This window comes from Anser cygnoides, chromosome 30 (genome assembly GCF_040182565.1).
Source record: "Anser cygnoides isolate HZ-2024a breed goose chromosome 30, Taihu_goose_T2T_genome, whole genome shotgun sequence".
NCBI lineage: Eukaryota > Metazoa > Chordata > Aves > Anseriformes > Anatidae > Anser > Anser cygnoides.
In genome coordinates, this window is record NC_089902.1 from 343,552 (window position 1) to 404,499 (window position 60,948).

Consider the following 60,948-nt stretch of genomic DNA (forward strand, 5'->3'; position numbering starts at 1 on the left):
ATCTTTGATCCCCCGGTTGGGTTACATTGATGTATGTGAATTTGCAATCTGACCTGTAGTACTGTAGACCTCCGCCATGGAGGGTGGTGTAGTGCCGTAGTTCACCCTTATAGTTACATCCTGGTGGCCCATATCCCACCTTCAAATATTTATCTGCTCCAGCTCCGGGATTCCAGTCTGTGGCGATAGTCTCACAACCCCAATAAGCACAAAAGTATTCATTTGGATAATTACAATACGGCTTTCCCGGGTTAGAACTTGGGCACATATAGAAGCTTAATTGACCAGAACACGTTTGCTATATTTTTGCCCCATGTCACAAGGTCACACAGTGAGACCTTAAAGCTAGAGCCCCCAGCAGTAGTTATCTGCTGCACAACATGGTGATCTTCCCATCTAATTAGGCTCCATGTAAAAGGTTTATGAGGGTGCGCAGACCCAGGAACAGTGAAAACAATCACACCTATTACTATGTATCGCAAAAAGTGGATAGGGTTCATTTTCCGGAGTTCTTTACCTGGTCACACAGTTCCCCACCGTTTCACTCTCTGCCTCGCTTGTCAGTTCGGTTGCAGCAAAGTACAAGGTGCAGGTTCTTCTCGGCAGCAGTAGTGTTCTTCAGGGGAGTTTCTCGGGTAGCCTCTACACACTCTGTTGTCTTCTTAGCACAGAAGGACGCTTAACCCCGAGAGCTGAGACACTGGTTTGTACAGGTGGGGAGGAAGATCAGTTCTCTTTAAGTTGGTGGACCTCCTCCAAAAGTTTCTCCACAGTCGAGATGCAGGCCTGTAGGGAAGAGGACAGGCTTCCTTCCCACTGCTTTTGACTTGCCTATAGTGAGAACATTATTTTCTGTAGGAACAGAACATTCTCACAATTTCCACTTAGTGAAAGTAACACTAATGCCACCAGTATCTATCCAAATCTGTTTCTACTTCCCACAAGACATCATCTGAGTTCACATTAAGGCACCTTTTTCACACAGGCTGTTGTTCCATCTTAATAAATACTTAAGAACATTCTTCAAAGTCAGGCTCACCTGTAAACACTTGAGCTTCTGAGTTTGTCTTTTTTATTGTTATTTTATTTTATTTTTAAGGGCTGGAAAGGGAGCTCAGAACCCACGTAAGTAATTCCACTGAAAACAGACAAGGTGAAGGAAGTACTCAAACTCCTCAACATCAAACAACTGTAGAACCCAGGAACACCCAGAACACCAGTCACTAAAACTATTTCACAGAGATGGTAGAAAACATGAAGAAAAAGCAGCCTATGGGGAACACTGAGTCCATTGCACCACAATAGAAACACACCCTAAATAACACAAGCCTCCAACTCCCCTGGGGAGGCAATTCCCCACCACTCCTCATGCTTCCTATAGAGCAAAGGTCAAATGATCCACACCTGGCAGATTTCACTTAACAAGGGTGGAGCCAAGAGACCTTGTGGAATAGGCTCATCTACCTGGCTTCAGTCTTTGAAGGTCAACCGCTCCTTATCACTAATAGAAATAGCCTGAGAAGGGACTTAGTGGTTAGAGTTGACCTAATGAATTAACTACAAATGGTGCACAAGGGTCACATTTCTCTTAGTCATTCTGTGAGGAAAATTAGTACAGAGCCTGTTAAAATCAATCAATCAATCAATCAATTTATAAATAAATAGAAGAAATAAAAGGAAAAAGAAAATGACCTTGAAGGGAAAATGGCTAGCATAGATTTTCTTCTGTCTAGTCATGGCAGATAAAGAATATAGCAATCAGAATTACTTTTCTTGACATTAATGTTATTTAAATTTGCTTTTCTGAGATCTCTTTTTTCTGTAGGGCTTTTCAAAATCTAGCCCCGTGACCTGTGACTACACTATTTACTTTGGCTGCGTATAAAATCTCACGTATAAATGCCAGGATCCGGATCCTCACTCACTATTCAGGTCAAGGGCTGGGCTGAAGGTTTGGGCTTTAATTTGGTTACATGCCTACATTGCTGTTTCCTGGCAGGTTATGGGAAGAAGATTGGCTGGACTGGGGGAGCTTATGTACATGTGGCTTTTAGGCTGCAGCCAAAGTTTTCCTCTAGATCTGGAAGTCTGAAGAGGGTTGCAGTCTCCAAGCTCAGATACAACCATAGTCTGGCGCAACTGATTATTGTGTCCCTTGCCGTACCTGTTCCTTCACCTCCTCTTCAGAGACAAGGACACGCATCTCTTTCGTGCTCCTTCGTTAGGAAACAAACCAGGAGAGATTAAAGCCTCTTTCTTCAAGTCAGTAAGATACTGGGCTCCAAAGATGGTGAAGGGCCTAGAGGGGAAGACGTATGAGGAGCGGCTGAGGTCACTTGGCCTGGTCAGCCTGGAGAAGAGGAGGCTGAGGGGAGACCTCATCGCAGTCTACAGCTTCCTCACGGGGGGGTGTGGAGGAGCAGGCGCCAATCTATTCTCTTTAGTCACCAGTGATAGGACCCATGGGAATGGTGTCAAGCTGAGGCAGGGGAGGTTTAGGCTGGACATCAGGCAGAGGTTCTTCCCTGAGAGCGTGGTCGCCCACGGGAACAGGCTCCCCAGGGAACTAGTTACTGCACCAAGCCTCTCAGAGTTTAAGAAGCATTTCGACTGTGCACTTAGTCCCATGGTCTGAATTTTTGGGTAGACCTGTGTGGTGCCAGGAGCTGGACTTGATGATCCTTATGGGTCCCTTCCAACTCGGGATATTCTATGATTCTGTGATTATTATTTTGTGACTTATTCCCATTGCAACAGCACAGATGCAGCTAACTGCTTCTGGAAGACAACTGAAATAGCTTCTTCAGTGCATGCTTGAGCTCCTGGTTCCTTATGCTGTAGATGAGTGGGTTCACTGCTGGAGGTACCACTGAGTACAGAACTGACACCACCACGTCCAGGTGTGCGGAGTAGATGGAGGGGGGCTTCAGGTGGGCAAATGTGGCAGTGCTGATAGACAGGGAGACCATGGCCAGGTGGGGGAGGCACGTGGAAAAGGCTTTGTGCCGGCCCTGCTCAGAGGGCATCCTCAGCACCACCCTGAAGATCTGAATATAGGACAGCAAAATGAAAACAAAGCAAACAACACCTAAACAGAAGCTAAATGCAATGAACCCAACTTCCCTGAAGTAGTCTGAGTCTGAGCAGGAGAGCTTGAGGATCTGGGGGATTTCACAGAAGAACTGGTCCACAGCATTGCCTTGGCAGAGGGGCAGGGAAAATGTAGTGGCCGTGTGCAGGACAGCATTGAGAAAGCCACTGCCCCAGGCAGCTGCTGCCATCTGGGCACAAGCTCTGCTGCCCACGAGGCTCCCGTAGTGCAGGGGCTTGCAGATGGCAACGCAGTGGTCGTAGGCCATGATGGTGAGAACATAAAATTCTGCTGTAATCAAGAAGACAAATAGAAAGACCTGTGCAGCACATCCTTGGTAGGAGATGGCCCTGGTGTCCCAGAGGACATTGGCCATGGCTTTGGGCAGAGTGGTGGAGATGCAGCCCAGGTCGAGGAGGGCGAGGTTGAGGAGGAAGAAGTCCATGGAGGTGTGGAGGCGGTGGTCGCAGGCTACGGCAGTGAGGATGAGGCCGTTGCCCAGGAGGGCAGCCAGGTAGATGCCCAGGAAGAGCCCGAAGTGCAGGAGCTGCAGCTCCCGCGTGTCTGCGAATGCCAGCAGGAGGAACTCGCTCACAGAGCTGCTGTTGGGCATTTTCTGACATTGGGCACAGCTGTCTGTTGAAAAGGAGAAGGCAGAAAAAGGTTAGAACAGACTTCTCTGAGGAAAAGCTGTTGCAGGTGTTAGAGCACTCTCATCCCAAGCCTCTCTCTTTGCAGGAGAACCTTTCTGCAGCTCCATGACTTGAGTCCCAGCTGATGCTCTCTGAGAGTGGCACTGGGAGCAGGGACTGCTGTGGGCTCCAGAGGAGTCCTTCCTGCTGTGAAGCAGGCTGGAAGCAGGAACACGGGGGAAACTCAAGTTCAGTCCACTTATGAAATCAATAAACTTTTAGTTTTGTTGTAGAGAACACATCCAACCGCAGTGTAGAGCAAGGCAAATATTCTTATGCTCAGGACAACAATCACACTCTTGTGTTTCACAATAAGTGGAAACTGCTTAAAGCAGAGAAGCCCCAGTCCCAGTGCATCTGGACAGAATTCTCACCTTATTTCCGGGTTTCTCAGCAGGATCTCAGCTCCTCCCTCCTAACCAGGGGTGCAAACGCCTCCTTCCAGCTGCCAACTGACAGCCGTCCAGCACCACAGACATGGCCTAAGCATGGAGGTGTCTTCTCCTTGGGGCACCTGGATAACACAAGGATGCCGTGAGAGAGCTGCATCCTGCTGGAGACCAGCCTGCAGACCAGAAGAACACCCCACAGACAGACATGAATATCCACAAGGTGAGGTATCCCAGTATCCCATCTGCATCCCCTGCAGTGCCTGAAGGAGGCTGGGCCACCCCGCTGTTGTCTGACCAGGGGCACCTGGCTTAGGGCACTCCAAGGGGCTTCTGCCAGACTTTCTCACCTTGCAGTGCCATCCAGCAGGACTCCCAAAGCTTACTACATCGCTCACTGCTCTCCCAGAAACAAGACCCAGCAGGAGACCCTTCCAGGACGTGCAGCTGCATGGCCCTGGAGCCAGAGACGTACCTTGTCAAGGGCTGTGCAGATTTCTCCTGCAGGCAGCTCTCAGCATCCTCCCACTGCCAACTGCCTCCAAGCCCTCTCTCCTTCTCTCCTCTCCCCGTGCCAGCTGTGGTCAGAGCCCCCAGCCCTGCTGCGCTGTGCACAGGAGCTGCTCCTGGGCACAGCTGTCTCTCTGCACCACGGCCCTCTTGCCACGAGCTCTCTCTGTCCCAGGAGCCCGGCCCAGCTCAGCACCAGACGCCCAGCCCAAGGCATTGGAATCCCCCATCGGGGGGCTTTGCTGAGGAGCCCACGAACCTCAGGCACTGAGAGACAATTGAAGCCATCTCTCAACAAGTCCAAGTCAGAGGCAAGTTTCCTGCAGTGTCCCCCTGAGGGCCAGCACTGACACAGCCTCCCTTGGAGCTCGTTAGAGCAGAGCATTGGAGGCACTGAGGACAAGGAGACAAAGGCACTGTGAAGGTGACACTGATGTGTAGGAAAACTGGATGTGTGTCACCAAAATAAAGGACCAGGCCTTGACCGCTGGCCCCTGGGAAGGGAGATCCTTTCCCTTCCCACACTGCTCAGGGCTCTTCGTGGGGCAGGAGGAGATGGGGAGGTGCATGGCCAAGTGCAGGAGAATGGCACGAGCCCTGCCTGGTTCATGGGTGGGGGCGAGGAGGCAATGAGGCCCTGGTGCTTTACCGATAAGCTGTCTCCTCCTAGGCCTCAGGGGCAGAGACAACAGCCAGAGCCATGGACACAAAGACCTGGGTACTGTTGGGACTCTCAGCCTTGTCAGAGGCCTCTCTCCTCTCCACACCAGGCTTTCTGAAGGACAGATTCTTGTCAAAGACAAAAAAAAAAAAAATTAAAATTGTTTATATAAATACTTTAATAATGGAGGATTAAGGAGAATCATCATCCTTTAATGGATGTGGGGGGAAACCCGGTGACAAGAGATGAGGTAAAGGCTGAGGCACTTAATGTCTTCTTTGCCTCAGGCTCTAGCAGCAAGACCAGTTGTTCCCCTGGACATTTCTTCTTCCTCCTTGCCAGTACCAACCTTCCAAGGGGCACTTTGTGGCAGTTTTTTCTCTCCTGCTCTTTCCTACTACCAAACAAAGCTCCATCAGGGTGGAAACCACTCCTGAAGCAGGCATCCCTACCCATCAGGCTCCTTGCGGCCTGTCAGCAAAGCAGACAGAAGTCACCTCAGCAGCATCTCCCAAGGCCTGGGCCTGCTGCTGGCCTTGCAGCTTCTTGGCTAGACACAGCCAAGCCTTGTACCTGCTGCTGTCCAGTCCTGGACTCAAGCAGAAGGGACAGGACAAGCCGTCTGCGGGCCTTCTTTCTGTCTGGGTCCTCCTGGGGATGGAGGCAGAGGGGATCCCACAGGCAGCATGCCAAGCAGGGGCCTTCTGCTGGCCTAGCAGGGCCACTGGCAGATGTCAGCCCCAAAGTGCACATCCCAGGGAGAAGCCAAGGCTGACCTGCCACCTCCAGACACAAGGGACCTCACAGTCCCTTTGCGTGACACGTTCCTGCTGCTGCCCTATCAGCTGCAGAGACAGAAGTGACCTCCCAGTCACTGCCCCAGTCACATTCCTCCTGCTGGGGCAGGACATCCTGAGGCCGAGCTGACCTCTCTCTAGTCCCCTGGGGACTTGGTTTTCAATTTCTCGGTTGGAGTTTAAGCAAAGTTATAGTGGCAGGGTTCCAAAGCAACTAGGGCTCACCTTTCTGGGTTAGAGAGTGAAGAAAACTTTACTGGGAAGTTTTGGTGTTCTTCTGTGGGTATCATGTCTGTGGTTAGGTAAGATATGTTACAGAGCATTTTAATACTAGTATTAAGGGAAGGTATCAGGTTGAAAAAGAGAGTAAAGGTAAGGGAAAGGGGTATGGCCTGAGTTTTACTTTAAGTGATACTTTGAGTTCAAGCATTAGAGAAATGCATTCCTGTCAGAGTGTTGGAGTAGCATTTAGGTTTAGGGATTAAAATTCCTGGTTCAAGTAAGGTAAGGGCCATACGTGACTGTTTTAAATCAGTGTTACCACAGCATCAGCATTACATGAGCCCTCTTACCTCTACCGCATCATAAGCTTCTGCTGGCCAAGCTCTTCTTCCCACCCCAAAATCTCACATCTTTCTTGTCCAGGCTGCTCCTGACCTCCCCATATCTTATTGGGATCAGCTTTCTGATGACATTCATGATCGCAGAATATCTGTCTCACCTATTTTGTTTACTCTGTTCCTGAGAAGGAAGTGGTGTTCTTGCCAGGAGGGAAAAGGACACAAAGGTCTTTAGGATCATCCTGTACAATGGGCCCATCAGCTCTGCACCTCCACAGAATCACACTTCCTACCTATAACTTTTGTTTCCCAAATGGCTTCTATGGATCCAGGGTTACTTTTCCCAGCCCCTCACACATGCTTCAGTTTTGGATGTGCAGGGATGGGATAAGGAAAGTGACACGCTTAGTAGATGAGGGAAAGGCTGTGGATGTGGTCTACCTTGATTTCAGTAAGGCTTTTGACACCGTTTCCCAGAACATTCTCCTCAAGAAACTGGCTGCTCGGGGCTTGGACTGGCGTACGCTTCGCTGGGTTAGAAACTGGCTGGATGGCCGGGCCCAAGGAGTTGTGGTGAATGGAGTCAAATCTGGTTGGAGGCCGGTCACTAGTGGAGTCCCCCAGGGCTCAGTGCTGGGGCCGGTCCTCTTTAATATATTTATCGATGATCTGGATGAGGGGATTGAGTGCACCCTCAGTAAGTTTGCAGATGCCACCAAGTTAGGTGCGTGTGTCACAGTATCACAGTATCACAGATTTCTAGGTTGGAAGAGACCTCAAGATCATCGAGTCCAACCTCCGACCTAACACTAATTACTCCACTAAACCATATCGCTAAGCTCTACATCTAAACGTCTTTTAAAGACCTCCAGGGATGGTGACTCCACCACCTCCCTGGGCAGCCCGTTCCAATGCTTAATAACCCTTTCGGTAAAGAAGTACTTCCTAACATCCAACCTAAAACTCCCCTGTCGCAACTTTCGCCCATTCCCCCTCGTCCTGTCACCAGGCACGTAGGAGAACAGACCAACCCCCACCTCTCTACAGCCTCCTTTAAGGTAACTGTAGAGAGCGATAAGGTCGCCACTGAGCCTCCTCTTCTCCAGGCTGAACAAGCCCAGCTCCCTCAGCCGCTCCTCGTAAGACTTGTTCTCCAGACCCCTCACAAGCTTGGTCGCCCTTCTCTGGACTCGCTCGAGCACGTCCATGTCCTTCCTGTAGCGAGGGGCCCAAAACTGAACACAGTACTCAGGGTGCGGCCTCACCAGAGCCGAGTACAGGGGCACAATCACTTCCCTAGACCTGCTGGCCACACTGCTTCTTATACAGGCCAGGATGCTGTTGGCCTTCTTGGCCACCTGAGCACACCGCTGGCTCATATTCAGACGACTATCAACCAGTACTCCCAGGTCCTTCTCGGCCAGGCAGCATTCCAGCCACTCATCTCCCAGCCTGTAGCTCTGCTTGGGGTTGTTGCGCCCCAGGTGCAGGACCCGGCACTTGGCCTTGTTGAACTTCATGCAGTTGACCTCAGCCCATCGCTCCAGCCTATCCAGATCCTCCTGCAGAGCCTTCCTGCCCTCGAGCAGATCGACACACGCACTTAGCTTGGTGTCATCTGCAAACTTACTGAGGGTGCACTGGACGCCCTCATCCAGATCATCGATAAAGATATTAAAGAGGACCGGCCCCAGTACCGAGCCCTGGGGGACACCACTAGTGACCGGCCTCCAACTGGTTTTGACTCCATTCACCACAACTCTCTGAGCCCGGCTATCCAGCCAGTTTCTAACCCAGCGAAGCGTACGCCAGTCCAAGCCCCGAGCAGCCAGTTTCTTGAGGAGAATGTTGTGGGGAACAGTGTCAAAAGCCTTACTGAGGTCAAGGTAAACCACATCCACAGCCTTTCCCTCATCCACCAAGCGCGTCACTTGGTCATAGAAGGAGATCAGGTTCGTCAAGCAGGACCTGCCTTTCATAAACCCATGCTGACTGGGCCTGATCGCCTGCTTGCCCTGCAAGTGCCGCGTGATGACCCTCAAGATAATCTGCTCCATGAGCTTTCCTGGAACTGAGGTCAAACTGACAGGCCTATAGTTCCCCGGGTCTGCCCTGCGGCCCTTCTTATAGATGGGCATCACATTGGCTAGCCGCCAGTCAACTGGGACCTCCCCCGATAGCCAGGACTGCCGATAAATGATGGAAAGCGGCTCGGCCAGCTCCTCCGCCAGTTCTTTCAGTACCCTCGGGTGCATCCCATCCGGCCCCATCGACTTGCGCACATCCAAGCTCCGTAGCAGGTCGCCAACCATTTCCTCATGGATAGCGACGGCCACGTCCTGCTCCCCATCCCCTTCCACCAGCTCAAGGCACTGGGTATCCAGAGAACAACCGGTATTGCCGCTAAAGACTGAGGCAAAGGCGGCATTAAGCACCTCAGCCTTTTCCTCATCCTTAGTAACTAGGTTTCCCCTCGCATCCAGTAAAGGATGGAGATTCTCCTTAGTCCTCCGTTTCGTGTTGATATATTTGTAAAAGGATTTTTTGTTGTCTTTAACGGCAATCTGCTCGAGGGTAGGAAGGCTCTACAGGAGGATCCGGATAGGCTGGACCGATGGGCTGAGGCCAACTGCATGAAGTTCAACAAGGCCAAGTGCCGGGTCCTGCACCTGGGGCGCAACAACCCCAAGCAGCGCTAAAGGCTGGGAGATGAGTGGTTGGAAAGCTGCCTGTCAGAGAAGAACCTGGGAGTACTGGTTGATAGTCGGTTGAATATGAGCCAGCGGTGTGCTCAGGTGGCCAAGAAGGCCAACAGCATCCTGGCTTGTATAAGAAGCAGCGTGGCCAGCAGGTCTAAGGAGGTGATTGTCCCCCTGTACTCGGCTCTGGTGAGGCCGCACCCTGAGTACTGTGTTCAGTTTTGGGCCCCTCACTACAAGAAGGACATGGAGGTGCTCGAGAGGGTCCAGAGAAGGGCGATGAATCTGTTGACTGGTCTGGAGAACAAGTCTTACGAGGAGCGGCTGAGGGAGCTGGGCTTGTTCATCCTGGAGAAGAGGAGGCTCAGGGGCGACCTTATCGCTCTCTCTAGGTACCTTAAAGGAGGCTGTAGCGAGGTACGGGTTGGTCTATTCTCCCACGTGCCTGGTGACAGGACGAGGGGGAATGGGCTAAAGTTGCACCAGGGGAGGTTTAGGTTGGATGTTAGGAAGAACTTCTTTACTGAAAGGGTTGTTAGGCATTGGAATGGGCTGCCTAGGGAGGTGGTTGAGTCACCATCCCTGGAGGTCTTTAAGAGACGATTAGATGTTGAGCTCAGTGATATGGTTTAGTGTAGGACTTGTTAGTGTTAGGTCAGAGGTTGGACTGCGTGATCTTGGAGGTCTCTTCCAGCCTAGATGATTCTGTGATTCTGATTCTGAAAATATGATAATCTTCACAGTAAAGTTAAGCCAAAGGATGCACAGGCTGATGGGAGCTCTGCAATGGCAGGACACACAGTGAGGCCACAGCACAAAGGTCTCAGAGGCCTTCAGTGAACAAGCGGAAATGGCCAAGACTGGGTGACCAGGTGTCCTGGTTCCAGTTAGGACAGAGTTAATTTTCCTCCTAGTAGCTGGTAGGGTGCTATGTTTTGGATTAGGATGAGAAGAGCGCTGATAACATGCTGATGTTTTAATTGTTGCAGAGCAGTGTTTACACCAGGCCAAGGACTTTTCGGCTTCTCGCTCTGTCCTGCCAGCGAGCAGGCTGGGGGTGCAGCAGGAGCTGGGAGGGGACAGACCCAGGACAGCTGACCCCAACTGGCCACAGGGGTATTCCATACCATCTGGTGTCATGCTAAACAATATATAGGGGTGGCTGGCCGGGGTGGGGGGGCCGGCTGCTCGGGGATAGGCTGGGCATCGGTCAGCGGGTGGTGAGCAATTGCATTGTGCATCACTTGTTTCTTACACATTATTATTGTTAATACTATTATCATTATTACCATTATTATTGTTGTTATTATTATTTTCCTGTCTTAATAAACTGTCTTTATCTCAACTCACAGGCTTCACTTTCCCGTTTCTCTCCCCCATCCCAGAGAGGGAGGGGGGAGGGGGGAGGGTGAGCTCTGTGGTGTTTAGCTGCCAGCCGGGTTAAACCACAACAACCAAGAAGTCTAGGGTTAAATAGACCATTTTAATGCTAGTGTTAAGGGAAAGGATCAGGGTGAACAAGTGAGAAAATGGATTCCTTTCAGAATGTTGTAGTAGCATTTAGGTTTAGGGATTAAAATTCCTGGTTCAAGTAAGGTAAGGGCCATACGTGACTGTTTTAAGTCAGTGTTACTGCAGCATCAGCATTACATGAACCCTCTTACCTCTATGAAATCATAAGTTTCTGATGGCCAAGCTCTTCTTCCCACCCTGAAATCTCACATCTCTCTTGTTCAGGCTGCTCCTGACCTCCCCATATCTTATTGGGATCAGCTTTCTGATAACATTCTTGATCCCAGAGTATCTGTCTCACCTCTGTTGGCTACTCCATTCCTGAGAAGGATGTGGCATTGTAGTCAGGAGGGAAAAGGGCACAAAGGTCTTTAGGATCATCCTGCACAATGTGCCCATCAGCTCTGCACCTCCACAAAACTGCGTTTCCTACCTAAAAGTTTTGTTTCCGAAATGGCTTCTATGGTGCAGGGTTCCTTTTCCCTGGCCCTCCCGCATGGTTTTGCTTCGGATGTGCAGGGATGTGATAAGGAAAGCCAAGGCATGGATGGAACTGAGTTTAGCAAGGGATGCACAGAATAACAGGAAGAGATTCTACAGATACATCGCTCAGAAAAGAAAGGCCAAGGAGAGTGTACCCCCTCTGATGGATGAGAAGGGTGAACTGGTAATGACAGCCATGGAGAAGGCTGAGGGACTCAGCAACGTCTTCTCCTCAGTCTTTCCTGCCAGTCAGGCTTCCCAAGTCTTTCATTTCCCTGAACCCAGAGATGGAGGCTGGGGGGCAAAGACCCACCTGCTGGAAGTGAAGGGCAGGTTTTTGAATACCTCATGAAATTCAACAAGTACAAGTCTATGGGGCATGATGAGTTGCATCCCAGGGTCCTGAGGGAACTGGCTGATGTAGTTGCCCAGGCTCTCTCCATCATATCTGAAGAATCCTGGCAGTCGGGTGAAGTCCCTGGTGACTGGGAAAAAGGAAAACATCACTCCCATTTGTAAAAAGGGTAGAAAGGAGGACCGAAGGAACTCCAGAACAATGAGCCTCGCCTCAGTGCCTGGCAAGATCATGGAAAAGATCCTCCTGTAATCAGTGTCAGGCACATGCAGGAGAAAGAGGTGAACCAAGACAACTAGCATGGCTTCACCAAAGGGTAAATGATGCCTGACCAATCTGGTGGCTTTCTACAATGGAGTGACTGCATCAGACAACAAGGGAAGACTGACCGATGTCATCTACTTGGACTTCTGTAAGACCTTTGACATGGTCCCACATGCCATCCTGGTCTCCAAATTGGAGAGATACGCATTTGATGGGTGCACCATTGAGTGGATAAGGATTTGGCTTGATGGTCACACCCAGAGAGTGGTGGTCAATGGCTCTATGTCCAAGTGGAGGCTGGTGATGAGTGGGTCCCTCAGGGGTCTATCCTGAGACCGGTACTCTTTAATATCTTTATTAATGACAGGGACAGTGGGGTAGAGTGCACCCTCAGCAAGTGTGCAGATGGCACCAAGCTGAGAGGTGTAGTGGATGCAACAGACGAAGGGATGCCATCCAAGGGGACCTGGACAGGTTTGAGAAATGGGCCCATGTGAACCTAAGGAGGGTCAACAAGTCCAAGTGCAAGGTGCTGCATGTGGGCTGGGGAAATCCCAGACATGGGGATAGGCTGGGAGAAGAACTCATTGGGAGCAGCCCTGCAGAGGAGGACTTGGGGGTTCTGCTGTATGAAATGCTCCACATGAGCCAGCAGTGAGCACATACAGCCCAGAAGGCCAAGTGCATCCTGGGCTGCATCAAGAGGAGTGGCCAGCAGGTGGAGGCAGGTGATTGTCCCTCTCTGCTCTGCCCTTGTGAGGCCCCACTTGGAGTCCTGCATCCAGGTCTGGGGCCCCCAGCACAAGAAGGATGTGGGCTGTTAGAGTGGGTCCAAAGGGAGGCCACAAAGATGATCAAGGGGCTGGAGCACCTCTCCTATGAAGAAAGGCTGAGAGAGCTGGGGCTGTTCAGCCTGGAGAAGAGAAGGCTCTGGGGTGATTTCATTGCAGATTTTCAATACTTAAAGTGGTCTTATAAAGTGGATGGAGAAGGACTCTTTACTCAGGTAGATAATGACAGGACAAGGGGAAATGGTTTTAAATTAAAAGAAAGGGGAAAATCCTATTAGAGGTTACCAGGAAAGTTTTCACTCAGGATAGTGAGGCACTGGAACAGGTTTTCCACAGAGGTATTGGATGCCCCATCCCTGCAGGTCTTCAAGAGCAAGTTAGATGAAGTCCTGAGCAACCATGTTCTACTGGGAGGTGTCACTGCCCATGGTAGGGGGGTTGGAACTAGATGATCTTTGAGGTCCTTTCCAGCCCAGGCCATTCTGTGATTCCATGACTCTATGACTGGTTAAAAATATTTTTAAAACTTGTTATGCAGAAGGATAGGAATAACATTATTTCTATCAATATAAAATTTTGCTAAAATATTAATAAAAATATACTTAAAGAAATCATTCTCTCAGTTTCCCAAATAACCAGGTAGTCCTGTTAGGATTATTTCTAACATTACATTTTGATAATAAGTTTAATGACAAAAACGATATGGTAATAATCACAATTATGAAGTCATTACTGATGATGAAGAAGCATGTACAGAAATTCCTTACTGCATGCTTGAGCTCCTGGTTCGTCATGTTGTAGATGAGGGGGTTCACTGCTGGAGGCACCACCGAGTACAGAAATGACAAGAGCAGGTCCATGGATTGGGAAGAGATGGAGGGGGGCTTCAGGCAGGCAAACAGGATGGTGCTGACAAACAGGGAGAGCACGGCCAGGTGAGGGAGGCACGTGGAAAAGGCTTTGTGCCGGCCCTGCTCAGAGGGGATCTTCCGCACGGCCCTGAAGATCTGCACATAGGACACTACAATGAAAACAAAGCAACCAATACCTAAACAGAAGCTGACAGCAGTAAGCCCAACTTCCCTGAGGTAGGCATCTGAGCAGGAGAGCTTGAGGATCTGGGGGATTTCACAGAAGAACTGGTCCACAGCATTGCCTTGGCAGAGGGGCAGGGAAAAGGTAGTGGCCGTGTGCAGGACAGCAGTGAGAAAGCCACTGCCCCAGGCAGCTGCTGCCATCTGGGCACAAGCTCTGCTGCCCACGAGGCTCCCGTAGTGCAGGGGCTTGCAGATGGCAACGCAGCGGTCGTAGGCCATGATGGTGAGAACATAAAATTCTGCTGCAGTCAAGAAGACAAACAGAAAGACCTGTGCAGCACACCCTTGATAGGAGATGGCCCTGGTGTCCCAGAGGGCATTGGCCATGGCTTTGGGGAGAGTGGTGGAGATGCAGCCCAGGTCGAGGAGGGCGAGGTTGAGGAGGAAGAGGTACATGGGGGTGTGGAGGCGGTGGTCGCAGGCTACGGCAGTGAGGATGAGGCCGTTGCCCAGGAGGGCAGCCAGGTAGATGCCAAGGAAGAGTCTGAAGTGCAGGAGCTGCAGCTCGCGCGTGTCTGCGAATGGCAGCAGGAGGAACTTGCTCACAGAGCTGCTGTTGGGCATTTCCTGCTTCTGGGCATGGGTCCTGCCAAAGGAACAGAAATACAGCAATAACATACCAGAGTTATCTGAGAAAATCATTCCCATTTCTCAATTAAGGTCCTCAAAGCACTTTCCCAATTGTACGCAGACAGTTGGCAGATCCCTTTCCTGCGTTGGATTCAGCTGCTCTGTGCTGGCATCTCTTTGACTGCAGGACAATTGCACTAAGGAGGTTCTCCTGAGAAGAGCTTGAACACTGCTGAGGGCAGAGGAATCCAGGCTCCAAGTGCCCATCTCCAGACCCCTCACCCTGTCCCCGTACTCCCCTTCCCCCAAGCACCCCGAGGGCTCACTCCATGGGCAGGTGAAACCCCCATCCCCAGGCAGCCTGGGAACAAGAGCAGCAGCAGCACGGCCAGGTGGAGAAGCCAGGAGGAATGGCAGCGTGCTGCTGCCAGGGGAGGCAAGGCCAGGGAGGGACAGACGGACACTCAGCACACCCTCCTGTGCTGCAGCTCTGCCTGCAGAGGAGGCAGCTCCTGCTCATTGCAAACGATCTGTGCTCACCTCAAGCCTGCAGAGACCTCCCAAAGGCAGGGCACTGGGCATCGGAAGGTTTGCAGCTCCTAAAGATCAGCTAGGATAAAGCCTGAGAGGACCTCAATGTGGTGTTGCTGCAGTCCATGAGATGAGGTTTGGGAAGGTACTTTGCAAATTTCATCACTGACCTGCTGATTTCTCAGTGCAATGGTCTAGGAGTCTCAGTCTCCTGTACAATCCTGACAATCCATTACCATGAAAACTGCCTCCCCTCCACTGCAGGAATCTGAAAGCACAGACTGAAGGAAAAGCCTTACCCTTCAGATAAACCAAGCCTTGATCTGCCTCTTGAAATGCCCCCTCACAATGCCATTCTCTAATGCACTGCAGAAACGGAGAGACCCATCCCAACAGCTGCTATCAGCCATCGGATGTGCCAGCTGTAGAAGACCCCTCTGGCAACTCCAGCTGCATGGGCCTGCTGCCAGAGCCTCACGGTGCCAAGAGCCTGCAGATCTGTCCTGCCACACGCTGCCCTCTGTTGCTGCGCTCCTCACTGCCTCCAAGCCCTCTCTCCTTCTCTCCTGTCCCCATGCCACCTGCGGTCAGAGCCCCCAGCCCTGCTGCGCTGTGCACAGCAGCTGCTCCTGGGCACAACTGTCTCTCTGCACCAGGGCCCTCTTGCCACGAGCTCCCCTTGGGCCCAGGAGCCTGGCCCAGCGCAGCAGCACAGCACCCGACCATGGCATCGCTTGCTCTGTGCCATTGGGCTCCCTCGAGGTGTCCCCAAGTCCTCAGGGCTGACAGCTCCAAAAGGCAGCAGGGTCTCTCCTGTGGTGTGGTGTTTGGAGCAGACCGAAGTCATCGCCAACTGCTCCTTTCTGAACAGGGGAGAGGCTGGTTTTAGAAGTGTGATTTGTACTATTAAAGCTATTTTCTTCCCTTTCTCAAATACTTCTTGAGATGTGTTGCCCCATGTGATGATGACATCAATGTACTGGAGGTGTTCAGGAACTTCCCTGTGTTGCAGGGCAGTCTGGATCAGCCCATTGCAAACGGTGGGGCTGTGTTTCTACCCCTGGCGCAGTCCATTCCAGGTGGACAGGACGCCTCTCCAACTGAAAGTAAAGTGTGGCCTTCACACTGCTGTCAAAGGGATGGAGAAAAATGCATTAACAATATAAATTGTGGCATAGCGCTTGGCTGCCTTTGACTGCAGTTCGTACTGAATGAAGTTCTAGCATGGCCAGCACAGCAGCACTCAGCGGTGGTGTGACTTCATTCAGGCACAGAAGTCCACCGTTCTCTTCCACTCACCATTAGAATTTTGCACTGTCCATATGGGACTACTAAAGGGTGAGCAAGTGTAGCTGATCACCCCTTGGCTCTGCAGTCAATGAACCAGCTCATGCATGGGAATCAGGGAGTCTCTGTGAGTGCAATACTGCCTCAGGTGCACTGTTGTGGTAGCGATTGGCACCTGCTGCCCATTGGCCATCAGCACCTGCACAGCAGAAGGGTCCTGTGAGAGAGTGGGAAAGGTAGACAGCAGTTTGATGTCCTCCGTCTCCAAGGGAGTCATGCCCAAAGTCCATCCAGTAAACGTTTGGATCTTTGAAGTACCCTCTCCTGATTTAGTCTGTGCTAAGGTTACACAGAGCCTCCAGACCAGTCCCAATGGGTTGCTTTTGCCACTCCTTCCCAGTTAGGCTCACTTCAGCCTCCAGTACAGTTAACTCTTGGGTTTGATGTGCCAGGCCAATACTCCTCAGAGTCCAATACACACAATTGTCCCCTTCCTCCCCCTGGATGGAGGCTGGGCCCCTCTAGGCCTGCTCATAGTATTCATTACTCTGTTTGGAGGACTGCCTGCTAGAAACTAGAGCAGTAATTTTCTCAGAAGAACCACTTTTTGCAAATGCTTTTCCTTGTGCTTCATGTATCCCTGCCTCTAGGGTGGAGGTAGGGCAGATTTTTGCATCCTGTTTTCTCATGGTCTTTCCGGGGTCACACAGTTAAAACCACAGGGTGGCACGTAGTATGCACCCACTATATCAACTTTCTTGAGCAAAGGGATGTTTACACCTGATAGCTGAGCTATTGGTTCATGCAGGTGGGGAGGAGGATGTATCCTCTTGTAGTTCTAGCACCTCATGAGAAAATTTCTCTCAAGACGAGATGCAGGCCCATAGGGAAGAAGAGAGACTTTCATTGTAATGCTGTAGTTGGCTACATCCAACTACATCCGATTCATCCATGTGGGTTCCTCTTGGTCTTTCCAGGTCATAACTGCCAATGAGCTGGCATATGGTGATGGTGCGCTCTGTACAAACTTCTGCCACATGGGTCATGGGCACTCGACTTCATCTGGAACTTTGGACAGCTGTTTGTTGTCTAGGTTACTATCAATCACCTTCAGCATGGCTAATTCCTTCAGGTACCGGATACCCCTCTCCATGTTGGTCCACTTTCCTGGTTGACATACAAGATCTTTCTTGAAGGGAGACCTTCCCTTGACGCCTGACAGGATTAAATTCCTTGTGCCCTTTTCCAATGGCTTTGTCAATCACTCCTTCTCTAGAGGGGGATCCCAGCTGCTTGGCTTCCCTGCCCTTTAATTCCAGGCTATTGGCCCTGTTCTCCCAGCACTGGGGCAGCCAGGTGACAATGTGCTCACCAAGATGATGGCTGAAATCTTTACCCTTATCTCATAGCTTACCCTGGGAAAGGGATCACGTGGTTTCTGAAGTTTAGGTGATTTCTTCTTCTTTGTCCTCCTGCTTCCATGGTGGCCCTTCTTTGGTGAAACCTGCCTTAACTTCTTCTTCCTCCTTTTCTTGTCTGGCTAGGAGTTTCTTCACTTTCTAAAGAAAAACTGACTTCCACACCCATTGTTTTCTCTTTAATAAAGAGGCAACTGATACAGGCACAGGCTGGTTCTCTGGCCCAGCCACGGGGCCCATTTCAGGGGCTGGAGTGGCTGCAGGGCCCATCACAGGAGTTGTTCTGGCTGCAGGGCCTTTCAGAGGAGTTGGAGTGGCTGCAGGGCCTATCGCACGTTTTGGAGTGGCTCTAGGGCCTGTCACAGGGGTTGGTTTAAATTTAGGCCCATCTCAGGGGGTGTGGTGCTTGAAGCAGACTGAAATCATCAGCAACTGCCCTTCTCTGTACACAGGAGAGATGAATTTTACAAGTGCGATTTGTGCTATTAGGGTGTGGTTGTCAAACATGTTGTCCTTTAATCTGGCAAGTAGCTCAGCACCACACAGCAGTTGGCTCACACCAACCCCCCAAATGCTTATGTGTTGAGATAAGGGCAGTTTAACGGACCGAAAGGGAAGAGAAATAATAATAATAGTAGCTTTTATGATGATGATGATGATGACGATGATGATGATGATAATGATGATTATGATGATATTTATTATTTTTATTATTGTTATGTGCAAAGCAAGCTATGCACAGCGCAATTGGTCATTACTTACTGATGTCCAGCCTGTCCCCAACTGGTAGAACATTGTGGTAACCACCTGCACCTGCTCTTCTTTGACCTTCAACAACTCCACAAACGGAAGGCTCCTCCCAGAGACTGGGCAAGGTAGACAACTCTTTAATATCCTCTGTCTCCAAGGCAGCTATCCCAAAACCCCACCTGTACCAGTTTGGATCTTTGAAGTACCCCCTCGTGGGGAAGTCTGTGTCAAGGTTTTATAGATCAACATTCTTCTTCCTCCTTTCTTTTCTGGGTAGTAGTTCTTTTCCATTCTAAGGAGCCTGATTTTCACACCCATTGTTTTCTCCTGCATATAGAGGCAACGGATACTGGCACAGGTTGGTGCTGTGGCCTAGCAAGAGCAGACCTGGGGGGTCTGGTCTAGTCCCCAGACTACACCTGGGGCCTGTCCCAGGGGCTGGAGCGGCTGCAGCACATGTCAGAGGTGTTGGAGTAGCTGCAGGGCCTGTCACAGGGGTTGCAGTGGCACTGACTGAGGCTCAGTAAGCACAGACCAAGTCCCAGCACATTCCAGTGATTTGTGTCCCTTTGGAATTGCCAAGGTGATAACACCTCCTTTTCAAGCACTTCTACAGTTTTTAAGGATTTTGCACATGCTCAGGGGGGAAGTTCCAAAGCCCTGGAGGTGCCCACTGCTCTAGGTGCCTGCCCTTATCCTCCCACTCTCCCTGCCTCTCCTAACTCTCCTGCCCTGGGGCAGGTCTCTGGAGGGCATTCTTAAATAGTTGTTTATCCTTAAACAGAAGTTGAAACACATTCAGGAGACATCACAATAGGAGCATCCCAAGGATATTCAAAGATTTGTAGAGCTAGTGTAATTAGCCTGGAGGAGAAGGGGGAGGTGAAGGAGAAAGGGGGACTGAATAAGTGGAGAAGTGTCCCTCCCTTTTCTCCCCCTAGATTGGCTCCCTAAAGCAAAAAGGTCAAGAGTGTAATTCTTCAGTTTCTGAGCGATGGTTCCTGAGGTACGGAGGTGATGGCAATGCTCAGTACAAATAACACATCTGTCACATGACCAGACATTTTATAGGATCATAAGCCAGTGTTACACAACATAGCAAAATAACTTTAAACCAGCCCCAGAAATGATGAACAGCACAACGGGAACACATGCAGTAAGTAATGTGCTACACAACACATTTCTGAAAGCAAGCACAACAGACCTGAGATCCAAAACATCGACATTGTGATCAGCAACTATTAAACTGGTCTAATGCTTATAACAATTTAATTTTAGCACTCTCTGGTAAGATCTGTCATTATCTCAACCCTTCGTGCCCCACTCTGCATGCCAAAAAGACTGCTGTGGCTTAACGCGGCAGTTCGAGTACATGGAATTATTTGAACAAGTCCAGAGGAGGGCCACAGAGATGGTCAAGGGGCTGGAGCACGTCTGCTATGAAGGCAGGCTGAGCGAGCTGGTACTGCTCATCCTGGAGAAGACAAAGCACTGGAGAAACCTTAGAACAACCTTGCAGTACTTAAAGAAGACCTGCAGGAAAGCTGGGGAGACAGTCTTTGTCAGGGAGTGTAGTGATAGGACAAGGAGTAATGACCTTAAACTAAAAGAGGGTAGGTTTAAATTAGATATATGGAAGAAATTCTTTAGAATTCTTCAGAGGGATCTGGATAGGCTGGATTGCTGGGCTGAGGTGAATGGGATGAAGTTCAACAAGGCCAAGTGCAGGGTCCTGCAATTTGGCCACAATAACTCCATGCAACGCTATAGGCTTGGGGCAGAGTGACTAGAAGACTGTGAAAAGGAAAGGGACCTGGGAATGTTGATTGATGCTCGGCTGAACATGAGCCAGCCGTGTGCCCAGGTGGCCAAGAAGGCCAACGGCAACCTGGCTTGTATAAGAAACAGCTTGGCCAGCAGGAGCAGGGAGGTGATCATCCCCCTGTACTATGCTCTGGTGAGGCCGCACCTCGAGTACCACGTTCGGTTTTGGGCCCCTCACTACAAGAAGGACATCGAGGCCCTGGAGTGTGTCCAGAGAAGGGCAACCAAACTGGTGAGGGGTCTGGAGCACAAGTCTTATGAAGAGTGGCTGGGATTGTTTAGTGTGGAGAAGAAGAGGCTCAGGGGAGACTTTATTGCACTCTACAACTTCCTGAAGAGATGTTGTGGTGAGGCGGGGGTCAGCCTCGTCTCTCAGATAACTAACGATAGGACTCGAGAAAATGGCCACAGGTTGCGCATGGGGAGGTTTAGATTAGATGTCACGAAAGACTTTTTCTTTCAAAGAGTAGTCAGGCACTGGAATGGTCTGCCCAGGGAGGTGGTGGAGTCACCGCCCCTCGCAGTGTTCAAGAAGCACCAGGACAAGGTGCTACGGTATCTGATTTAGTAGCTTAGTGGGTAGTAGTAGTGATAGGATGGTTGGACTAAATGATTCTTTCCAACTTTGTGTTTCCATGATTTCTATGATTCTATGATAGGACAAGGGGAATGGTTTTAAACTTGAAGAGGGTAGATTTAGAGTAGATAGTCAGATGAAATTCTTGACTTGGAGGTGAGGCACTGGCACTGGTGCTGTGGGTCCGGAGGTCACCCAGAGGGAGTTTGGATCAGCCCATGCCCTTGTGTTTGAAGGAACAGCTGGCGAGAGTGGAGAGGCATCAGTGAAATCCTGGCAATACCAGAGTGAGAGCCAGGTGGGGAAGAGAAGTGGCTGTCTGCAGCCTTCAGAGAGGTGTGGGACAGCACAGGAAAGCCTGCAGAGGAGGAGGCAGAGGGCTCTGACAAGAATGGAAGGCCGCAGCAGCACTGACATCTTTGTCTCCGCAGCCATGGCTTATGAGGAGACATGTTATACTCATGACACTGGGACCTTGTATTTTCCTTTCAACCATGTGCAAACACTGGGAGGTGTCATACCATTGTCCTTCACATGATATTATGGGGGCATCGTCCCTTACCCCACAGACCCCAGGAAGAGCCCTGAGTGAGACATGGGGGTGCAGGATCTGTCCTCCAGTGGCTAGGGTCAGGTCTTGGCCCTTCTGCTTCACCAAAACAAAACGAGCTTACCTAACCACAGACCTGATACCCACAGAAGAACACCAAAGCTCCCCAGTAAAGTTTTGTTCACTCTCTAAACGAGAAACGAGAAACCTACTTGCTTGGGAACCCTGCCACTCTAACTTTGTTTAAACTCTAACACAGAAATTGAAAACCAAGTCCCCAGGGGACTAGAGAGAGGTCAGCTCTGCCTCAGGATCTCCTGCCCCAGCAGGAGGAATGGGACTGGGGCAGTGACTGGGAGGTCACTTCTGTCTCTGCAGCTGATAGGGCAGCAGCAGGAACGTGTCACGGAAAGGGACTGTGAGGTCCCTTGTGTCTGGAGGTGGCAGGTCAGCCTTGGCTTCTCCCTGGGATGTGCACTTTGGGGCTGACATCTGCCAGTGGCCCTGCTAGGCCAGCAGAAGGCCCCTGCTTGGCATGCTGACTGTGGGATCCCCTCTGCCTCCATCCCCAGGAGGACCCAGACACAAAGAAGGCCTGCACAGGGGTTGTCCTGTCCCTTCTGCTTGAGGCCAGGACTGGACAGCAGGAGGCACAAGGCTTGGCTGTGTCTAGCCAAGAAGCTGCAAGGCCAGCAGCAGGCCCAAGCCTTGGAAGATGCTGCTGAGGTGACTTCTGTCTGCTTGGCTGACAGGCCGCAAGGAGCCTGATGGGTTGGGATGCCTGCTTCAGGAGTGGTTGCCACCCTGATGGAGCTTTCTTTGGTAGTAGGAAAGAGCAGGAGAGAAAAAAGTGCCACAGAATTCACTTTGGAATGTTGGCACTCACCATGAGGAGGAGGAAAAGTCCAGGGGAACAACTGGTCTTGCTGCTAGAGCCTGAGGCAAAGAAGACATTAAGTGCCTCAGCCTTTACCTCTTCTCTTGTCACCAGGTTTACCCCCACATCCATTAAAGGATGATGAGTCTTCTTAATCCTCCTTTATTAAAGTGTTTAAAGATTGTGCTCCAGTATGGCTTTGGCCCTTCTAATTTTGACCTGCACAACCCCATACCATTAAGGACACAGCTCCAGACAAACTGACAGCATGCATGAGAAGGAAGCACAGAAGACGTGGAACCTGGCAGCCTTCCATCCCCTGCCCTTCTGTGACTCTGTGCTGCAATTCCATTCAGCTGGTTACTCCTGTGTTATCCAAACCTTCCTGCAGCTCCTCATGCCGCTGTCTTGTCAGAGAAAGCACAATCACACGAAGGTTGAACTGTCTGCCTGCAGATGTTAACAGCTGACAGAATGCAGCATCCATGTGGGAGAACCTTGAGAAACTGCAGGATTTTGCCTACAGAAACATCATGGCATTTACAAGGAGAAGAGCCCAGTCCTGCACCAGAAGAACAATAACCCCACACATCAGGGCAGACTGGGACCCTGCTGAGTGAGCAGTGCCCAGCAGGAGGAGGGCCTGGGCACCACGAGGGATGCCATACGAGCAGTGGTGCTGCTCACCAGGAACCAGGCCTGCTCCCTGCAGAGCTGCCTTACGAGGAGCATGGCCACCAAGAAGATCTGAGTTATCAGACTCAGCTCAGATCCTGTGAGATACCACATGGACAAGGGTCTGCAGCCAGCAAGAAAACAGGTACAGGTCTGGAAGTCCCTAGGACAGCCTGTTGTGGAGAGCAGCAAGGGCTGTGACAAGGCTGAGAGTCCCAACAGGACCCAGGGCTTTGTGTCCATGGCTCTGGCTGTTGTCTCTGCCACTGAGGCCTAGGAGGAGACAGCTTATCGGTAAAGCACCAGGGCCTCATTGCCTCCTCGCCCCCACCCATGAACCAGGCAGGGCTCGTACCATTCTCCTGCACTTGGCCATGCACATCCCCATCTCCTCCTGCCCCAGAAAGAGCCCTGAGCAAGGTGTGACAGGAACAGGTCTCTCTTCCAGGGTTCCAGGGGTCAAGGCCTGACCCTTGTGCTTGATGAAATTCATCCAGTTTGCAAAAGGGACATCAGGGTCACCTTCACACTGCCTTTGTCTCCTTGTCCTCACTGCCTCCAATGCTCTGCTCTAACGAGCTCCAAGGGAGGCTGTGTCAGTGCTGGCCCTCAGGGGGACACGGCAGGAAACTTGCCTCTGACTTGGACTTCTGGAGAGATGTCTTCAATTGTCTCTCAGTGCCTGAGGTTCGTGAGCTCCTCAGCAGAGCCCCCCGAGGGGGTTTCCAATGTCTTGGGCTGGGCGTCTGGTGCTGAGCTGGGCCGGGCTCGTGGGACAGAGAGAGCTCGTGGCAAGAGGGCCCTGGTGCAGAGAGACAGCTCTGCCCAGGAACAGCTCCTGTGCACAGCGCAGCAGGGCTGGGGGCTCTGACCGCAGCTGGCACGGGGACAGGAGAGAAGGAGAGAGGGCTTGGAGGCAGTTGGCAGTGGGAGGATGCTGAGAGCTGCCTGCAGGAGAAATCTGCACAGCCCTTGACAAGGTACGTCTCTGGCTGCAGGGCCATGCAGCTGCACGTCCTGGAAGTTTCTCCTGCTGGGTCTTGTTTCTGGGAGGGCAGTGGGCAATGCAGTAGGCTTTGGGAGTCCTGCTGGATGGCACTGCGAGGTGAGGAAGTCTGGCAGAAGCCCCTTGGAGTGTCATAACACAGCTGCCCATGGTCAGCCAAGATTGGAGTGGCCAATCCTCCTCCAGATACTGCAGGGGATGCAGATGGGATAGTGGAACAGGCTGGCCTGCAGATATTCATGTCTGTCTGTGGGGTGTTCTTCTGGTCTGCAGGCTGCTCTCCAGCAGGATGCAGCTGTCTCATGGCATCCTTGTGTTATCCAGGTGCCCCAAGGAGGAGACACCTCTGTGCTAAGGCCATGTCCGTGCTGCTGGATGGCTGTCTGTGGGCAGCCGGAGTGAGGCCTCTGCAGCCCTGGTGAAGAGGGAAAAGCTGAGATCCTGCTCATGCAAGAGATGGTGAGGATCCTGTCCATATGCACTTGGTCTGGGGCTTCTCTGCTCTCAGCTGTCGGTAGTTTCTTCTCAGGGGAACACCGAATAGATGGTTCTTCCTAAACATTACAGGCGTAGCTACCAGAAAATGAAGCAAATATATGTCCCTTGTTCTACACAATCGTTGGATACTTTCCTTGAAGCAACACTGCAAATCTTCTGGTCGGACCAGTGGACTGAACTTGAGTTTCCCCCATGTTCCTGCCTGCCTCCTGCTGCACAGCAGGAAGGACTCCTCTGGAGCCCACAGCAACCCCTGCTCCCAGTGCCACTCTCAGCCAGCACCAGCCGCAGCTCAAGCAGGAGAGCTGCAGAAAGGTTCTCCTGCATAGAGAGAGGCTTGGGCTGGGGGTGCTCTGAGGCTTGCGGTACGTTTTCCTCAGAGAAGTCTGTTTTAACTTTTTTCTGCCTTATCCTCTTCAACAGACAGCTGTGTCCAAAGTCAGGAAATGCCCAACATCAGCTGTGTGAGCGAGTTCCTCCTGCTGGCATTCGCAGACACGCGGGAGCTGCAGCTCCTGCACTTTGGGCTCTTCGTGGGCATCTACCTGGCTGCCCTCCTGGGCAACGGCCTCATCCCCACCGCCGTCGCCTGCGACCACCGCCTCCACACCCCCATGTACTTCTTCCTCCTCAACCTCGCCCTCCTCGACCTGGGCTGCATCTCCACCACTCTGCCCAAAGCCATGGCCAATGCCCTCTGGGACACCAGGGCCATCTCCTATCAGGGGTGTGATGCTCAGGTCTTTTTCTTTGCCTTTTTGATTGGAGCAGAATTTTACGTTCTCACCATCATGTCCTACGACCGCTACGTTGCCATCTGCAAGCCCCTGCACTACGGGAGCCTCGTGGGCAGCAGAGCTTGTGCCCAGATGGCAGCAGCTGCCTGGGGCAGTGGCTTTCTCAATGCTGTCCTGCACACGGCCGCTACCTTTTCCCTGCCCCTCTGCCAAGGCAATGCTGTGGACCAGTTCTTCTGTGAAATCCCCCAGATCCTCAAGCTCTCCTGCTCAGGTTCAGACTACCTAAAGGAAGTTAGACTTCTGGTGGTTAGTGCATGTTTAGCATTTGGCTGTTTTGTTTTCATTGTGGTGTCCTATGTGCAGATCCTCAGAGCCGTGCTGAGGATGCCCTCTGAGCAGGGCCGGCACAAAGCCTTTTCCACGTGCCTCCCTCACCTGGCTGTGGTCTCCCTCTTTCTCAGCACTGCCATGTTTGCCTACCTGAAGCCCCCCTCTATCTCCTCCCCATCTTTGGACCTGGTGGTGGCACTTTTATATGTGGTAGTACCTCCAGCAGTGAACCCCCTCATCTACAGCATGAGGAACCAGGAGCTGAAAGCCACACTGAAGAAACTGATTCTAGTTGTATTATTTACTTAGTAAGGAACTGTCTATCTCTCCTTTCTAGTTTAACTCAAGTTAATCTCAGGCAAGTTTTGACCCTTAGGTGTAGCATTTGTCCTGGTTTCAGTTAGGACAGAGTTAATTTTCCTCCTAGTAGCTGGTAGGGTGCTATATTTTGGATTAGGATGAGAAGAGCGCTGATAACATGCTGATGTTTTAATTGTTGCAGAGCAGTGTTTACACCAGGCCAAGGACTTTTCATCTTCTCGCTCCGTCCTGCCAGCAGGTAGGCTCGGGGTGCAGCAGGCGCTGGGAGGGGACAGACCCAGGACAGCTGACCCAAACTGGCCAAAGGGGTATTCCATACCATCTGGCGTCATGCGAAACAATTAATATGGGGGTACTGGCCACGATAGGGTGGCCGGCTGCTTGGGGATAGTCTGGGCATCAGTCAGCGGGTGGTGAGCAATTGCATTGTGCATCACTTGTTTGTACACATTATTATTATTACTATTATTATTATTATTAATATGCATAGTCGGCACAAAGCCTTTTCCACGTGCCTCCCTCACCTGGCCGTGGTCTCCCTCTTTGTCAGCACTGCCATGTTTGCCTACCTGAAGCCCCCCTCCATCTCTTCCCCAACCCCGGACTTGGTGGTGGCTGTTCTGTACTCGGTGGTGCCTCCAGCACTGAACCCCCTCATCTACAGCATGAGGAACCAGGACCTCAAGGAGGCCATGAAGAACCTCTTTGGATACATGCTTTTTTTGAACCATTAATTTTCACTTGAGTTCCAGGTTTATTTCAGAAACAGGAAAATATTTTTTATTATTTGTCTTTATGAATATTTTCTCCAAGTTGTGGTTTTCATTTAAATAAAGTGATTCTTAACATTCTGCCTGTTATTTTTTCTAACTTACTTTGACCCAATAGTCTCATGTAAAACTGGGCTTCACATGTAGATAAATACAGTAAAGAAGCCAGGAGAAATTCATTGTTATCAGCTGCCGTCTCTTCCCATCTCCTGTGCAGCTGGGGGAGCAGCCCCAGCACGCAGGAGGGGCTCAGGGCCCAGAGCCCAGCTGCCACAGGGAGGAGCAGCCCCGCTGGCCCTCGCGGCTGCCCCTCACTGCCCGCTGGGCTCTGCCTCTCTGCTGCCTTCGGGTCGGGGCTGCTGCTTCCCTGGAGCCATGGCCATGGCCAGCAGCAGGATGTGGCCTTTCCACTGCTGCTCTTTTTTTGGTTCCTCTTCGTTTTCTTGTGCTCTTGTATCTGTGTTAGTCTTGAGGTCTCATGTACCTTGGTGACAGTCCTGTTCTCTCTGCAGTGACATCCCTCTGGCTGCAGGCAGCAGCAGGCGCTGTGCAGCCCTGGCTCACAGCTGGCCTCCCTGCTAACACCACAGTAACAAAAGGGGCTGCTCAGGGCAAACCCAGAAGCCTGGGCACCTCTTCCAAATGTGCTATCAGGAATAGAGCCAAGGGGTTGCTCCCTGCTCTTCTGTTTCCTGGGCTTCTTCATGGAGCGAAGGACACAGGCTGAAAGTTCCAGGGCGGTCTCTGAAGGAACAAAGTGACGGACCAAGAGCTCAATTTGTGGTGGCACTTCCCCAAGCATACAACTGGTCTTGGACTTATCAGCACGGGACTGTGCCTCCCGCAGTGGGGCTGATGGCCGATGCCAGCCTGGAGAGGAATCTGGAGCTGGCAGGAGATGTCAGGGGATCTCCAGGGACAAGGAGCTCAGTGGGTAGTGAATAGAAAACTTCATAAAATGAGTGACCATCCAAAGAAAAGTCTGGTAAAGGAAAAGTCAAATCTGAGGGGACCATGTGCTAAGGGGGATGCACAGAGCTCCTCCAGTGAGATGCCACTACTGCAGGGGAAGAGGGGAAGGTTGGAGAGCCACATGGGACCTGCGGGCAAGAGTAGTGCGTGCAAAGCATTTGGGGATATTTGCAGGGGCAGCGTGAGCCTGGGAGACAGCAGTGAATGGAGCCCGCAGAGCGTGAGCCTGTCCCATGTGGACTGACCACAGCTCAAGTGCTCAATCTGCTGTGAGCAGGCAGAGGAGAGCTCTGCAGCCCCAGGGCACGCAGCAGCCCCAGAAAAGGAGTCTGGCGAGCGATTCCTTGCAGCCCTGGGGCAACGGCAGTGACCCCATGAGCTGGGTCTGCCTCCCAGCCTGCCCAGCACGGCCCTGCAGATTGCCCCCGTGCCCCGGGCACCACAGCTCCCTCGCTCTGCAGAGCAGCACTGCCAGCTGGGGCTGGGGCTGGAGCTGGGGCTGGGGCTGGGAGGGCGCTTCCCCTGAGTGTCTTCTAGGCCAGCTTCAGGCACATGGCTTCTGGATGTGAGTGTGATGTTTGCTGTGTACAAGAAGCTGAGAGACCGCCAACAGGCACGGGGCTGGAACATTGCCTGCAAGGTCCCTCCTGCCCTAGCACCTCCCAGGACCGGCACGGAACTGGCTCCCGTGCATCAGAAGGTCTGGGAGCCCAGCAGCAGTGCCACGGGCTTGAAGGGTCACAACCAGATCACTTCTACCTGGGCAGATTCTGAGCCAAAAAGGGGGTGTTTTGTAGGTGTGGTATTATGAGGTAAGTGCTGCCTCAGAAATTCCTAATCTTTTCCTAAGTCAATGTCTCTAAAGCGGATTGTGAGTTGAGCTCTTTCTGAAGCAGCTGACAGGTCCCCCCTTGACTCCTGGGTGGGATCTGTGCCTTTAGGCTCACATCTGCTGGTCTCCATGACAGGACACCAGATGCATCTGCTTTGCACACAGTTTGTGAGATCCTCTCTTCCTAAGTAGCTGGTAGGCCCCATAGAGGAAGAGGCCTTGAATAGGTATTGACATGTTAGAGGTATTCACTTCTTCCTGAACTCATCCTTCAGGGCTGCTTTTGTGGTGGTGCAGAGCTGCTGGGCACATTGTGCAGGGTGCTCCTACAGCCTTTGTGTCCTTCTCTGTGCTGGCTTAGGAGCTGCTTCTTTCTCAGGAGCAGAGTAGCCAGCCGAGGTGAGACAGATACTCTGAGTTCATGAAAGCCATCAGAAAGCTGCCCCTAAGAAGATGACTGATATGGGGAAGTCAGGACAAGGCTGACCAGGAGAGATGTTTGATCTGTGGGAGGGAAGAAGAGCTTGGCCAGCAGAAGCTAATGATTTTGGAGAGGTAAGAATGCTCAGGTAATGTAGATCCCACCATAACGCAGACTTAAAGCAGTCATGTGAGGCCCTTACCCTATTTTAACCTGTAACATTAATACCTAAATCTAAATGCCACTCCACACCCTGACAGGAATCCACTGCTCTAAGTTTTGACCACAATATCCCTTGAGCCAAAATTAGTCCATAACACCTTTCCCTTATCTTTACTCTCCTGCGCACCCTGATCCATGCCTTTAACAAAAGTATTAAAATGCTCTAATAAACTCTAGTATTCTTCCAGACCTAAACAAAACGCTAAACAAATGAGCTTGCACATACCCTAACCACAGACCTGACACACCAAGCACAACACCAAACCCTCCTACTAATCATTTGCTTAAGCTCTCACCCAGAAAGGTTCGCAGTAGTCCCTAATGCCGTACATGAACAACTAACATCCAAACCCTGTCCTCCTGTGCATTAACCTCCCCACTTTCAACCCCTCTCCTAACATTTAACTTTAGGATCTTTTTCCCTTGGGGCACGGCAGGAACCATGAGGTTGCCGTGCAGTCACATGGCATTCAGAGATGAGTGTGAGGGGCCATGGATCTGATCAGCTTGTGGGCCACAAGGAGGAGATGGGTGGGAATGCTCTGAGGAGCTCAGCTCTGCCTCAGGATCTCCTGCCCCAGCAGGAGGAATGTGACTGGGGCAGTGACTGGGAGGTCACTTTTGTCTCTGCAGCTGATAGGGCAGCAGCAGGAACGTGTCACGCAAAGGGACTGTGAGGTCCCTTGTGTCTGGAGGTGGCAGGTCACCCTTGGCTTCTCCCTGGGATGTGCACTTTGGGGCTGCCATCTGCCAGTGGCCCTGCTAGGCCAGCAGAAGGCCCCTGCTTGGCATGCTGCCTGTGGGATCCCCTCTGCCTCCATCCCCAGGAGGACCCAGACAGAAAGAAGGCCCCCAGAGGGGTTGTCCTGTCCCTTCTGCTTGAGTCGAGGACTGGCCAGCAGGAGGCACAAGGCTTGGCTGTGTCTAGCCAAGAAGCTGCAAGGCCAGCAGCAGGCCCAGGCCTTGGAAGATGCTGCTGAGGTGACTTCTGTGTGCTTGGCTGACAGGCCGCAAGGAGCCTGATGGGTTGGGATGCCTGCTTCAGGAGTGGTTGCCACCCTGATGGAGCTTTCCTTGGTAGGAGAAAAGAGCAGGAGACAAAAACTTCCACAAAGTGCACCTTGGAAAGGTGGCACTGGCCATGAGGAGGAAGAAATGTCCAGGAGAACAACTGGTCTTGCTGCTACAGACTGGGGAAAAGAAGACATTAAGTGCCTCAGCCTTTACCTCATCTCTTGTCAAAAGGTTTCCCCCCACATCCATTAAAAGATTATGATTCTCCTTAATCCTCTTTTATTAAAGTATTTATATAAACATTTTTTATTTTCTTTGACAGTAGTAGAAAGATTGAGCTCTAGCAGGGCTTTGGCCCTTCTAATTTTTACCTGCACAGCCCCATAACATTCAGGACACAGCTCGAGACAAACTGACAACATGAATGAGAAGGACGCACAGAAGACGTGGAACCTGGCAGCCTTCTGTCCCCGGCCATTCTGTGACTCTGTGCTGCGATTCCATTCAGCTGGTTACTCCTGTATTATCCAAACTTCCCTGCAGCTCCTGATGCTGCTTGTCAGAGATAGCACAATCACAGGAAGATTGAACTGTTTGTCTGCAGACAAGAAAAGCTGACAGAATGCAGCATCTGTCCAGGGGAACCTTAAAAAACTGCAGGATTTTGCCTACAGAAACCTCTTGACCTTTACAAGGAGAAGAGCCCAGTCCTGCAGCAGAGGAAGAGGAACCCCACACATCAGGGCAGACTGGGACCCTGCTGAGTGAGCAGTGCCCAGGAGGAGGAGGGCCTGGGCACCACGACGGATGCCATACGAGCAGTGGTGCTGCTCACCAGGAACCAGGCCAGCTTCCTACAGAGCTGCCTTACGAGGAGCATGGCCAACAAAAAATCTGAGTTATCAGACTCAGCTCAGATCCGGTGTGACACCACATGGAGAAGGGTCGAAAACCAGCAGGGAAAGAGGTACAGGTGTGGGAGTCCCTAGGACAGCCTGGTGTAGACAGGATAGAGTGCTGTGGCATGGCTGAGAGTCCCCAACAGGACCCAGGTCTTTGTACCCATGGCTCTGGCTGTTGTCTCTGCCACTGAGGCCTAGGAAGAGACAGCTTATCGGTAAAGCACCAGGGCCTCATTGCCTCCTCGCCCCCACCCATGAACCAGGCAGGGCTCGTACCATTCTCCTGCACTTGGCCATGCACATCCCCATCTCCTCCTGCCCCAGGAAGAGCCCTGAGCAAGGTGTGAAGGGAAAGGATCTCCCTTCCCAGGGGCTGGGGGTCAAGGCCTGGCCCTTGTGCTTGGTGAAACACATCCAGTTTTGCTACATATCAGTGTGTCTTGACATTGTCTTTCTCTCTTTGTCCTCACTGCCTCCAATGCTCTGCTCTAACGAGCTCCAAGGGAGGCTGTGTCAGTGCTGGCCCTCAGGGGGACACTGCAGGAAACTTGCCTCTGACTTGGACTTGTTGAGAGATGTCTTCAATTGTCTCTCAGTGCCTGAGGTTCGTGGGCTTGTCAGCAGAGCCCCCCGATGGGGGATTCCAATGCCTTGGGCTGGGCGTCTGGTGCTGAGCTGGGCCGGGCTCGTGGGACAGAGAGAGCTCATGGCAAGAGGGCCCTGGTGCAGAGAGACAGCTCTGCCCAGGAACAGCTCCTTTGCACAGCACAGCAGGGCTGGGGGCTCTGACCGCAGCTGGCACGGGGACAGGAGAGAAGGAGAGAGGGCTTGGAGGCAGTTGGCAGTGGGAGGATGCTGAGAGCTGCCTGCAGGAGAAATCTGCACAGCCCTTGACAAGGTACGTCTCTGGCTGCAGGGCCATGCAGCTGCACGTCCTGGAAGGGTCTCCTGCTGGGTCTTGTTTCTGGGAGGGCAGTGGGCAATGCAGTAGGCTTTGGGAGTCCTGCTGGATGGCACTGCTAGGTGAGGAAGTTTGGCCCAAGCCCCTTGGAGTGTCGTAATCCAGCTGCCTCCAGTCAGCCAAGAGTGCGTGGCCAAGACTTCTTCAGACACTGAAGGGGATGGAGATGGGATATTGGGACGTCCAGCTTGTGCATATTCTTGTCTGTCTGTGGGGTGTTCTTCTGGTCTGCAGGCTGCTCTCCAGCAGGATGCAGCTCTCTCGTGGCATCCTTGTGTTATCCAGGTGCCCCGAGGAGGAGACACCTCCGTGCTAAGGCCATGTCCGTGCTGCTGGATGGCGTTCAGTGGGCAGCTGGAGTGAGGCCTCTGCAGCCCTGGTGAAGAGGGAAAAGCTGAGATCCTGCTCATGCAAGACAAGGTGAGGATCCTGTCCATATGCACTTGGTCTGGGGTTCTCTGCTCTCAGCTGTCGGTAGTTTCTTCTCATGGGAACAACGAATAGATTGTTCCTCCTAAACATTACAGGCGTAGCTACCAGAAAATGAAACAAATATATGTCCCTTGTTCGACACAGTCGTTGGATACATTCTTTGAAGCAACACTGCAAATCTTCTGGTCTGACCAGTGGACTGAACTTGAGTGTCCCCCAAGTTCCTGCCTCCCTCCTGCTGCACAGCAGGAAGGACTCCTCTGGAGCCCACAGCAGCCCCTGCTCCCAGTGCCACTCTCAGCCAGCACCAGCTGCAGCTCAAGCAGGAGAGCTGCAGAAAGGTTCTCCTGCAAAGAGAGAGTCTTGGGCTGGCGGTGCTCTAAGAGTTGCAATAGGTTTTCCTCAGAGAAGTCTGCTCGAACTTTTTTCTGCCTTATCCTCTTTAACAGACAGCTGTGTCCAGAGTCAGGAAATGGCCAACAGCAGCTCTGTGAGCGAGTTCCTCCTGCTGGCATTCGCAGACACGTGGGAGCTGCAGCTCCTGCACTTCGGGCTCTTCCTGGGCATCTACCTGGCTGCCCTCCTGGGCAACGGCCTCATCCTCACCGCCGTAGCCTGCGACCACTGCCTCCACACCCCCATGTACTTCTTCCTCTTCAACCTCGCCCTCCTCGACCTGGGCTGCATCTCCACCACTCTCCCCAAAGCCATGGCCAATGCCCTCTGGGACACCAGGGCCATCTCCTGTCAGGGATGTGCTGCACAGGTCTTTTCCTTTCTGTTTTTTATATCAGCAGAATTTTATGTTCTCACCATCATGTCCTACGACCGCTACGTTGCCATCTGCAAGCCCCTGCACTACGGGAGCCTCGTGGGCAGCAGAGCTTGTGCCCAGATGGCAGCAGCTGCCTGGGGCAGTGGTTTGCTCAATGCTGTCCTGCACACGGCCACTTCATTTTCCCTGCCCCTCTGCCAAGGCAATGCTGTGGACCAGTTCTTCTGTGAGATCCCCCAGATCCTCAAGCTCTCCTGCTCAGGTTCAGACTACCTAAAGGAAGTTAGACTTCTGGTGGTTAGTGCATGTTTAGCATTTGGCTGTTTTGTTTTCATTGTGCTGTCCTATGTGCAGATCTTGAGGGCCGTGCTGAGGATGCCCTCTGAGCAGGGCCGGCACAAAGCCTTTTCCACGTGCCTCCCTCACCTGGCCGTGGTCTCCCTGTTTGTCACCACTGCCATATTTGCCAACCTGAAGCCCCCCTCTATCTCCTCCCCATCTTTGGACCTGATGGTGGCAGTTCTGTACTCGGTGGTGCCTCCAGCAGTGAACCCCCTCATCTACAGCATGAGGAACCAGGAGCTGAAAGCCACACTGAAGAAACTGATTCTTGTTGTAGTATTTACTTAGGTAGGAACTGTCTGTCTCTCTTTTCTAGTTTAACTCAAGTTAATCTCAGGCAGGTTGTGACCCTTAGGTGTAGCATTTGTCCTGTTTTCAGTTAGGACAGAGTTAATGTTCCTCCTAGTAGCTGGTAGGGTGCTCTGTTTTGGATTAGGATGAGAAGAGCGCTGATAACACGCTGATGTTTTAATTGTTGCAGAGCAGTGCTTACACCAAGCCAAGGACTTTTCAGCTTCTCGCTCTGTCCTGCCAGCGAGCAGGCTGGGCGTGCAGCAGGAGCTGGGAGGGGACAGACCCAGGACAGCTGACCCCAACTGGCCACAGAGGTATTCCATACCATCTGGTGTCATGCTGAACAATTAATATGGGGGGGCTGGGTGGGGTGGGGGGGCCGGCTGCTCAGGGATAGGCTGGGCATCAGTCAGCGGGTGGTGAGCAATTGCATTGTGCATCACTTGTTTGTAACATTATTATTATTGTTATTATTATCCTTTTTTTCCTGTCCTAATAAATCCTTTTCTATTTATGTCAACCCACAAGTTTTCATTTCTTTCTTATTCTCCCCCCCCATCCTAGAGAGGGAGGGGGAATGACGAGCGAACCTCTACAATGATTTCGTAGAGGCAAGAGGATTCACATAACATTGATGCTGCTTTAACACTAAATTGAAACAATGATGTAAGGCTGTTACACAATTTTAAAGAGTAACCTAAATCCCTAAACCTAAATGCTACTCGAACACCCTGGCAGGAATCCACTAGTTTAATGCTTGAACTCAAAGGATTCCATGAAGCAAAACTCAGCCCATAGCCCTTACCCTTGCCCTTACTATTGTGCTCACCCTAATTCCTGCCCTTAACATTCGCATTACAATCCTCTATTAAACCTAGACTTCTAGGCAGACGTAGAACAAAAAACTATTCCACAAAGCTTGCCCATAACCTAACCAAAGACCTGATACCCTAAGCTGAACAACACATTTGCTAAATTTCTAACCCAGAAAAGTGAGCCCTAGTCCCAAAGAGACTAGAGAGGTCAGCTCTGCCTCAGGATCTCCTGCCCCAGCAGGAGGAATGTGACTGGGGCAGTGACTGGGAGGTCACTTCTGTCTCTGCAGCTGATAGGGCAGCAGCAGGAACGTGTCACGCAAAGGGACTGTGAGGTCCCTTGTGTCTGGAGGTGGCAGGTCACCCTTGGCTTCTCCCTGGGATGTGCACTTTGGGGCTGCCATCTGCCAGTGGCCCTGCTAGGCCAGCAGAAGGCCCCTGCTTGGCATGCTGCCTGTGGGATCCCCTCTGCCTCCATCCCCAGGAGGACCCAGACAGAAAGAAGGCCCGCAGAGGGCTTGTCCTGTCCCTTCTGCTTGAGGCCAGGACTGGACAGCAGGAGGCACAAGGCTTGGCTGTGTCTAGCCAAGAAGCTGCAAGGCCAGCAGCAGGCCCAGGCCCTGGGAGATGCTGGTGAGGTGACTTCTGTCTGCTTGGCTGACAGGCCGCAAGGAGCCTGATGGGTTGGGATGCCTGCTTCAGGAGTGGTTTCCACCCTGATGGAGCTTTCCTTGGTAGGAGAAAAGAGCAGGAGACAAAAACTGCCACAAAATGCACCTTGGAACGTTGGCATTGGACATGAGGAGGAAGAAATGTCCCTCAAAGGGCAGTGCTGTAGTGAAAGAGGTCACCCAAAGAGTGTCTTTGATCACACCATGACTTTAAGTTTTAAGGAACAGCTGATTAAGTTTGACGAGACATGGGTGAGATGATGGAAATGCCGGGATGAGAACAAGGTTGTGGACAGAGATGGGTGTCTGCAGGCTTCAAGGAAATAGGGCAAAGTGTGGGACAGCATAGGAAAGCCTGCAGAGGAGAAGGCAGAGGGTGCTGGCAAGAATGGAAGGCCCCAACAGCCCTGACCTTTTTGTCCCTTTGGCTAGAGCTTCTGAGGAGACGAGATATAGTCATTGCAATGGGGCCTCACTGCTTCCTTGATACCCTGTGCAGGGGTGGGAAGGTGTCCTAATGAAGTTCTTCTCGTGGCATCACACTGCCCACCACATCATACAGACCCCAAGAAGAGCCCTGAGCCAGACGGGGGGTGCAGGATCTCCCCTCCCAGGGGCTGGGGTCAGGCCTTGACCCTTCTGCATCACCAAAACCAACCAAGACTTTTCTCAGCACAGCACTTTGCCTGTCTGCAATCATGGCCTCCAATGATCTGCCCTAACAAGTCCCTGGGGAGGCTTTGTTAGTAACAGCCCTCAGTGGGGCCCATTAATACTCCAAGTCACTTCAACTTTTCCTTCTGACTTTACCTTCTCAAGCAGTTGCATCATTCACCTCTCAGTACCTGAGTTTCATTGACTCAGCACCAAAATACACCGTGGAACTCATTAAAACAGAGAAAGTCCTAAGCAGCCATATCTCTCCCACAGTTTTCTTCACGTCTTCAAGACTTGTAGAGCTTATTGGAGAACTTTCATGGTGTAGTTAAGGAGGAAGATTTCAAAGAGCAACTAATAGAAATCTTTCCTCATTTTAAAGGCTGAATTTTGTTGCATTTCAGTTTAGAGCATCATTCTCCTTTAGACACTGTTCTAGGGTTTCTCCTTTGGAGCCCTGCTTAGGGTAGGAAAAGCAGGGTTTTTCCTATTTAAAAACAAAGAATAGGAAACGATGCTGCAGTTTTCAAACCAAAAAAAAAAATAAAGTTCAAGTTCCTCATTTTGTTGCCTCCAGTGAAGTTTACCTTCCCAAAAGGATGACTGTACATGATGTATTTTACACTGATTAATAGGGAATTTTTAATAGTAGTGTTAATATTAATCCATATCATACTAATTCAATGATAAATGATGAGTTTCTTGCTAAGGAAACCATTAAACAGACTGCTGAGAGATGGGCGAGCTGGAACTCACTGAAACTCAAAGCAGCAACTGGGTTGGTGAGAGCGGTCTGAATGATCCAAGAGTAAGGGGAGGGCAAAGCAGGAGAACCATGGGAAGTGCATAGGTCCAGACAGGCAGCTGGAAAGGGGACATTCAGCAGGGTCTGTGTAATCAAGTCAGGTTTTGTACCTGTAAAATGAGGGAGCACATCATGATAGACAAAGCAATGACAATGCAAGTACAGGTGAACACCAGTATTTCTTCTCCTGTGCTGAATATAGATCATGGAAATTAGCATTTCTTCATGATAGAAATTCCACTTCACGTGAGACTTTTTATGGAAGGGATTGAATCATTTGAGCTGATGAGTAGTTGTTTTATTAGTTAAGTACTAAAAAAATTACTGGGTATTCAGGCAGAGCTTTGCTGTCTGACCATAAGCATAACCAGGGAAAACCTCCTGATGCCCCGTTGTGTTTTTGGCACTTTCCTGGACCAGCAAATGTCAGAAAAGACCTGCAGGAGACCGGAGCCCTTTGGGAAAATCAGGTGGAGCCAGGTGGAGTTCCCAGGGCACCTCCACTGCCAGCAGTGGTCTTTGTCCCTGTAACTGCAGCCCAGCCCAGCACAGGAAACCCCTTCAAAGACAACACCCTAGTTCAGTGGGTTCCTGGGACTGACCTAGATTTGAAATGGCCATTGGAAACCCATGATACTCCTCCTTATTCCTACGAGATACATGAAAACCCATTAAGCTTCCTGGGTCATCTTTAGCAAACTCAGGCTGAAAAACTCAAGTATAGCACGCTTCAAATGGCTGAGCCAGAACCCATCAGCTTGCCCCACTCTGGGGAATCATCCCCTTCCAGTTAGGGATATGAAAGTGAAAAATGTGAAATGACCCATCAGGTCAATGCGCAGAGTAAGGGAAAGTCACACATACTGTGCCGGAGTAGCAGAAGGCAAAAAGCACTGCATTGTGCCTCAGAGCAATCAAGGAGACCTAATCCAGTTCATCCGTGAGATGAAGCAGAGTGAAGGACGTTGAGTTGTGTCCTAACATGAAGAAGGATGTACATCACTGGTGAAGGACCTGTCTTTTTGTGCCATCACCAATGCAAATTACACAAGAACTACATCAAATAAAGGTAAGCTGTCCCACCTTGGCCCTGTCACACCACGGGGCAGCGGAGGGACCTTTTTCAGTTTCAGCCTCTTTTTCAGAGAGGCTTTGCCTTCTCCCTGCGCACCACGGGGCAGAGCCTGGCCCTGGACGCTGCGTGAGCACCGTGCAGGTCGTGGCAGGCTGCGGTGAGGGGACGAATGCCCTGGGCCCCCTTCCTGCTCTGCCCAGGCCAGCAAGGGCCCCGAGCAGCCTCGTGTCCCCTGCCCCTGCAGCTCTGGGCTCCCTTCCCCAGCCCTGGCTCTGCAGCACCAAGCCCTGCTGGGAGCCCTCCCCTGCATGCTGCCACCGCTCCCTGATGCTGCTGGTGCCCTCTGCCGGGCACTGCCCAGCCCAGCCCAGCCCCTGCCCACCTCTCCCCACCTCCCGGACCTCTCCCCAGCCCAGCAGCCCAGGCTGGGCTGGCCCCAGGGCAGTGCCCACCGCAGGCTGCTGCAGGGCTCTGGGCACGGCCAGCACAGCCCCAGCCCCTCGCAAGGCACCGCAGCTGCTGGCACAAAGGCGGCTCTGGGCCTCCCCAGCAACCCCTACAGACTGGGGCCAGCCACGGCTCAGGAGATGGAGGGCCGTGAAGCTGCAGGAGCCCTGCTCTCCTGCCTGGGACATCCCCAGCACAGAGTGCCTGTGCCCCGCAGGGCCAGCCCAGCTCCCCAGGCCAGCACAAGAGGCCTGGCCCAGGCACAGAGCAGCCTCCCCCGTTCAGGTGTCTGCACAAAGAGCTTTCCCTTTCTCCTTTACCCATCTGTGCAGGCCCAGAAATGCTGCCCTGCTCTTCCCCAGGGCCATCCCTGCTCCCAGAGAGCCTTGCCCAGGGCAGTGTGTCCGTGCTGGCCTGGCCAGCCATTGGTGCTTCCCTCCCCGTGCTCCCCACAGAGCCCCGAGCTTGTCTTCAGAGCCAGGGGTCTGTGTTGCCCTGGGACCCCCAGGGGATTCCCCAATGTCCGTGCTGCTCAGGGTGGGCCGCAGACCCAAGTCAGTGGGGCTCTCTGCTGCTGAGCCCCTTTCCATCTGCCCTGGTGTCTCAGTAGCAGAGGGCAGTGCTTTGCAGGGCCCTAGGGGGTCTCTAAGAGCTGAACGGGCAGGCAAGTGCTGTACTAGATCCAGCTCGTGAGCTTTCAAAGAAGCTGTCCTGAGCCACAGTTGACTCTTGGGTAACTTTGCCTGCTGGCTCCTCACAACCCCTGCGGGCATGGCAGAGCCCTCCTTAACCCATCGGCTCCTCATGTTCAGCTTTTCCTTTTAACTAAACGCTCTAACTTGTATCATCAGTCATTAGATGAGGAACTCACTGCCAACCCATGCTTCCACACTGTCACTGGACGTCTCAACTGACATCTCTTGGCACATCCAGATTCCTCTCCAAGATGCCATTTCCCATCAGCCCCAGCACAAGTGGGACAGTCCCAAGCAAATAATTCAAGGGCCAGTTGTTGTTTGCTGGGCCATAGGCAAGCAAGAAGGCAGCTCCCGGTCCAGCCCTTGGTCCTTCACCGATCACTCTGGGGTTCTGATCCACTGTGAGGCCCAGAAAAGCAAGAGGTCTGTTCAGGAAGCAGCTCCTTGGGTGGATTCCTGAAACCAGCTTTGCAAGAGGCGTGCAGAGACATTGAAGAGATGCCAATGTAGGGATAACAGGACTGTCACCAACACACATGAGATCTCAGGGCTTATCCAAATACTAGAAGCACAATGTGGAAGCAAAGGGAGCAGCAGTGAAAAGGCCACGTCCTGCTGCTGGCCATGGCCATGGCTCCAGGGAAGCAGCAGCCCCGACCCGAAGGCAGCAGAGAGGCAGAGCCCAGCGGGCAGTGAGGGGCAGCCGTGAGGGCCAGCGGGGCTGCTCCTCCCTGTGGCAGCTGGGCTCTGGGCCCTGAGCCCCTCCTGCGTGCTGGGGCTGCTCCCACAGCTCCACAAAAGATGGGAAGGGATGGAAGCTGGGACCAATGAATTTCTGCTCGACTCTTTTTTGTCTTTATCTAAACGGGAATCCCACTTCCACAAGTACATGAGATACTTGGTTCAAAACTAAAATACAATGATAAACACACAGGATACTAAATAGATCATTACTGAATGAAAATCACAAGGTTCAGAAAACAGTAAAGTAAGTAAGTAAGTAAGTAAAGTAAGGCTGTTCTAACACTTATTCAGAAAAGAATAAATAAATAAATAAATAAATAAGTCCTGTTAGGACTTTGCGCCCATTATTAATGATGAAGAAACATGTATCCAAAGAGTTTCCTCAATGCATGCTTGAGCTCCTTGTTTCTCATGCTGTAGATGAGGGGGTTCATGGCAGCAGGAACCACCGAGTACAGAACTGCCACAACCAGGTCCAGGGATGTGGAGGACATGGTGGGGGGCTTCAGGTAGGCAAACATGCCAGTACTGATAAATAGGGAGACCACGGCCAGGTGAGGGAGGCACGTGGAAAAGGCTTTGTGCCTGCCCTGCTCAGAGGGGATCTTCAGCACGGCCCTGAAAATCTGCACATAGGACAGCACAATGAAAACAAAGCAACCAAATGCTAAACAGACACTAGCTACATTAAGCCCAAGCTCCCTGAGGAATGACTCGGAACAGGAGAGCTTGAGGATTTGAGGGATTTCACAGAAGAACTGATCAAGCTCATTACCTTGGCAGAGGGGCAGGGAAAATGTAGTGGCCGTGTGCAGGACAGCATTGAGAAAGCCACTGCCCCAGGCAGCTGCTGCCATCTGGGCACAAGCTCTGCTGCCCACGAGGCTCCCGTAGTGCAGGGGCTTGCAGATGGCAACGTAGCGGTCGTAGGACATGACGGTGAGAACATAAAATTCTGACGCAATCAAGAAGACAAATAGAAAGACCTGGGCAGCACATCCCTGATAGGAGATAGCCCTGGTGTCCCAGAGGGCATTGGCCATGGCTTTGGGGAGAGTGATGGAGATGCAGCCCAGGTCGAGGAGGGCGAGGTTGAGGAGGAAGAAGTACATGGGGGTGTGGAGGCGGTGGTCGCAGGCTACGGCGGTGAGGATGAGGCCGTTGCCCAGGAGGGCAGCCAGGTAGATGCCCAGGAAGAGCCCGAAGTGCAGGAGCTGCAGCTCCCGCGTGTCTGCGAATGCCAGCAGGAGGAACTCACTGATGGCACTTCTATTGGACATCTGCTTGTTTTGGGATGTGGTCCTGCACAAGGAAGAGAAAGAACAGTAATAATGTACAACAGACTTACCAGAAGAAAACTCATCCCATTTCTTATTTAATATTGCCAAAAACATTGTCCACTTCCAGGAAGACATTTGGCGGGTCCTTTTCATAAGTTCTTCCTGATGCTGCCTGAGGGTATCCCTGGGAGCAGGGGACTCCTCTGTGGGCAATGGAAGAGTCAGTTATGCCCTATAGGCAGAGGTAAAGAGGAACATGGGGTTATCTCAGATTCACTTCAGGCCTGATATCAAAGAACTTTGCCCCAGTGTTGCTCCCAGGTCACCCAACTGCAGAGCAGATATATATATATGGATTTTTTTTTCATTTTCCTTTCATGGGGTCATATTGTGTCTTGTTGCTACCCCACAACACCTGATGAGTTTTTCTAAAACAGAAATCCTGGGCATTTCTCCTGCACTTGAAGGGAAACTTTGTGGATCCTCAGAGAAAAAGGGACTGGCCGTATAGTGCAGAGTGTCCTCTAGTGAGGACAGGCAATCTGTCCATCAGTGCTGGTCTCAGCTGCCCTGTGAGAGCTGCAGGAAAGCTGTACTCAGTTGTTCATCTGAAAAGAACCAGGACACTGCTGAGAGCAGAGGAATCCAGGCTCCAAGTGCCCATCTCCAGACCCCTCACCCTGTCCCCATACTCCCCTTCCCCCAAGCACCCCGAGGGCTCACCCCATGGGCAGGTGAAACCCCCATCCCCAGGCAGCCTGGGAACAAGAGCAGCAGCAGCACGGCCAGGTGGAGAAGCCAGGAGGAATGGCAGCGTGCTGCTGCCAGGGGAGGCAAGGCCAGGGAGGGACAGACGGACACTCAGCACACCCTCCTGTGCTGCAGCTCTGCCTGCAGAGGAGGCAGCTCCTGCTGGGGACAGCGGGGGCTTGAGGGCAGAGGCTGTGCTGGTGGCAGAGGAGAGCAGGGGGTGTCCCAGGGAAGGCGAATCCTTGCCCTGCTGGGGCTGGCAGGGAGGTGCCTGAGCCCTCCCTCGCACAGCATTTCTGGCAGCAGCTCCCTCTCACCACCTGCTCATGTCCCTGCTGCCTGCCCGTGTCCCTGCTGGGAGCCCCTTCTGTGTCCCCACGTCTCCTCCCTTTCCATGTTCACAGACTCCATCCCACAATCTCTGTGCTCAAATTCACTCACATTCCCCTCCACAGCAAAAATCTGAATGCACAGAAACCAAAAAAGCCTTTCCCTTCAGATAAACGAAGCCTCAGTCTTCCTCTGGAAATTTCCTCTTGTAAATGCCATTCTCTACAGCATCTTCTACACTTTGCTGGAGAAACAGAGAGACAGACCCATCCCGAGAGATGCTATCAGGCATCGGATGTGCCAGCTGTAGAAGACCCCTCTGGCAACCCCACCTGCATGGCCCTGCTGCCAGAGCCTCACGGTGCCAAGAGCCTGCAGATCTGTCCTGCCACACGCTGCCCTCTGTTGCTGCGCTCCTCACTGCCTCCAAGCCCTCTCTCCTTCTCTCCTGTCCCCGTGCCACCTGCGGTCAGAGCCCCCAGCCCTGCTGCGCTGTGCACAGGAGCTGCTCCTGGGCAGAGCTGTCTCTCTGCACCAGGGCCCTCTTGCCACGAGCTCTCTCTGTCCCACGAGCCCGGCCCAGCTCAGCACCACACGCCCAGCCCAAGGCATTGGAATCCCCCCTTGGGGGGCTCTGCTGAGGAGCCCACGAACCTCAGGCACTGAGAGACAATTGAAGACATCTCTCCAGAAGTCCAAGTCAGAGGCAAGTTTCCTGCAGTGTCCCCCTGAGGGCCAGCACTGACACAGCCTCCCTTGGAGCTCGTTAGAGCAGAGCATTGGAGGCAGTGAGGACAAGGAGACAAAGGCACTGTGAAGGTGACACTGATGTGTAGGAAAACTGGATGTGTGTCACCAAAATAAAGGACCAGGCCTTGACCGCTGGCCCCTGGGAAGGGAGATCCTTTCCCTTCCCACACTGCTCAGGGCTCTTCGTGGGGCAGGAGGAGATGGGGATGTGCATGGCCAAGTGCAGGAGAATGGTACGAGCCCTGCCTGGTTCATGGGTGGGGGCGAGGAGGCAATGAGGCCCTGGTGCTTTACCGATAAGCTGTCTCCTCCTAGGCCTCAGTGGCAGAGACAACAGCCAGAGCCATGGACACAAAGCCCTGGGTCCTGTTGGGACTGTCAGCCTTGTCACAGCCCTTGCTGCTCTCCACACCAGGCTGTCCTAGGGACTCCCACACCTGTACCTCTTTTCCTACTGGCTCTAGACCCTTTTCCGTGTGGTATCTCACAGGATCTAAGCTGAGTCTGATAACTCAGATCTTCTTGGTGGCCATGCTCCTCGTAAGGCAGCTCTGTAGGAAGCTGGCCTGGTTCGTGGTGAGCAGCACCACTGCTCGTATGGCATCCCTCATGGTGCCCAGGCCCGACTAGGGCCAGCACTGACATTGCCTCTCTTGGAGCTCATTAGAGCAGAACACTGCTCTATTAGAACACTGGAAGCAGTGAGGACAAGGAGACAAAGGAAATGTGAATGTGACAGTGATGTGTTGGAAAATTGGATGTGTTTCACCAAGCAGAAGGGACCAGATGAGGAAAACCAGGTAAGGGGAAAAACTGCTGTGGAATAGCATCTGGGAGAGAGAGAGGAGTGAGAAACAGCCTTGCAGACACCAAGGTCAGTGAAGAAGGAGGGGGAGAGGTGCTCCAGGAGCCGGAGCAGAAGTCCCCTGTGGCCCGTGGTGAGGTCCATGGTGAAGCAGGCTGTGTCCCCAGCAGCCCATGGTATACCACAGTGGAGCAGGTTTTTAGGGTATGCTGTGCACCGGTACCCACTAGAGCCTTATATCTTCTGTGAGTCTCATGTGCCAGGCCATGGAATCCTCAAAGTCCAATAAACCCGATTGTCCCTACCCTCCCCGTGGCTGGAGGCCAGGTGCCTCTAGTCCTGCTCATAGTATTCATTCATCAGGTTAGATGAGGCCCTGAGCAACCGGATCTAGTGGGTGGTGACCCTGCCTATGACAGGGGGTTTGAAACTTGAAGATCTTTGAGGTCCCTTCCAACACAAACCATTCTATGATTCTGTGACTACTCTGTCTGGAGGACTGCCTGATAGAAACTGGAGCAGCAATTTTCTCAGAAGAACCCCTTTTTGTGATTGCATTTCCTTGCAATTCATGGATCCGTGCCTCTAGGATGGAGGTAGATTTTCCATCCCATTTTCTCATGTCCTCTCCATGGCAGAACCACATGTTGGCACATGGTGTGTACCCACTCATTTCTCTTTCTTTAGTAACATTCTTTTACTTACACCTGGCAGCTTACATATTGGTTTCTACAGGTAGGGAGAAGGATGCATTCTCTTGTTCTTCCTGGACCTCTTGAGAAAGTTTATCCACAGCTCAAATACAGGCCCATGAGGAAGAAGAGAGACTTCCTTCATACTGCCAGAGTTGGCTAGCTGATTCATCCACTCTGGGTTTCTCTTGGCCTTTCCAAGTCATTTCTGCCAATGAGTTGGCATATGAGGATGGTGCACTCTATACAAACTTCCACCACATGGGTCATGTACACTTTACTTCATCGGGATCTTTGGATAGTTGTTCATTGGCTAGGTTTTTATATATCACCTCCAGCATGACTAATTCCATCGGGCACCAGATACCCAACTCCATTGTCATCCGCTTGCCTGGTTGACATACAAGATCTTCCTTCAGGGGTTACCTTTCCTTCACACCCGACAGGAGTATGTTCCTTCTGCCCATTTTCCAATTGTTTGTCAGTCACCCCTTCCCTACAGGGGGATCCCAGCTGCTTTGCATCCCTGCCCTCTAATTCCAGGCTATTGGCCCCTTTCTCCCAGCAGCCAGGTGGCAACGTGCTCACTTAGATGGTGGCTGAAATCTTTCCACAAATCTCCTAGCTCACCCTGGAATAGAGATGCTGTGGTTACTGATGTTTTTATGATCTCTTTCTCTTTGCCCTCCTGCTTCCACGATGGCCCAACTTTACCGTAACATTCCACGTCTTCTTCCTCCTGTCTTGTCTGGGTAGGAGTTTCTTTCCTTTTTAAAAACCCTGACTTTCACATACATTGTTTTCTCTTGCATATAGGAGCAATCAGTAGTGGCACAGGTTGGTTCTCTGGCCCAGCCCTGAAGCCCATCACAGCCGTTGGAGTGGCTGCAGGGCCTGTTGCAGGAGTTGCTGGGGCTGCAGGGCCCATCACAGGACTTGTTCAGGCTGCATGGCCTGTTGCAGGGGTTTGGAGTGGTTGCACGGCCCATTGTAGGAGTTGCTGTGGCTGCAAGGCCATTAAGAGGAGTTGCAGCAGCTGTGGGGCCTGTCTCAAGGGTTGGAGTGGCACTGACTGCAGCTCAGTAAGCACAGGCCAAGTTGCACATCGCAGTGATTTGTGTCTCTTTGGAATTGCCAGGATGATGACAACCCTTTTTCAAGCATTTCACCATTTTTTCTAGAATTCTGCACTTGTTCAGGAGGGAAGTTCCAAAGCACTGGAGGTGCCCAGTGATCAAGGTGCCTGCTCATTTCCTCCCACAATCCCTGCAACCCTTAACTCTCCTGCCTTGGGGCAGATCTCTGGAGGGCATTATTAATAAGTTGGTTAATGTTAAACAAAGCCTGAAACAAATTCAGGATACATCACAATGGGAACATGCTGGTTTGACCATCCCAAGGATATTCAAAGCTTTGAAGAGTTAGTGTAAGTATCCTGGAGGAGAAGGAGGAGGTGAAGTAGAAAGGGAGAGTGAAGAAGTGGGCAAAAGTGTCCCCCCATTGCCCTCTCGGTGTCCTTATCTACCAGCTCTGGGGGCTGAGTACCAGGGGAACAAATGGTCCAGCTGATAAAGACTGAGGCAAAGAAGTCATTAAGTAACTCAGCCTTTTCCTCATCACTTCTAACTAGGCTTCCTCCCACGTCCAATAAAGGTTGAAGACACTTCTTAATCTTCCTTTTAAATTTTTTATTTATTTATTAATAAAAACTTTTTTATTGTCTTAGAAACTAATAGCCAGACTGAGCTAGAGTAGAGCTTTAGCCCTTCTAACTTTGCCTTGCACAGCCTCACAACATTTAGGACACCGCTCCAGACAAACTGACAGCATGCCTGAGAAGGAAGCACAGAAGAGGTGGAACCTTGCAGCCCTCCATCCCCTGCCCTTCTGTGACTCTGTGCTGCAGTTCCATTCAGGTGGTTACTCCTGTATTATCCAAACTTCCCTGCAGCTCCTGATGCTGCTGTCTTGTCAAATATAGCACAATTACGGTGAGTCATCTGCACACAGACATTAACAGCTGACAGAATGGAGTGTCTGTCTAGGGGCAAATTGAGAAACTACATGAATTTGCCTACAGAAACCTCTTGACAGCCACAGGAGGAGTGAGGTTGTGCAATGGAGGAAGAGGAACCCCACACATCAGGGCAGACTGGGACCCTGCTGAGTGAGCAGTGCCCAGGAGATGGAGGGCCTGGGCACCACGAGGGATGCCATACGAGCAGTGGTGCTGCTCCCCAGGAACCAGGACACCTTCCTACAGAGCTGCCTTACGAGGAGCATGGCCACCAAGAAGATCTGAGGTATCAGACTCAGCTCAGATCTGCTGTGACACCACAGGGACAAGGGTCTACAGCCATCAGGGAAAGATGTGCAGCTTTGAGAGTGCCTAGGTTAGCCTGGTGTGGAGAGCAGCAAGGGCTGTGACAAGGCAGCAAGTCCCAACAGGACCCAGGGCTTTGTGTCCATGGCTCTGGCTGTTGTCTCTGCCACTGAGGCCTAGGAGGAGACAGCTTATCGGTAAAGCACCAGGGCCTCATTGCCTCCTCGCCCCCAGCCATGAACCAGGCAGGGCTCGTACCATTCTCCTGCACTTGGCCATGCACATCCCCATCTCCTACTGCCCCACGAAGAGCCCTGAGCAAGGTGTGACAGGAACAGGTCTCTCTTCCAGGGTTCCAGGGGTCAAGGCCTGGTCCTTTTCTTCAGTGGAACACATCCAGTTTTCCTACACATCAGGGTCACCTTCACATTGCCTTTGTCTCCTTGCCCTCACTGCCTCCAATGCCCTGCTCTAACGAGCTCCAAGGGAGGCTGTGTCAGTGCTGGCCCTCAGGGGGACACTGCAGGAAACTTGCCTCTGACTTGGACTTCTTGAGAGATGTCTTCAATTGTCTCTCAGTGCCTGAGGTTCGTGGGCTCCTCCCCAAAGCCCCCCGAGGGGGGATTCCAATGCCTTGGGCTGGGCGTGTGGTGCTGAGCTGGGCCGGGCTCCTGGGACAGAGAGAGCTCGTGGCAAGAGGACCCTGGTGCAGAGAGACAGCTGTGCCCAGGAGCAGCTCCTGTGCACAGCGCAGCAGGGCTGGGGGCTCTGACCGCAGGTGGCACGGGGACAGGAGAGAAGGAGAGAGGGCTTGGAGGCAGTGAGGAGCGCAGCAACAGAGGGCAGCGTGTGGCAGGACAGATCTGCAGGCTCTTGGCACCATGAGTCTCTGGCAGCAGGGCCATGCAGGTGGGGTTGCCAGAGGGGTCTTCTACAGCTGGCACATCCGATGCCTGACAGCATTTGTTGGGATAGTTGTCTCTCTGTTTCTCCAGCAAAGTGTAGAAGAAGTTATAGAGAATGGCATAAGAGGAAATTTCCAGAGGAGGACTGAGGCTTGGTTTATCTGAAAGGAAAAGATTTTTTGGACTTTGTTCTTTCATATTCCTGCAGTGGAGGGGAATCTGAATAAATCTGAGCACACAGCTTGTGGGATGGAACCTGTGAGCGTGTATGGGTAGGAGACGTGGGGACACAGAAGCGGCTCCCAGCAGGGACACGGGCAGGCAGCAGGGACATGGGCAGGCGGTGAGAGGGAGCTGCTGCCAGAAATGCTGTGCGAGGGAGGGCTCAGGCACCTCCCTGCCAGCCCCTGCAGGGCAAGGATTCGCCTTCCCTGGGACACCCCCTGCTCTCCTCTGCCACCAGCACAGCCTCTGCCCTCAAGCCCCCGCTGTCCCCAGCAGGAGCTGCCTCCTCTGCAGGCAGAGCTGCAGCACAGGAGGGTGTGCTGAGTGTCCGTCTGTCCCTCCCTGGCCTTGCCTCCCCTGGCAGCAGCACGCTGCCATTCCTCCTGGCTTCTCCACCTGGCCGTGCTGCTGCTGCTCTTGTTCCCAGGCTGCCTGGGGATGGGGGTTTCACCTGCCCATGGAGTGAGCCCTTGGGGTGCTTGGGGGAAGGGGAGTACGGGGACAGGGTGAGGGGTCTGGAGATGGGCACTTGGAGCCTGGTTTCCTCTGCTCTCAGCAGCATCCAGGTTTTTTTGAGGTGCACTTCTGAGTGCAACTGCCCTGTAGATCAAAGAAACGCCAGCAGAGGGCAGCTGATAGCAGGACTGATGGACTTTGGGCCTTAACACTCTAAAGGACTCTGGGTTGTACAGTGCCTTTGTCTCTGAGTATCCAGAGGGTCTTACTTGGAGTGCAGGACTGATGCCTGGACTTCTGACTTAAAAGCAGCCTTCAGGTGTCTTGGGGCAGCTAGAATAAAAAATACAACAACAACAAAAAAATCCCAACAGCACTCCTGAGCAGTTGGTTTGAATGTTAGCCAAACTGGGGCAAATGTCTTTGGTATTAGGAGTAAAGTAAAGCTGAGATAACACCAAATTCCTCTTTATGTCTGGCTGTAGGACAGGACTGACTCTTCCATTGCCCACAGCAAAGTCTCCTGCTCCCAGGGACACCCTAAGGCAGGACCAAGTAGAACTCAGGAAAGGGACCTGCCATATGCCTGCCTGGATGTGGAGAATCATTTGGGGAGGTTTAAATGAGAAATGGTAGGAGTTTTCCTCTGCTAAGTCGGTTGTACATTATGAATGTCTTCCTATTCTTTGAGCAGAACCCAATGCCTCTAAACAGCAGATGTCCAACAGAAGCTCCATCACCAAGTTCCTCCTGCTGGCATTCGCAGACACGCGTGAGCTGCAGCTCCTGCACTTCGGGCTCTTCCTGGGCATCTACCTGGCTGCCCTCCTGGGCAACGGCCTCATCCTCACCGCCGTCGCCTGCGACCACCGCCTCCACACCCCCATGTACTTCTTCCTCCTCAACCTCGCCCTCCTCGACCTGGGCTGCATCTCCACCACTCTGCCCAAAGCCATGGCCAATGCCCTCTGGGACACCAGGGCCATCTCCTACCAAGGGTGTGCTGCACAGGTCTTTTTCTTTCTCTTCTTTATATCAGCAGAATATTTTACTCTTACTGTCATGTCCTACGACCGCTACGTTGCCATCTGCAAGCCCCTGCACTACGGGAGCCTCGTGGGCAGCAGAGCTTGTGCCCAGATGGCAGCAGCTGCCTGGGGCAGTGGCTTTCTCAATGCTGTCCTGCACACGGCCACTACATTTTCCCTGCCCCTCTGCCAAGGCAATGCTGTGGACCAGTTCTTCTGTGAAATCCCCCAGATCCTCAAGCTCTCCTGCTCAGAGTCATTCCTCAGGGAGGTTGGGCTTATTGTAGTTAGTGTCTGTTTAGTATTTGGCTGTTTTGTTTTCATTGTGCTGTCCTATGTGCAGATCTTCAGGGCAGTGCTGAGGATGCCCTCTGAGCAGGGCCGGCACAAAGCCTTTTCCACGTGCCTCCCTCACCTGGCCGTGATCTCCCTGTTTGTCAGCACTGCCGTGTTTGCCTACCTGAAGCCCCCCTCCATCTCCTCCCCATCCCTGGACCTGGTTGTGGCAGTTCTGTACTCTGTGGTTCCTGCTGCCATGAATCCCCTCATCTACAGCATGAGAAACAAGGAGCTCAAGGATGCATTGAGGAAACTCTTTGGATACATGCTTCTTCATCAATAATAATGGGCACAAGGTCCTAACAGGACACTTTATTTTTCTTTCTTTTTTTTTTTTTTTCTTTACTGAGTAAGTGTTAGGACAGTCTTACTTTACTTTTATACTATTTTATGAACCTTGCGATTTTCATTCAGAAATGATCTATTTAATATCCTGTGATCTATTTAAAATCCTATGTTTTTATCATTCTATTTTATTTTTCAACCAACTATCTCATGTACTTATGGAAGTGGGCTTCCCGTTTAGATAAAGACAAAAAAGAATCGAGAAGAAATTAACTGGTCTCAGCATCCATCCCTTCCCATCTTTTCTGGAGCTGGGGGAGCAGCCCCAGCACACAGGAGGGGCTCAGGGCCCAGAGCCCAGCTGCCACAGGGAGGAGCAGCCCCGCTGGCCCTCGCGGCTGCCCCTCACTGCCCGCTGGGCTCTGCCTCTCTGCTGCCTTCGGGTCGGGGCTGCTGCTTCCCTGGAGCCATGGCCATGGCCAGCAGCAGGACGTGGCCTTTTCACTGCTGCTCTCTTCTGGCTTCCACATTGTGCTTCTTGTATTTGGATAAGCCCTGAGATCTCATGTATGTTGGTGACAGTCCTCTTATCCCTACATTGGCATCTCTTCAATGTCTCTGCACGCCTCTTGCAAAGCTGGTTTCAGGAATATACCCAAGGAGCTGCTTCCTGAACAGACCTCTTGCTTTTCTGGGCCTCACAATGGATCAGAACCCCAGCGTGATCAGTGAAGGACCAAGGGCTGGACCAGGAGCTCCTTTCTTGCTTGCCTATGGCCCAGCAAACAGTAACTGGCCTTGACTGGCCTGGGATTGTCCCCGTGGTGCTGGGTCTGATGGCGAATGGCATCCTGGAGAGGAATCTGGAGGTGCTCTGTGCCTGGGCCAGGCCTCTTGTGCTGGCCTGGGGAGCGGGGCTGGCCCTGCGGGGCACAGGCACTCTGTGCTGGGGATGTCCCAGGCAGGAGAGCAGGGCTCCTGCAGCTTCACGGCCCTCCATCTCCTGAGCCGTGGCTGGCCCCAGCGCGGGGGCTGCTGGGGAGGCCCAGAGCCGCCTTTGTGCCAGCAGCTGCGGTGCCTTGCGAGGGGCTGGGGCTGTGCTGGCCGTGCCCAGAGCCCTGCAGCAGCCTGCGGTGGGCACTGGCCTGGGGCCAGCCCAGCCTGGGCTGCTGGGCTGGGGAGAGGTCCGGGAGGTGGGGAGAGGTGGGCAGGGGCTGGGCTGGGCTGGGCAGTGCCCGGCAGAGGGCACCAGCAGCGTCAGGGAGCGGTGGCAGCATGCAGGGGAGGGCTCCCAGCAGGGCTTGGTGCTGCAGAGCCAGGGCTGGGGAAGGGAGCCCAGAGCTGCAGGGGCAGGGGACACGAGGCTGCTCGGGGCCCTTGCTGGCCTGGGCAGAGCACGAAGGGGGCCCAGGGCATTCGTCCCCTCACCGCAGCCTACCAGGACCTCCACGGCGCTCATGGAGTGTCCAGGGCCAGGCTCTGCCCCGTGGTGCACAGGAAGAGGGCAAAGCCTCTCTGAAGAAGAGGATGAAATTGAAAAAGGTCCCTCCGCTGCCCCATGGAGTGACAGGGCCAAGGTGGGACAGGTTACATTTATTTGATGTAGTTCTTTTGTAATTTGCATTGGTGATGGCACAAAAAGACAGCTCCTTCACCAGTGATGTACATCCTTCTTCATGTTAGGACACAACTCAACGTCCTTCACTCTGCTTTATCTCACAGATGAACTGGATTAGGTCTCCTTGATTACTCTGAGGCACAGTGCAATGCTTTTTGCCTTCTGACACTCCAGCACAATATGTGTGACTTTCCCTTACTCTGCGCATTGACCTGACGGGGCATTTCACATTTTTCACTTTCATATCCCTGGTTGGAAGGGGATGATTCCCCAAAGTGGCGCAAGCTGATGGGTTCTGCCTCAGCCATTTGAAGCGTGCTATACTTGAGTTTCTCAGCCTGAATTTGCTAAAGATGACCGAGGATGGTAAACGGATGTTCAAGTGTCTCGTAGGAATAAGGGGTATCACGGGTTAAGTAGGAATAAGAATATCTCAGGTTCCCAATGGCCATTTCAAATCTAGATCAGTCCCAGGAACCCACTGAACTAGGGTGTTGTCTTTGAAGGGGTTTCCTGTGCAGGGCTGGGCTGCAGTTACAGGGACAAAGACCACTGCTGGCAGTGGAGGTGCCCTGGGAACTCCACCTGGCTCCACCGGATTTTCCCAAAGGGCTCCGGTCTCCTGCAGGTCTTTTCTGACATCTGCCGGCCCATGGAAGTGCCTCAAATACAACGGGGCCACAGGAGGTTTTCCCTGGTTATGCTTATGGTCAGACAGCAAAGCTCTGCCCCAATACCCAGTAATTATTTTAGTACTTAACTAATAAAAAAACTACTCATCAGCTCAAATGATTCAACCCCTTCCATTAAATGTCTCACGAAGAAGATCATGATGAAATGTGAATTTTCAGGATGTATATACATTGCGGGAGAAGAAATCCTGGTGTTCACCTGTACTTGCATTGTCATCCCTTTGTCTATAATGGTGTGCTCCCTCATCTTCCAGGCTCAAAACCCATCTTGATTACACAGACCCTGCTGAATGTCCCCTTTCCAGCTTCCTGTCTGGACTTATGCACTTCCCATGGTTCTCCTGCTTTGCCCTCCCCTTACTCTTGGATCATTCAGACCGCTCTCACCAACCCAGTTGCTGCTTTGAGTTTCAGTGAGTTCCAGCTCGCCCATCTCTCAGCAGTCGGTCTACTGGTTTCCTTAGCAAGAAACTCATCATTTATCATTGAATTACTATGATATGGATTAATATTAACACTACTATTTAAAATTTCCTATTAATCAGTGTAAAATACATCTTGAACCGTCATCCCTTTGGGAAGGTAAACTTCACTGGATGCCAAAAAAAAAGGAACTTGAACTTTTTTTTTCTTTTTAAATTGCAGCATGATTTCCTGTTGCCTCTTTTTAAATAGGAAAAACCCTGCTCTTCTTACCTAAGCAGGGCTTCAAAGGAGTAACTGTAGACCAATATCCAGAGATAGACCAGTTTTTCCTCTTCTGCTCTTTCCTACTACCAAAGAAAGCTCCATCAGGGTGGAAACCACTCCTGAAGCAGGCATCCCAACCCATCAGGCTCCGTGCGGCCTGTCAGCCAAGCACACAGAAGTCACCTCACCAGCATCTCCCAAGGCCTGGGCCTGCTGCTGCCCTTGCAGCTTCTTGGCTAGACACAGCCAAGCCTTGTGCCTCCTGCTGTCCAGTGCTGGCCTCAAGCAGAAGGGACAGGACAAGCCCTCTGCGGGCCTTCTTTGTGTCTGGGTCCTCCTGGGGATGGAGGCAGAGGGGATCCCACAGGCAGCATGCCAAGCAGGGGCCTTCTGCTGGCCTAGCAGGGCCACTGGCAGATGGCAGCCCCAAAGTGCACATCCCAGGGAGAAGCCAAGGCTGACCTGCCACCTCCAGACACAAGGGACCTCACAGTCCCTTTGCGTGACACATTCCTGCTGCTGCCCTATCAGCTGCAGAGACAGAAGTGACCTCCCAGTCACTGCCCCAGTCACATTCCTCCTGCTGGGGCAGGAGATCCTGAGGCTGAGCTGACCTCTCTCTAGTCCCCTAGGGACTTGGTTTTCAATTTCTGGGTTAGAGTTTCAGCAAAGTTATACTGGCAGGGTTCCCAAGCAACTAGGGCTCACCTTTCTGGGTTAGAGAGTGAACAAAACTTTACTGGGAAGTTTTGGTGTTCTTCTGTGGGTATCAGGTCTGTTTTTAAGTAAGTTCTGTTATTTATATTTTTTGTTGTTGTTGTTGTTTTTTTCAGGTCTGCCAGGAAGTCTAGGGTTAATCAGAGCATTTTAATACTGGTATTAAAGGAAGGGATCAGTGTGAGCAAGAGAGTAAAGGTAAGGGAAAGGGGTATGGCCTGAGTTTTCCTTTAAGTGATACTTTGAGTTCAAGCATTAGAGAAATGGATTCCTGTCAGAGTGTTGGAGTAGCATTTAGGTTTAGGGATTAAAATTATTGGTTCAAGTAAGGTAAGGGCCATACATGACTGTTTTAAGTCAGTGTTACTGCAGCATCAACATTACATGAACCCTCTTACCTCTACGAAATCATTAATTTCAGCTGGCCAAGCTCTTCTTCCCACCCCAAAATCTCACATCTCTCTTGTCCAGGCTGCTCCTGACCTCCCCATATCTTATTGGGATCAGCTTTCTGATGACATTCTTGATCCAAGAGTGTCTCTCTGATGTCTGTTTACTACTCTAGTCTTGAGACAGAAGTGGCATTGTAGTCAGGAGGGAAAAGGACACAAAGGTCTTTAGGAGCATAATGTACAATGTGCCCATCATCTCTGCACCTCCACACAATCACACTTCCTACCTATAACTTTTGTTTCCTGAATGGCTTCTATGGATCCAGGGTCCTTTTCCCAGTCCCTCACGCATGCTTCTGTTTTGGATGTGCAGGGATGGGATAAGGCAAATGACACGCTTAGTGGATGAGGGAAAGGCTGTGGATGTGGTCTACCTTGAATTCAGTAAGGCTTTTGACATCGTTTCCAACAACATTCTCCTCAAGAAACTGGCTGCTTGTGGCTTGGACTGGCGTAAGCTTCGTTGGGTTAAAAACTGGCTGGATGGCCGGGCCCAAAGAGTTGTGGTGAATGGAGTCAAATCCAGTTGGAGGCCGGTCACCAGTGGAGTCCCCCAGTTCTCAGTACTGGGGCCAGTCCACTGTAATATCTTTATCGATGACCTGGATGAGGAGATTGAGTGCACCCTCAGTAAGTTTGCAGATGACACCAAGTTAGGTGCGTGTGTCGATCTGCTTGAGGGTAGGAAGGCTCTGCAGGAGGGTCTGGATAGGCTGGAGCGATGGGCTGAGGTCAACTGTATGAAGTTCAACAGGGCCAAGTGCTGGGTCCTGCACCTGGGGCGCAACAACCCCAAGCAGAGCTACAGGCTGGGAGATGAGTGGCTGGAAAGCTGCCTGGCCGAGAAGGACCTGGAAATACTGGTTGATAGTCAGCTGAATATGAGCCAGCAGTGTGCTCAGGTGGCCAAGAAGGCCAACAGCATCCTAGCTTGTATAAGAAGCAGCGTGGCCAGCAGGTCTAGGGAGGTGACTGTCCCCTGCACTCGGCTCTGGTGAGGCCGAACCTTGAGTACTGTGTTCAATTTTGGGCCCCTCACTACAAGAAGGACATGGAGGTGCTCGAGAGAGTCCAGAGAAGGGCGACCAAGCTGGTGAGGGGTCTGGAGAACAAGTCTTATGAGGAGCAGCTGAGGGAGCTGGGCTTGTTCAGCCTGGAGAAGAGGAGGCTCAGGGGAGACCTCATCGCTCTCTATAGGTACCTTAAAGGAGGCTGTAGCGAGGTGGGGGTTGGCCTATTCTCCCACGTGCCTGCTGACAGGACGAGGGGGAATGGACTAAAGTTGCGCCAGGGGAGGTTTAGGTTGGATATTAGGAGGGACTTCTTTACCGAAAGTGTTGTTAGGCATTGGAATGGGCTGCCCAGGGAAGTGGTTGAGTCACCATCCCTGGAGGTCTTTAAGAGAGATTTAGATGTTGAGCTTAGTGATATGGTTTAGTGTAGGACTTGTTAGTGTTAGGTCAGAGGTTGGACTAGGTGATATTGGAGGTCTCTTCCAACCTAGATGATTCTGTGATTCTGTGATTCTGTGAAAGCCAAGGCACAGGTGGAATTGAGCTTATCAAGTGAAGCAAAGAGTAACAGAAAGAGATTCTATAGATACATGGCTCAGAAAAGAAAGGCCAGGGATAGTGTACCCCCTCTGATGGATGAGAAGGCTGAACTGGTAATGACATCCATGGAAAAGGCTGAGGGACTCAGCAACGTCTTTGCCTCACTCTTCACTGCCAGTCAGGCTTCCCAAATCTCTCATTTCCCTGAACCCAGAGATGGAGGCTGGGGGCAAAATCCCACCCACCCCCTTCTATGACCAAGTGACGCGCTTGGTGGATGAGGGAAAGGCTGTGGACGTGGTCTACCTTGACCTCAGTAAGGCTTTTGACACCGTTCCCCACAACATTCTCCTCCAGAAACTGGCTGCTCGGGGCTTGGACTGGCGTACGCTTCGCTGGGTTAGAAACTGGCTGGATGGCCGGGCCCAGAGAGTTGTGGTGAATGGAGTCAAATCTGGTTGGAGGCCGGTCACTAGTGGAGTCCCCCAGGGCTCGGTACTGGGGCCGGTCCTCTTTAATATCTTTATTGATGATCTGGATGAGGGCGTCCAGTGCACCCTCAGGAAGTTTGCAGATGACACCAAGCTAAGTGCGTGTGTCGATCTGCTCGAGGGCAGGAAGGCTCTGCAGGAGGATCTGGATAGGCTGGAGCGATGGGCTGAGGTCAACTGCATGAAGTTCAACAAGGCCAAGTGCCGGGTCCTGCACCTGGGCTGCAACAACCCCAAGCAGAGCTACAGGCTGGGAGATGAGTGGCTGGAAAGCTGCCTGGCCGAGAAGGACCTGGGAGTATTGGTGGATAGTCGGCTGAATATGAGCCAGCAGTGTGCTCAGGTGGCCAAGAAGGCCAACGGCATCCTGGCCTGTATAAGAAGCAGTGTGGCCAGCAGGTCGAGGGAAGTGATTGTGCCCCTGTACTCGGCTCTGGTGAGGCCGCACCTCGAGTACTGTGTTCAGTTTTGGGCCCCTCGCTACAGGAAGGACATGGACGTGCTCGAGCGAGTCCAGAGAAGGGCGACCAAGCTGGTGAGGGGTCTGGAGAACAAGTCTTACGAGGAGCGGCTGAGGGAGCTGGGCTTGTTCAGCCTGGAGAAGAGGAGGCTCAGGGGCGACCTCATCGCTCTCTACAGTTACCTGAAAGGAGGCTGTAGAGAGGTGGGGGTTGGTCTATTCTCCCACGTGCCTAGTGACAGGACGAGGGGGAATGGGCTAAAGTTGCGACAGGGGAGTTTTAGGTTGGATGTTAGGAAGTACTTCTTTACCGAAAGGGTTATTAAGCATTGGAACGGGCTGCCCAGGGAGGTGGTGGAGTCACCATCCCTGGAGGTCTTTAAAAGACGTTTAGATGTAGAGCTTAGGGATATGGTTTAGTGGAGTACTTAGTGTTAGGTCGGAGGTTGGACTCGATGATCTTGAGGTCTCTTCCAACCTAGAGAAATCTGTGAATCTGTGAATCTGTGAATCTGTGAGTGAAGAGCAGGTTTGGGAACACCTGATGAAACTCAGCAAGTACAAGTCTATGGGGCCTGATGACATGCACCCCAGGTCCTGAGGGAACTGGCTGATGTAGTTGCCAAGCCTCTCTCCATCATATTTGAAGAGTCCTGGCAGTCGGGTGAAGTCCCTGGTGACCGGAAAATGAAAACATCACTCCCATTTTTAAAAAGGGTAGAAAGGAGGACCCAAGGAACTACAGAACAGTGAGCCTCGCCTCTGTGCCTGGCAAGACCATGGAAAAGATCCTCCTGGAATCAATGTCAGGCACATGAAAGAGAAAGACGTGATCCAAGACAGCCAGCTTGGCTTCACCAAAGGGTAAGTTGTGCTGGACCAATCTGGTGGCTTTCTACAATGGAGCGACCACATCAGACGACAAAGGAAGACCGACCGATGTCATCTACTTGGACTTCTCTAAGACCTTTGACACGATCGCACATGACATCCTGGTCTCCAAATTGGAGAGATACTTATTAGATGCTGTCCTGGTTCCAGTTAAGACAGAGTTAATTTTCCTTATAGTAGCTGGTAGGGTGCTATGTTTTGGAATAGGATGAGAAGAGCGCTGATAACATGCTGATGTTTTAATTGTTGCAGAGCAGTGCTTACACCAAGCCAAGGACTTTTCGGCTTCTCGCTCTGTCCTGCCAGCGAGCAGGCTGGGGGTGCAGCAGGAGCTGGGAGGGGACAGACCCAGGACAACTGACCCAAACTGGCCAAAGGGGTATTCCATACCATCTGACGTCATGCTGAACAATATATAGGGGTGGCTGGCCGGGGTGGGGGGGCCGGCTGCTCGGGGATAGGCTGGGCATCGGTCAGTGGGTGGTGAGCAATTGCATTGTGCATCACTTGTTTTTTTACACATTATTATTATTAATACTATTATCATTATCACTATTATTATTACTGTTATTATTATTTTCCTGTCTTAATAAACTGTCTTTATCTCAACTCACCGGCTTCACTTTCCCGTTTCTCTCCCCCATCCCAGAGAGGGAGGGGGGAGGGTGAGCGAACGGCTGTGTGGTGTTTAGCTGCCGGCCGGGTTAAACCACAACAGTCCTTTTGGCGCCCAACGTGGGGCTCGAAGAGTTGAGATATCGACAAATTTGACCAGAGTGTGTTAAACTAAAATTGGTATAAGTATTGGACCTGCTTAATAGTTGCTAGTCACGATGTTGATTGCCTTAATCACCAGTCTGCTGTACCTGTTTTCCAAATTAAGTTTTATGGTGCGTTACTTTCTGTATGTGCTCCCTGTTGCACTGTTTATCCTTTCCGGGCCCTGGTTTAAGATTGTTATGGTACTGTGCGGTGTAACAATGGCTTATGAAATGATGAAATATCTGGTCACGACTTTAACCTGGTATTTGTACTCAGCACTGACGTCGACTCTATACTTTGGAAACCATATCTCGGCAACTATTAGCAATTACACCTATTGCCTGTTTTCGTTAGGGAGCCAATCTGTGAAGGGGACAGGGGAAGACATGTTTCCCTACCTGTTCACTCTCCCTTTCTCCTTCACCACCACCCTCTTATCCCCCGAGCTAGTTACGGTGGTTCTCCGAGATGTTGAATATCCTTGGGATACTCAGACCAGCCTGCTCTTGTTGTTATGTCTCCTGAATGCGCTTCAGGTTTTGTTGAGGGTTAAACAACTACTTAGGAATCTCATCCGGAGATCTGTCTTGAGGCGGGATAGTTGCGAGTGGCAGGGAGTGTGGGAGGCTATGGCAGGTTTCTAGAGCAGTGGTCACCTCCAGTGTTTTGGACATTCACCCCTGAACAACTGCAAAATCCTAAAAAGCTGGCAGAATGCTTGAAAAAAGGTGTCATGACTCTGGCAGTTCCAAAGTGACACAAATCACTGTAGTATGCTGGGGTCTGGCTTGTGCCTATCGAGCTGCAATTGATGCTACTATAGCTCCAGCTCCAGCTCCCGCAGCCACTCCAACTCCTGCAGCAGCTCCAGCTCCTGCAGCTGCTCCCACTCCTGTGGCTGGGTCAGAGAAACGAGCTGTAGCAGTGCAAGTTGACCCCGCAGAGAGTATTCCAACCCCTGTGGCAGACCCTGTGTCTGGGTCAGAGAAACAAGCTGTAGCAGTGCAAGTTGCCCTGTAGACAAGGTGAAAAAATGGTATAGAGGCTCAGGTCGTTTAGAACGCAGACAGTCTTCTGCTAGGTCTGGGTATAGAGAAGACGAGGCTGGGCCATCAAAGGTGCAGGATGATGAAGATGAGGATGAGGATGTCGAAAAATCAACAATAACTACCCGGACTCTATACCAGCGTGAGCTACGAGATGTGCGAAAAGATTTTGGTCGCTGTATAGGTGAGCAGCTTGTCACCTGGCTGCTCCGGTGCTGGGACACCGGAGCCAATTGTGTGGAATTAGAGGGCAAGGAAGCCAGGCGGCTGGGATCCCTTGCTAGGGACGCATGCATTGACAAAGCAATTGGAGATGGAGCACGATCTCGCAGCCTCTGGAGGCGTCTCCTGTCAGCTGTGCAGGAAAGGTATCCCTTCAAGGAAGAACTTGTATGTCTACCAGGCAAATGGACCACCATGGAGAAGGGAATTCAGTACCTGAGGGAATTGGCCATACGGGAAGTAATTTATAAGGACCTAGACGACGCACAAACATCCACAGATCCAGATGAAGTCCGGTGTACACCACCCATGTGGCGGAAGTTCGTACGGAGTGCACCATCATCATATGCCAGCTCATTGGCAATATTAACCTGGAAAGAGGAGGAGGAACCCACAGTGAATGAAGTGGCTAAAATACTCCGGCAGTACGAAGGAAATCTCTCCTCTTCCCTACAGGCCTGTGGAGAAAATCTCTGAAGAGGTCCACCAACTTAAAGAGAATTTATCTTCCCCTCCACCTGAACAAACCAGTGTCCACCAGCTAAAAGAGAATACTTTGGAGAAACTTTCTGAAGAGGTCCACCAACTTAAAGAGGGATTATTTTCCTCCCCACCTGTACAAACCAGTGTCTCAGCTATTAGGGGGAAACGTTCATCTGTGCAAGGAAGACAATATGGTGGGCACACACACCGCGCCACCCTGTGGTTTTACCTACGTGACCATGGAGAGGACATGAGAAAATGGGATGGAAAATCTACTGCGACCCTAGAGGCACGGGTACGTGAGTTGCAAAAGAAAACAATTGGGAAAAAGGAGTTCTCTGAAAGGTTTGCTGCTCCAACTTCCAGCAGGCAGTCCTTTAAACACAGAAACGAAGATTCTGACCAGGACTAGAGGGGCCCTGCCTCCAGCCAGGGGGAGGAAAGGGACAATCGAGTTTATTGGACTGTGTGGATTCGATGGCCTGGCACGTCAGACGCACAGAGGTATAAGGCTTTGGTAGACGCCGGTGCACAATGTACTCTAATGCCATCAAGCTATAAAGGGCCAGAGCCCATCTGTATTTATGGTGTGACGGGGGGATCCCAGCAGTTAACTGTATTGGAGGCTGAAGTGAGTCTAACCGGGAATGAGTGGCAAAAGCACCGTATTGTGACTGGCCCAGATGCTCCGTGCATCCTTGGCATAGACTGTCTTAGAAGAGGATATTTCAAGGACCCAAAAGGGTTCCGCTGGGCTTTTGGCATAGCTGCCTTGGAGACAGAGGACATTAAACAGTTGTCTACCTTGCCTGGTCTCTCAGAGGACCCTTCTGTTGTGGGGTTGCTGAGGGTTGAAGAACAGCAAGTGCCGATCGCTACCACAACTGTGCACCGGCGGCAATATCGCACCAACCGAGACTCCCTGATTCCCATCCATAAGCTAGTTCGTCAACTGGAGAGCCAAGGAGTGATCAGCAAGACTCATTCACCTTTTAATAG

The 60,948-nt window shown here is 51.9% G+C and overlaps 4 protein-coding genes across 4 annotated transcripts; 3 read left to right on the forward strand and 1 right to left on the reverse strand.

Annotated features, from left to right (window-relative positions):
• The first annotated feature begins 24,910 nt into the window (after nt 1-24,910).
• On the forward strand, nt 24,911-26,589 carry LOC136787562 (olfactory receptor 14C36-like). Its single transcript, XM_066984873.1, has 2 exons — nt 24,911-25,842; nt 26,406-26,589. Exons 1-2 carry the CDS (start codon nt 24,911-24,913, stop codon nt 26,587-26,589), a joined length of 1,116 nt encoding a protein of 371 aa, XP_066840974.1.
• Nucleotides 26,590-33,234: 6,645 nt separating this feature from the next.
• LOC136787563 (olfactory receptor 14J1-like) lies at nt 33,235-33,786 on the forward strand (the record flags this gene model as incomplete). Its single annotated transcript, XM_066984874.1, has 1 exon — nt 33,235-33,786. A coding segment is annotated over one exon (552 nt), but the record flags the coding sequence as incomplete, so codon positions are not given.
• Nucleotides 33,787-40,051: 6,265 nt separating this feature from the next.
• LOC136787775 (olfactory receptor 14A16-like) lies at nt 40,052-40,984 on the reverse strand. The gene has a single exon (XM_066985094.1). The coding sequence runs from the start codon at nt 40,982-40,984 to the stop codon at nt 40,052-40,054; it is 933 nt and encodes a 310-aa protein (XP_066841195.1).
• Nucleotides 40,985-48,937: 7,953 nt separating this feature from the next.
• On the forward strand, nt 48,938-49,870 carry LOC136787701 (olfactory receptor 14A16-like). Its single transcript, XM_066985015.1, has one exon. It carries the CDS (start codon nt 48,938-48,940, stop codon nt 49,868-49,870), a length of 933 nt encoding a protein of 310 aa, XP_066841116.1.
• Nucleotides 49,871-60,948: the final 11,078 nt, after the last annotated feature.

Bases quoted from the DNA above. Each gene is read 5' to 3' on its own strand.
- LOC136787775 (XM_066985094.1), bottom strand. From the start codon at position 40,984: ATGTCCAATAGAAGTGCCATCAGTGAGTTCCTCCTGCTGGCATTCGCA.
- LOC136787562 (XM_066984873.1), top strand. From the start codon at position 24,911: ATGCCCAACATCAGCTGTGTGAGCGAGTTCCTCCTGCTGGCATTCGCA. The intron at 25,843-26,405 runs GTAAGGAACTGT...CCTCTTTGTCAG, and splicing joins CTAGTTGTATTATTTACTTA to CACTGCCATGTTTGCCTACC.
- LOC136787701 (XM_066985015.1), top strand. From the start codon at position 48,938: ATGTCCAACAGAAGCTCCATCACCAAGTTCCTCCTGCTGGCATTCGCA.